The following is a 72,089-nucleotide window of genomic DNA, read 5'->3' as shown; positions in this document are numbered from 1 at the left end:
TGGATATAAGAAATTGAAGGTATTGTACATCATGGAGTGGGAATTAAAACACCATGGAAAATGGGGTGGGAAGCTGAGAAAAGTTAAATTTATTGTGTATTGAAGTGTACTGTATATCTAAAACTTTTGAAAATTCAGTAAAAAAATTTTTTTAAAAAAAAATGCACTTTGTAGTGCAGTTCTCCAACCACGTAATAGGTAGATAGACATATACACTAGGAGGAAGTGTGCTGTAAAATATTGTTTTAATATATTAAACCAGTATTGTTGCCACATTAAGGATTTCCATGTCTCTTCTGTGTCCTATTACAGATTAGCTTAATGGTATGAAGATGACATTAGGAAATGGTGGCTATTTCCAGAAGAGTAGTGCTTTGCCTCTGGCTTCACCCACCACTGGTAGGGTGGTGTGATGTCACAAGAGAGCATGATGGCGGTGTTCCTCATCTGATGTCATTTGTTGATGCAACACATCTTGGAATTACATCTTGGGATTTGTAGCTAATGAAGCTGCAACTCAGCTCAAAATCTCATCAGCACCTTACATGTTAAAATTCTAACAGGAGTTATGAGAATTTCAAGGAAAATGAATCTTGCTGAGGGAATTGGGAATATTTGCATCCTTTCAGCTCTCTAATTGCTCCATGGCTCTTTTGAAAATAATTGGCAGGACTCTACAGAAAAGACAGATCTTCTTATCTGAATATACAGTGATGAATGAAACAACCAGTGTGGGGTCCTGATGATGAGTATGGGACTTTCCTTCCTCATAAATAATAATTGTACTGTTGTGCCACAAGACAGCTTGGTAGTTGTGGTGGTGGTGAGCCATCACGAACACTCATTTGTTGATACAGAAAGTTACAGCGTTGTCCATTTAACCTCTTAGCTTATTTGCAATTCACTTGTGGTGTTTTAACATTTCCTTTCCTATACTTGCACTAAAATATATTTAGTTTATTTTGACATCTACATTATCTTCCCTAGCTTCTATTTTGTGTGTGTGTGTGTGTGTGTGTGTGTGTGTGTGTATGACTCCCCATACATATATATATAGAGTGAAAGACAGAGAGTTCATTGAACAAGCTCTACTGAACAGCCACAGATATAGCGTCGAAGCAAGATGAAAGCACATCAAAGAGATAATCTACAACACAGGTATGTCCTTTGGCAAAAGAGAGCAACAGATCCCTGAAAGGTTTGAGGCCAGCATAAAATGGGGTCATTAGTGTGTTGGCATCCATTCATCTCAGGAAAAAATGGAAGAGTGCGCCTTTGGATATGAAGACAAACAGTTGGAAGGTTGCAGTGCCTGCTGTGGCTGTAGAGACAGACACAGTAGAGACATGTTTCGTTGCAGCTGGGGCAGATGAAGGTGTCCAGTTGTGATGTTGCAGATGCATCATGGTATTTCTTTGCATTCCTCCCAGTGGTCGTTCCTCCTCTGGTCACTGCTATGGATACATGAGCTGACTGTCTATCACCAGGCACTATAGTCATCTCCAAGGGATTTACACAGGGGAGGGTTAAAGTTTCCAGCCTTCATGTGACATTTGCACACCCTCAATTCATTTATAAAAACATTGAACAACAATGGGCCGAGGGCAGAACCCTGCTTCTTTCTTTGGTGGTCACTCCTGGCCGAGTAAGATTGTCTTTCATGAACACGGTCTTAACAGCGAGTCTGTGACTGTGGAGGCTAATTCTGGATCCACACGTCCTTCTATACTGGGGACATAAGTTTCCGAGTGGGAGTTGATAATGGGGAGGGTTTGCCAAACATGCCTTCCTCTTAGCACATTTCTCCCTTTCATCCTGTCTTCAAAGTCCATGACACCTTTGGTGTTTATACTACTTTTTTAAAAAAAGATTTGCCTTGACAGAGTCTTTAAATCTCTTTTGTTGACCACCAGCATTACGCTTTCCATTTTTAAGTTTGGAATAAAGTTGTTGCTTTGGAAGACAATAATCAGGCATCTGCACAACATGAACAGTCCAACAAACTTGATGTTGAAGAATCATTGCTTTGACACTGGTGATCTTTGTTTCTTCCAGTACACTGGCATTAATTTGCCTGTCTTCCCAAGTGATGTGTAAATTTTTTTGGAGACACCATTGATGGAATCTTTCGAGGAGTTGGAGATGGCGTTTATAAGTGGTCCATATTTCACAAGCGTACAGTAAAGTTGGTAGTGCAATAGCTTTGTAAACAAGCATTTTGCTTTCCCTGCACCCCACTTGTCACTTTTTCCATGATGACAAAAAACCATTAATGAGTACTCTTTGAGTTCAGTCAGTTAACCAGCTATAATACAGGAGTGTACAGCTTTGTTGATCTTTGCAGCTCTGTGTGTTTAAAATAGGGCTGAGGATCCCCCCCCCATCCTGGGGGTCAAGCTGCTAGAGGCCACGTGCCTGTGGTAGACAGGACCAGAGACAAAAGTGGACAGAGCAGTGAATTTAAACTTTTCTAGTTTCTTCACACACTTATACACCCCACTTTATCTAGGCAAGCAAGAGACATTATTAGAATTCAAGGACACATTCTTGCCATGCAAAAAAACCCCAAGGAGAGTGAGAAGTAGGACCAGTAGTAGTTGAGCCTGGGGAGAGCCCTGAGGGACAGATACAGAGCCTTGGAGGGCTGTATTTGGCCCCCAGTCCTGAGGTTTCCCACTTTTGATTTGTATGCTTATCATATAGCTAGACGTCGAGTTCTTGAAAGAAGCTCCCACTCCATATAGAGAACTGCTTCTGAAATTCAGAGATGTTGCAAGATAAAGTCTGCAATAAAATATGAGGTCAGCAGAGGGAAATCAAAAGGCACCCACAACGCCGGATTTCCAGTAATCCACCAAATGCAATACTAAGCCAAGAATAGTGTTACACCATTCGAAATAACCTGCCAAGACCCAATATGGAAATCACTTGAATTTGCAGCTCTTTCCCATAACTAATCCTTTGAATGTGCCATTTTGAAACATGGTCCCTTGACTCTTTGGCTTAAGGTTAGCTGGAGATGATCCAATTGATCCAGCACAGAATTAGGCATGTCCTAGGATAGAACTGGGTTGCCACAGATAGATTATTTCTGAAAGACTATAGCAAATCAAAAAACATCTGACATTTCCACTTTTCCCAAGAACACTGTGAAATTACTTGATTACTTTAAATAGTGTTCTGAAAATGGCACTCCAGTGGCTGCCTAGCTGAACTCCATTCTTCTGTAATATTGCCTCTTTTCTATATTGTTTTTCAGCTCAAAATTACACAAGCAGGCAGGAGAAAAACCCCTCTATAATTCTGTCAGAGCGATTCCCTAGGCAAAAAAATAAAAAAAGCATTTTCACTTTTCAAGATATGATTCATGCTTCCTATTTGAGATAAAACCAAAATAACAAGGAATAGAAGCTACACCTCTAATTTCGAGAAAGAACCCTATTTTTTTTCTGAGTAGGAAGATAAAAAAGGGATATGCTTCCACAGATTCAAAGAACTATGCAACTTGTTTCATAAGTCCACAGAGAAGCTGGAGTTCTAAATCTTGAACATCAGCACCCTAGTCATAAACACAGTGCTTTTTTTCTTAAAAAATGTTTAGGGGTACTCTCATTTTCCTGCTCTTATTGAAATACTGCCTCTCAATGAGACCAAACTTAGATTCACAAAATGTTGAGGGGTATGCGTACCCCTGTGTCGTCCCCCTCTCCCCAGAAAAAAACACTGCATAAACACACACAAAAATGCTTTTGAAACAATGGGATGCTTACAAATAGTGTTTGCAATACTACATGGAATTGGGGAGAAATTCAATTCACTTCACATTTAAAGGGGAATTTACCTACTTTGTACTTTCACAAACAATGCACGAACCAAAGCTGAGCCATCTTTTGAAAGTCACATTTCTCTGAATTTTGCAATACAAGTTTTCAGCAAAGTAATGTGCAGGGAAATGCACATAATAAAGTGTGTGTATATTGGTGAAAATAACGTGCAAGAATGGGCTGTATGCAAAAAAGTGTATATTAAGCAAAATTGCACACAAATATATGTATATTATGATAAATGTGCACTAAAATGCCATTAATTTTGTTGAGGACTTCTTCTTTAAAAAATAAATAAATAAAATAAGAACTGAACTCAAGTTTGTAAAAAGGAGAAACTGAAACTGACATATTTGCCCATACCTAGCCAGGTGTATAAAGCAGGAAAAATTGCACAGGGTGTATTCCAAATCACATGCTAAACGAAAATAACAATTTGAATCCTGACCATATGGAATGAGCATGTGAATTTAAGATGAACACCTCAAAGAACTGGGATGCAATGCTATTTCTCAACAATGACATGAGATGAACTGTGGGGCTCCTCTTATCCTAAGGTACCTTATCCTAAGGTATATCTTAGGATAGAACCCTTGTAACAAGATGAATGAGACGCGGTGGCGCTGTGGGTTAAACCACAGAGCCTAGGACTTGCCGATCAGAAGGTCAGCGGTTCAAATCTCTACGATGGGGTGAGCTCCCTTTGCTTGGTCCCTGCTCCTGCCAACCTATCAGTTCGAAAGCACTTCAAAGTGCAAGTAGATAAATAGGTACCACTCTGGCGGGAAGGTAAACGGCGTTTCCATGCGCTGCTCTGGTTCACCAGAAGCAGCTTAGTCATGCTGGCCACATGACCCGGAAGCTGTACACCGGCTACCTCGGCCAATAAAGCAAGATGAGCGCCGCAACCCCAGAGTCGGGCACGACTGGACCTAGTGGTCAGGGGTCCCTTTACCTAACAAGATGAACCCTAGCAATATAAAATGACTGGTCATAAACTCCCTGACCTAGCTGCACTTCCTACTGTTGCTTACCTTCTAAGAAGCTGCAGGAGAAGGGGACATTGTCTAGAGGTCTCAAACATGCTTTGCAAGCCAAACATTCCTAGTTCAGGGAAACACTGGCAATGGCAGTCAGCATTGGCAGTAGAGACCAAGATGGAAATTGGTCTAACCTGATAGAAGGCAGATTCCTATGTTCCTTTTTCTAAGATGCAGATTGTTCCATCAGATTTGTTACAGATTGTGTTCTCACAATGGTGACCCAGAATGTCTAATACTTCTGCAGCAGCAAGAAATAGAGGAAAAATCCTTTTCGTTTGCATCTTGGTGTGAACCTACTAATCCGCACTTTCTGGACCAATATGTGCAGCAAAACACAGTTATCTTTCAAAAATGATAATTGTTCAGGTATTGCAATACAGTCTTCCAACCAAAAATGTTTTGGATAAAAAACAAACAAACATGAATTTGGGTGAAGCGCACAAAAATGGTATTTACAGTGAAAACAAAAAGGTGTTATCTTAAAGAAAATTGCTAAAATAAATGCACAGATTAGGGGAAATGGCTGCTATATAGTAAGAAAACAAAATTACACTGGCTTCATACAGTTTGGATTGCTGTGACAGTATTGGGGGCCTGGGACTGCAAGCCCATATTTACTTCCCTAGGAGCAAGACCCACTGGAATCAATGGGGACTTTCTTCTGAGTAAACATGGTTAGGATTGTGCTGTAAACTCATTTCTGGGAACATTTATATCTGATTAATGCATCTCTACCTACAGCTTTAACTGACTGCTCTATTTTTAGATGATCCCATAGTCACTAATAATGAATATATTTAGGAATACGCTTCTTCACTTTTATTTTACCTTCTAAATCCTTGTTATGTCTCTTGTGCTTCACTAAATAATTCACGTTACTGGTGATTAAATAAGAAAAAGCCTTTTGCAAGCATTCGAGTGTAGTAAATGATATACCACATAAAACAAAACAATAAATCACTCTGAAGGATTTGAGCTAAAAATAAGGTGTTCAGCTTTATTGGAAGCAAACTAAATGTAACATTGAAATAATAATTCTTTATCCTTATGATGCTTCCATTATTAATTATAATTTTGGTCTTGTGTTTTTTGTTTTTTGTTTTTAAGAAACCCTTTACAAAGTACTCTTTGACCTCATTGTAGTTTTTCTCATACATTTTAATTGATTTGCAAAATTAGCTGGTAACAACAAGAAAGATTGAGAGATATTTTTTTAAGAAAAAGCAGAGATGCAGAATCCATAATAAGCATATGTCTTCTGGTAGGAATGTTCTGAAGGTGGTCTCAGGTGCCGCTCCAAATAAAGTGATACTTCACTTTGACCAGTCAGAGGCAGACAATCCCAAACCATTATCTTGCAGATAACCCTTATGACCTTGGGCCTTCCTCTTGAGGGAATTTTCTGCCTCGTCAAGCAGCAGCAAGTTGTGGTTCGAGGACCCGACCCCCGCAAAGTGAAATGAAGACACAAGGACAAGTGATATAAGGTTGATGGGCTAGAAAAGGCCACAACTTTATTGATTACAGCAATGAAAAGGTATTGGCTTAGGCATTGGATCGAAACAAGTGGGTTTATTCACCAGTAGGTGGAGCCTGTTGATGCTAATCCAACTATAGGCTCACCCCCTGATGTCACCGAGGGTCGTGCCATGGCCTCCCGCCAAGCAGGCATCGGACAGAATACACGACCGCCAGATTCCTTTAACGGAATACCCCTACAAATTGAAGGCATAGGCGATGGCCACACCTAGCACTTCGACACACAACACATTATTCCAATGCCTAACCTACCCACCAATACCACAAAAGTTGTGACGATTGCTACGAGGTAGGCGAAAAAACCAAAAAGCCTAATGCCAAATGGAAAAACTCCTACCAGGCCCCCCGGGCAACCAGGGCGACCAACCTAAGGTCCATAGCAAGGCCAATGACCTAAGCCCTAACTAAAAGGGAGTGGAGGGTGGGTGACTTGCGATGGGACGCTGATGAGGAATGAGGCCAGGGAGAGGCTGGCACTGCAGCAAAAGGCTGCTGAACACGCCCCCTCCACGGCACCTGGTTGGGTGGCCATCGGGGGGGCGTGAGTGCCAGCCAGGTGAGCTGGAGGCAGGGGGCAACGCCCCCTGCTGGGCGGTGCTCGGGCTCCCGCCCACAACCACTCCCCTCTCTTTCAGGGAGGAGAGTCTTTGTGGTTCGAGGACCCGACCCCCGCGAAGTGAAATGAAGACACAAGGACAAGTGATATAAGGTTGATGGGCTAGAAAAAGGCCACAACTTTATTGATTACAGCAATGAAAAGGTATTGGCTTAGGCATTGGATCAAAACAAGTGGGTTTATTCACCAGTAGGTGGAGCCTGTTGATGCTAATCCAACTATAGGCTCACCCCTGCTGTCACCGAGGGTCGTGCCATGGCCTCCCGCCAAGCAGGCATCGGACAGAATACACGACCGCCAGATTCCTTTAACGGAATGCCCCTAAAAATTGAAGGCATAGGCGATGGCCACACCTAGCACTTCGACACACAACACATTATTCCAATGCCTAACCGCCACCCGAGCCAAAGGCTCGCCGCCAATACCCTCAAAGCTGCAACCAATCCCAGATACTTTTGATGACACTAGCTAACTAAATGTCGTTCCCCAAATCCGATAGGTGGACACCGTCATTCCGGTATCCCCTCTCTCATCCATCAAGACTTTTGGAGAGAAACTACCAGATAAGTAGATACCAGTTGGTTTCCCCACAGTAATTTATATTTTCTCTGGGGTCATCTCTGGAGTTACCTTTTTCATCTTTATTCTCCACTGTCAAGGGCAGTATGATTACTGGCTTCTTGGCAGTGCCAAATTTATGTATAATCTAAACAAGCTATAGCTTAGGGCCCCACTCTATTGGGGGCCCCAAAAAAATTAAAAGAAAGAAAACCTGGATGTACATTTCCAAAATGTAAGAGACGTTCAACAATTATTTTGATAAAATACATGTTTTGTTATGTGCAAATGACTTTAGATACCTATTAGGTCCATAAATCACCATGTAGCATATATTCAACACAAAAAACAGTGACAATTTGTTGTTGACAAAGGCCAGCTGGACATATAAAGGGCGCCATTACCTTCAGAAGCTTAGGGCCTCATCAAACCTAAATCCGGCCCTGCTTCTTGGAATCACAAGTGAGGAGAATGCTGCTATGGTTGTGGCCTGCCATGGGCATCAGGTTGGCCACTGTGTGAACAGGATGCTCATTTGGTCTGAATTCGGTTGGAGGGAAAGAAGGCACCATGCATTGATGGCCACCACCCTGAACAGCTTTAAAACAAAGAGTAGACAAATTCATGGACAGTAAGGCTATGAACAGATACCAAACCACAATGCCAATGTTCTATCTCCATTGCTGGAGATGCTATGTCCCTGAAAGTTGCTTGCTGGGAATCACAGATGGGTAGGATGCTGTTGCACTCTTTTTATCTCGAGATAAAAAGAAAAGATTGTAAATTTTTTCAATATGCAGTAACAGCAGCAAGAGTGTTACTAGCCCAGAAATGGAAACAGCAAGAAATACCGACTGTGGAAGAATGGAGAATGAAGCTGTTGGACTATGCAGAGCTGGATAAATTGACAGGAAAGATTAGACACTTAAGAGACCAAAAGTTCATCGAGGACTGGGGGAAATTTGTGGAATATCTGGAACATATAAGTGAAGGACAGATAACGCTAATGGGATTTAAAGAAGCACTGTGAAAGACTAAGAAATATTGTCTAAAGGGAATAGAAAGAAAGATATAAATAATGTCAATACAAAATTAAGAAATGCGTAACTTAAATTATAATTTACGGATGATTTACGGATAAGCTGGAGGAAGTCCTAAAAAGGAATATGTTATGAAATTTTGATGTGAAACTAATATGTTTTTTGTTTGTTTTTTCGTTTGATGTAAATTAATAAAAATTTATTTTTTTTAAAAAAAGGATGCCGTTGCACTCAGGTCCTGCTCTTGGGCTTATTTTAGTCATCTGGTTGGCCACTGTAAGAACAGGATGTTGCACTAGATTGGCGAGGGGGCTGATCCAGCAGGCTCTTCACACATTCTTATAAGTCCACTGAATTCAGTGGAGCTTACACCACTTCAGTGGAGTTAGGAGCAGCCCCTTTTGCTATCTTGATTTTTCAATTTGGTATAAACTTGTATGAGTGAGGGAAACAAGATAGGGTGATATCAGGGAGGGACAGTTTAGTTAAAAGTCAATAAATCATTGGGCCGGAGAAAGGAGAAGGAAATGAATTTTTAATTAATTAATTAAATTGATTAATTTCATTTTATCCACTGCAATTTTTTTATGGGGTGGGGTAATCTGATTCTATACCACTTAGAAACACCAGTGTTAAGTAGTATATTCATTTGTGGAAATAAATAAATGGATAGGAGTGAGAGCTGGACCATAAAGAAGGCTGATCGCTGAAGAATTGATGCTTTTGAATTATGGTGCTGGAGGAGACTCTTGAGAGTCCCATGGACTGCAAGAAGATCAAATGTATCCATTCTTAAGGAAAACAGCCCTGAGTGCTCACTGGAAGGACAGATCGTGAAGCTGAGGCTCCAATACTTTGGCCACCTCATGAGAAGAGAAGAGTCCCTGGAAAAAACCCTGATGTTGGGAAAGATGGAGGGCACAAGGAGAAGGGGACAACAGAGGACGAGATGGTTGGACAGTGTTCTCGAAGCTACAAACATGAGTCTGAGCAAACTGCGGGAGGCAGTGGAAGACAGGAGTGCCTGGCGTGCTCTGGTCCATGGGGTCACGAAGAGTCGGACACAACTAAATGACAAACAACAACAACAACAACAACAACAGGAGTGAGGGAGCATTGACCCAGTTCCCTCTGGAACTTTAACACTGTGAATGGTATTTCATGCTTTTGCCAAATGGATATGAAAATTCAGCAAAAACAGGGGCCATATTAAATGGTATGTAGGGAAATATTCATGAAATGCTCTCACTCCTGCTCCAGGTTGGAGCAACACTACTTTCTGTTGAAGGCTTAGCTGTAGACGGTGCAATGTGCAGATATTGGATTAAAAAAGAAAGATAAGAATCATCAAATGTAGAACTGATGGGTCAAGAAGATGTGTTTTCATAAGCCAGTCTTTCCCTTACCTGCTGCCCTCTAGATATTTTGGCTTAGAATTCCCGTCGCCCCAGCCACCATGGCCAATGCTCAAGGGATGGTGGTTCAACATTTTAATGCTTGTGATTGTCAGAGACTGGACAGAGGGGGAATGGTGGAGACTGCCTCCCCCTCCTCAACCTTCCAGAGAAGAGGAAGACAGTATAGATTTACAACAGTGATATGAGGAAGGTCGTGGCTCAGAGGTAGATGAGGGACAAAGTTGGGAAATAATGGCAGGAGGGGTAAGCAGAGCCTGAGCAGCTGGCTGACACGTTATCACTAGAAAGAGTTCCAGTCCCCCCCCCTTCTCCCAGAACCCGGTGAGCATTGAAAGTAGGAAAGCAAAAGGCTCGGAGGCAAATGGCCCTAAGCAGCCATCGTAAGCAGGGTGGTGCTGTTGACGATTGAGGAGAGAAGGGGGTTGGAGATTACTCAGAGCAATGCCATAGGTCCAAGAGGCTGCATTTCTAAGCCTCTCTCTATGAATGTTGAATAAAATACATTGGTAAGAGCTTCTGATGCTTGGCTGTGATTAGACATACGTAAAGATACAGGTGTATCATAGTGGTGCTTTAGATGTCATGTTTAGATTGCTTTGGCCCAAATTTATGGCATTCCCTTCCAGTTAACGTCAGACAAACCCAACTGAACTTTCAGCGTCTACTGAATACTTATTTTATTCTATCAGGCATTTTTCACTTGTAGTTTGATTGTACAGTTGTAACTGATTTTTATTTTTGTGTTGTACCTTTGCAAACCATTTAGAGACTATCATAGTTAAATGGTGTGTAAATTGTTTAAATAAATGAATAAATATTTCACTAGGGATTGCAGCAATGTGTCCCTGTTATACAACTAGGAGTTGGCCCTGTTTGCTTCTTTTACCATTTAAGGCCCACTGAATAAAAAAAATGTACCTCCTTCAAAAGGCTCCATTATCTGCACATTTGCTTTACTGAGCTGAAAAATATTTTCATTGCTATTGCTCAATTATCTCTGGAAACTACAATTACTATATCATCCGTAATAGTAGTGTAACCTTGCTTTGCTAAAATAGGTAACTCTAGGCTGCATAATCTCAAGGGGTTTGTCAGAAGGTTCCAGTTGACAATTGGGACTAAATAAAAGAGAATCAAGTCTTTTTTTCTGTAAGTAAAAGCAAAATGAAAGCTTTTACTGCTGAAAACAGCTATGCAAAAGCAGCTATCATGCAGCATGTAAATTGTACATTGTAAAGGTTCCTGGGAACGAAGTGTTTCTGGGCTTCCCAGAAGTTAACACTGTCAAAGCCAAAGTACTCTTGAAAAATTCTCTTCCCTTGTGTGTTTTGAGACACACTTTCTTCCTTCAGTTCTTCCTGAAGTTTTTTCATGCTTGTCCTATGTAATGAATGCCTCACTTTGATATACCTTAGAGTTGATGAGTGCTGAACATCTGTAATTCTCAAAGCAGTACAGCCAAGACAATGCATGCTTCATTTTATTTCTTTAAATCAAACTACTACTGCAAAGTAACCCCAACTATGTAGCTATGCCAGAATTGCAGCATACACAGAACATCTCAGAAACCAGGACACCCTAATACAGTGGTACCTCAGGTTACAGACGCTTCAGGTTACAGAGGCTTCAGGTTACAGACTTCACTAACCCAGAAACAGTACCTCAGGTTAAGAACTTTGCTTCAGGATGAGAACAGAAATCGTGCAGCAGCGGCACGGCGGCAGCAGGAGGCCCCATTAGCTAAAGTGGTACCTCAGGTTAAGAACAGTTTCAGGTTAAGAACGGACCTCCAGAACGAATTAAGTACTTAACCTGAGGTACCACTGTATATAAACTTGTTATTTAAACAATTTTAGGCATCTCCAATTTGGATATCAGGCATTCATCAGGTGCCCTGGGAAAATGGCATATCTTGCTGGCTGGGTCATTGCTGCAAGCATTCTAGGCACCAAGGAGCAAGGAATAAACAAATACATCCTCCATATATTTGCAGCAGTCTTGTGAACGGGTGGAAGCCTGGGAGATAATAAGGACTTTCTTCTAGCTTTGGTTAAACTATGAACCAGAAAAGAATATGGGAGCTTGTAATGTTCATTTTGTTTTTTAGTGTGAGCTTCACTGATCACCAGGGTTCCTAGTCTGTGTCAAGGAATTCTGAAACACAGCATCGGTTTTTTACTGTAAGTGATTCTTAATACAAGTCAGTCCAAAGGTGGGTCATCATGTGGGTGTATAGAAAATCATGAATGAAAGAGTTGAGCACTGAGATTTTGAAAAGAAAAAGATGAGAAGGGATGGGTTTTATTGTTTTGGGGGGAGGAATGCTTCATCCTAATAGCCACTAGGGAGTTTGCAGTTACATTTAGATACATATTGTATACTGTATTCATTCAGTTAATTCATTCATTCATGAATCATGATCAGGGCTATTTATATCACCCACCCATGAATCCTAATATATTACTTCTCCAGTTGCCAAAGTCATAAATTGTTCTTACATATCTCCTGCTGACATCTCTGTTGGAGCTGAGGACTGTTGATGATCTGATGAATGCCTTAGCAGATTTGAAAACCACAGGTGCATACTCAACACAGTCATAAGGAGACGAAAAATTGTTCAGATGCAGTTTTTTCCCTCCTTTGAAAGCATATCAAATAATGCTGCTCTTTTATCTTAAAAGCAATGCAGTTGGAAGCCCTTATGTTATTTTATGTAATTTACCAAACAACATTCCAGTTTTCCTGTTTATGAATTATTTTAAGCAGCCCATTCAAAGGATACCATTTTACAGAGTTAAAAATCATGCTGTTTAATTGAAATAATGATTAGGCATGGCTAGAGCAGATATTGCTGGCTACAGAGTGTTTCTTTTAGACATGGCTCTGTGAAGTTGGGATTTTAAGAAGTAAATCAAGGCAAGGCACTAAAATGGTCATCTATTACTGTAACATAGATATGAAATGACTTAAGAACTTTACTGTAGTGTTTGACCAATAGACTGCACAATAATTAGCAAACCATCTCATATGGCTTCTACAATACTAAAATTCAGAAACTGTACAGTACAGGATAGAGTGTATCTTTATGATAATAATGATGCTCCTGCTTTTATCAGGGGTGGTTTGCCTCAGCCCCATTGGCCTTGGAAGAGACCAATGCCCAGTGGGAAGGGGCAATCTAGGCAATATTTATGTTTGTTCTGCCTCCTCTTCCTTCTAAAGTTGCACTGTCCTTCTTCTATCCATCTGCAATGTGGCCTTGGTGCTGAGTAGGAATTTTTGGAGAGTCCCAATAGACACTTGGAATTTCCTTCTTTGACCCGCTGCACACTGTAGGGCTCTATTCTATTGATTTGGTTCAATTGATCTGTTTGGAAATCAGGGAAGGGAAGATCTCATGTCATTGCCCTCCTTTTGTACTATTGTATTATGAGGCATTCTTGACTTATCAACTACAGACTGGGGGCTTGGGGTTGTGTAAAGGTAAAGGTAAAGGGACCCCTGACCATTAAGTCCAGTCATGGACGACTCTGGGGTTGCAGCGCTCATCTCACTTTATTGGCCGAGGCAGCCAGAGTTTGTCCGCAGACAGCTTCCGGGTCATGTGGCCAGTATGACTAAGCCGCTTCTGGCGAATCAGTGCAGCACACAGAAATGATGTTAACCTTCCTGCCAGAGTGGTACCTATTTATCTACTTGCACTTTGACGTGCTTTCGAACTGCTAGGTTGGCAGGAGCAGGGACCGAACAACAGGAGCTCATCCCGTCGCAGGGATTCAAACCACCGACCTTCTGATAAGCAAGTCCTAGGCTCTGTGGTTTAGACCACAGTGCTACCCGAGTCCCATGGGGTTGTGTACTTGGGCACAACTTAAGGCCTGGTGTTCATACCTTGGTGAAAGATGGACTCATGTTGGGTTCACAACCCAAGGCTCAGGTAGCAAGGAAAGGGAATCCTCTCTCAATTCTTGGCTGGAGGACAAACTATGTGGTGGCTTACATGTCCATGGTGGGGAGAAATGTTTCCCTCATACACCTGCCCACACTTAATGATTTGGCTTATTTTGCCGATACTCTAATTTGTTATATTTAAATAAATATAACCTTGATTTTTTTCCAATATGCTATGTTGAGTATTCTTTCAGGTTGCGTTTGTGTTTGAAGACTGGGAATTGTTGAATCTTGGACATTGCTGTCCTGTCTAATAGCCTTTGTCTATTTTTCTTCAACTACAAAAATTTGCTGCAGCAGTTTGTGGCTGACAAAAGCAGCTCTCCTAGTTATGCAGAGCAATAAATGATTCTGACCCAGAACTTCTATAAGGGTTGGGAAATATTGCTTATAGGTGAGCCGGTTTCCCTAGTTTTCTTGTGTTATTTTCTCGGCAGTTTTCTTATACCTTGAGTTCTATTCTGGTTGCTGTCCAGCAAGAAAAGATAATTTAGCTGGGAGGAGTCAGGAGAACCCCCAGAACAGAATTTGGGGTGAGATACATTGTTGTATCTGGCAAGATTTAAAGCTGAATTCTGTAACACTGAATTCCAAGCATTATACAAATGAAATGTTCAAAGGTTGCAGCCCTAACAATTTTTAACGTTGCATGCACAATTTGTAATTTTGACTCATACATGGATAAGCACTGGGCCTTGCATTTCCAAAAAAGAGAATACTAACATGAAATATACTGTTCAGTCATTTTCAGAACAAAGAATATAGAAGAACGGAAAAGACACCATGGGGATAAAGCTATTGTTTCCAATGGTGGAACCACATTCCTCCCCACAAAATGATAGCTTGTGTGAAACTTTATACTTGGAGGAAAATGCTGATGACATAAAAATAAATTTAATAAAGAAATTGATTTTTCTTTTGAAATGCAGAGCATTTAAACAAACTACTTTCCCTTGCACTTTTTGCACTGCATAGTGCAATATGTGCTTTTGCCTCATAGTGGAATTATACCCTGAATTACACTCTAGCATAGAAAGTGGAAAAATAAATAAATGAAGGACTCATTTTTCAGCAAATAATTATAATATCAAGAGTCTTCTTGAGCTCTTTTGCTATGCAAGATTAAGAGTGGCACGATAATGAAGATAATTATTTAATTGTGTCCTTTTCTTTCGTACCTCTTAGGGATGGAGGATAAATTTGATTCAGCCCTTAAAGTAAAATCTATCAAATCTGCACTTTCCAAAACACAGCTATCCTTCAAAATATGCATTTATCCAATTTTTGTGATTCAGTACATGTTCACAAAAAAAGCATATATTAGGGGAAAGTGTGCATAAAACTGAAGATATTCCTGAAAATAACATGCAAAAATGCATTATATTAGGGGAAATTGCTTGCAAAAATGTGTTCCTTAGTCAATATAAGCATGCTTATTAGGAGAAATTTACACTAAAATGCTGGGGAATTTTAGTGAGGGAATTTTTTTTAAAAGCAGATTGCGGCAAAATGTGGAGAACTGAATTTAGGATTAGAAAAATAAGAAAACGGGAGAATCAAAATTTACCATCCTTCCATCTTTAATACTGTTGATGTTTCCCTATATTCTTACATCCCCAAGCATTATGACTTTGTATGTTCTCTGTCTGTTCTGCTCATTTATTCCTTTAGGTCCAAAACTAGCCCCAAGTTCTTGTACATGCATTCAGTATGATTTCTTCCTGTCATCATGAAGCTGTATACTTTGGTTTAGGTGCATATTGGGTCTTGCATAATCAGTCACAGGAACATGTGTTGCTGCCAGCAAACTCATAACTCACCTGGGATTCCATGTAGACATTGAGTGAATTATCTGAGGAGGAGGTCATGTTGCCACCATGATTCCTACAACAACAACTGTTCTTTTTCAAGATACTTCAACTGCACACATCTGAGCAGTCATTTGTCTATCCTTTCTGTGGAAGTCCTTGTTCATGCAATTGATACCCCACACAAGATTCCAAATGGATTAGAATTGGATATACGTGAAGTTTTGAAGTGTTCCCTAAAACAAACAAATTCATGACTGCACGTTGTAGTAAACTGATAGGGGAAAGGGGTTAGTATAGTCTTCAACCAGTTGTTCTAGTTTTTGTCTTTCAAGAAATGTATTATATGAATCCTGCTTGCAGTCTGGATTGGTACATTCTCAAAGTCCAGATCTACACTATCCTCTAAAGCTGCAACAAATACAGTGGTACCTCGGTTTACGAACATTCCTCTTTACCTACGATTCGGTTTACAAACTCCGCAAAACCGGAAGTAGTGTTCCGGTTTGCGAACTTTACCTCAGTCTACAAACAGAAACTGAACAGTGGAAGGGCACCGGCAGTGGGAGGCCTCATTAGGGAAAGCACGTCTCAGTTTAAGAACGGAATCGGTTTAAGAACGGAATTCAGGAACGGATTAAGTTTGTAAACCGAGGTACAATACGATAATTTTTATTGTCATTGTCCCATACAGAACAACAAAATTGAAAAAATCTACATCAGACATTCAGAAACCAACAAGCCTGCTATCCCAGCTATCCCAGCCTGGTTAACCCCCTAAAAACTCTAATACCCCATAATTAAATACAATATACTCCCACAGAGACTACCTTACACTGCGTTTAAAACCAAAATCACATTTGGATAAAAACTGTTTCTCAGGTGGCTAGTCCTAGTCTTTATAACCCTGTACCTTCTTCCAGAAGGCAGAAGCTGAAACAGATCATTTCCGAGGTGTGTAGTATCCTGCACTATCTCTGCAGCTTTCTTATGACACCTGGAAGCATAGATTTGCTCCAAGGTGGGAAGAGTGTAGCACTGTATATAAAGATATTCCTCCTAATGTTAAGAGGGTAGCCACTTTCCACTACATGGAGATATCAGTAAGATTTTGTAGAGCTTTTGTGGCAACCGATTCCAGAATTAGCCTTAGTGAACATTCCTGGAAATGACGCAAAGAAAATAATACATAAAGACTGGCTGTCTACACCAAGGCTGCAATCTAAACTCATTTTGTGCCCAGCTTGGGGGGGGGGCATTTTGTTTGGTCAGAAGTGTCTCTCCATCCAGAGTAATGCCAGTGTCACTCCACCAGTATGGACTCTTTTCCACCCACTAGGCAGAAGTGTTTCTGGTGGAATCCTGGTGGTGGCAGTTCATTGATCACTCTGAAACTGGATGTTCTGGGGTGTAGAGAGAAAGGACTAAGCTAGCCTGAATCCCAAGTCGGCCCCAATGTGATCGCTTGACAGTATCAAACCTGAAAGTTGTGCTAGCTCCAGAGACTTACCTCCCCACACCTTCTTCCCTGGATTGTTTGAATAACAGTCTCCAGAGATTTAGGTGCTCCATTAAGCCCAGCTGGAGTTTGGACTGCACTGTTAACCAGAGGTATCAACAATCATAGAAAATTGAGTTATTGGGCAAGGTAACAGAAGAAGCATATGTGAACAATAGTTTCATGCAGACAGAATGTCAAATACCTTCATAGGAAGGTGGTACCTGTTCCTTTAACTTAAATCCCTAAATTGTTCTGGACACACGCTTTCCTTGTAAAGCTTTTTTACCCTTCTGTGGTCCTGATGTGTAATTTGAATTGTCCCTGCTGAATTTTATGCACACATTTAGTCTGCATCACTATGATGATATGATTCTTTTGTTGCTGCTATTTGTAAAATATGAGTAAATTTTCAATGAAAATATAGATTGCTCTTTTGTAAAAAAAAGAAAAGAAAAAAGAAAAGAAAGTGATAACCTACCCTGTAATTCCATAACTCCTGGTTTTGCAGCCTGCTTGAGACTGCAAAAAAGAAAAAGAAAAGCCACAGGGACATTGTCAAGCATCTGCCAAGCCAAGATAATTCCTATGTTTGGCTTGGTGGGCCATAAGTTATGAAAGACTGTAATACAAAGGAGTATTGATAAGTTCTTTGTATAGAACCTTTAGGAACAATCATATGTGGGATCCTTTTTTTGTCTGAATGATATATCCTATCATTATCTACAGTTCTGGATGACAATCTGCAAGAGGTGACTATTTTTATACTTGCTGAAATATTCATGCAACTATTTAAGAGTTTGTCAGCTTCATAGTGAGAATGAAACATTTCTATTGCCCTCTTCAGGTGTCACCATTAGGGAGTACAATACTATCGCAAGAAATTGGCATAAAGCAAGCCAGTATACATTAAGCCGCATTAAGGTATCAAAGATCCAAACGTTATACAGTGGTACCTCGGGTTAAGTACTTAATTCATTCTGGAGGTCTGTTCTTAACCTGCAACTGTTCTTAACCTGAAGCACCACTTTAGCTAATGGGGCCTCCTGCTGCCACCGTGCCGCCAGAGCACGATTTCGGTTCTCATCCTGAAGCAAAGTTCTTAACCTGAAGCACTAATTCTGGGTTAGCGGAGTCTGTAACCTGAAGCATATGTAACCTGAAGCGTATGTAACCCGAGGTACCACTGTACAGGGCAGGGGAAGTGTGCTGGTAGAGGGAAAATGGAACTAAGATAGTGTTCTCTGTGTGGTTGCCAGGTCATGTGATTGATCTGAATGGGCTTTAGGATGTGACCCAATTCTGCCTGTCTGGTCCAGTCTTTACCACGCTTCTGAAATGCCCCATTTAAAGGAGCTACAATTGCCTCAGTTCAGCCAGCTTTGGCTCACTTGGTTGAGCCCCAACTGGGCTGGGTAGTAAGCAAAGTTCTGCCAGCATATCTCAGGCTGAGCCACAGTTGGGGACTTAACGTCAGCCAAGCCCAATTGAGGCAGAGATCCACTGTGTCCTACACTTCTCATGCTGGTCGATCTTGCCAAAGGATTGCCCCCTTAGTAGTGAATTCAACACTTAAGCAAAAGGAGTGAACAATGGGGATGAGTATGCATGTTCTATCTCAAAATGTAGACATTTTGGTTGACTTCCAAATTTTTGATAGTGTCAGGGACTGAAATGAAGAGGAGGAGGAATGGTGGAGGTCTCCTTCCCCTTCTCCCATAGCTTCCAGAGAGGAGGACGGCAGTCTCGAATAACAGCAGGGATTTGAGGAAAATAACTGCTCAGAGACAGGCAAACAGCAGAGTTATGCAGTGTTAGGAGAAGGAGGAGGGGAGGCAAAGCCACTAGCTGACACATCGCTGGACAGCATAACCGACCCCACTTCTCCCAAAATGCAGCGTTCGTTAAGGATGCAAGAACAAACAGCACAGAGAAAGTTGTCCACAGACGGATGCTGTAGAAGCATGTGTTGTTGCTAGAGGGGAAGGGGGAGGAGCTCAGTGCAAGCAACTCCATCATTGAGGAATGACTTGAATTCTTTGCTTCTCACCATGATAATGATAATAATTTATTATTTGTTCCCCAGCCACTCTGGGCAGCTTCCAACAAAGATTAAAAATACATTAAAATGTCACACATTAAAAACTTCCCTGCCTTCCGGTGTTTTCTAAATGTCAGGTAGTTGTTTATCTCTTTGACATCTGATGGGAGGGCATTCCACAGGGAGGGCGCCACTACCGAGAAGGCCCTCTGCCTGGTTCCATGTAGCTTTGCTTCCCGCAGTGAGGGAACCGCCAGAAGGCCCTCGGCGCTGGACCTCAGCATCCGGGCAGAATGATGGGGGTGGGGACGCTCCTTCAGGTATACTGGGCCGAGGCCGTTTAGGGCTTTAAAGGTCAACACCAACACTTAATCCTATGTAGGAACTTTCTTGTTTCCTCCCTGCTTCTTGGTGCCATTGGGGGTAGGGAGAGGAGTCCTCAAGCCTGACAGATAGCAATTATCTGCCTTGGGGAACTTCTTGTACTTCTCCATGTATTTTGGAACTCCAGGAAATGCGGGTTTCCTCCATGAGTACAGAGGCGGTTCCAACGGCATACAGGCAACCTTCACAAGTGGGAGGATGACCATTATGATAATGGGGTTGGAGCTAAAGCATTCATCCCTGTTGCCCCTGCACAAACAGTGACACACAAGAAGGGCTGCTGATAATGTTTAGGTTCACAGAATCACAGACTTGGAGAGCTGGAAGGGACCATGATGGTCATCTCGTCCAACTCCCTGTGATGCAGAAATCTTACACCCAACATTGGGCTCAAATCCACAATCTTGAGATTAAGAGTTTCTTGCTCTACTGATTGAGCTGTCCTTCAGGTTATAGGATTGATCAATATTTTCTCATTTTTGAATTCATTGGACAGATGGGTCCTAGGCAGATGTGCCTGCCACTTATTCAGGGAATAGCATTTGAATAATATAAAAAATGTGTGTGCCAATCATTTGATCATTCTATGATTGATGTGCATAAATCCCACCAGGTGCTCCTATCAGGAAGCAAGGGAAAAACAAGGACACAGCCCTGTGAAATGACTTTTTATTTTTGTGTCTGAACTACTATGATTGTAGACTTTGAAGTGACTGAAGTGTAATCTATCTAGCCTTCCCTGCCGGCAGAGTAGGAAGTGTGATCCTTCTATGCTTCCAGGTACACAATTTAGCTTACAAAACCAGCCAAAGTGTTGGTTCCCCACAACTGCTACCATCAAAAGATCTATGGGAACACTGGTCTTTGAGCTTTGTTACTTTGACCCTACAGGAACCTAGATTCATGTGGATCCGAATATTGAGGTGGCTAGTATGAGGTGACTAGATGGGTAGAAAATTGTTTCAGTTACCATTTAAAGACAGTTTCTGAAACAATACGTGAACCAAAACAAACCCATCCTTCAAAATTCTCAGTTCTCTGAATTTTGCAATATAGTTTGCCAGTCATGCAATGCAAATACTGTTTATTAGATGCATATATTCATGAAAATAATATAAAAAATGCATTGTTTTAGGGGACAGTGTCCATACAGATGTGTATATTAGGAGAAATTCACTGGTGAATTTTCATGAGAAGTGTTTTTATGTTTTTTAAAAAATCACAAACTGATGTAGAAATGTGGATAATTGAACTTAAGCTTGAGAAGAGGGCCAACTGATTCATCGATCCCTACACTCTGTATTGTCTTTTTACAAAGGATAAGTATTACAAACCCACCTTGTCATTACCCCTCCTCCACCCTAAAGGGCACAACATATACATAGATTTGTTTCAGGGCTTGGATCAGTGGTGTTGCGTGGGTTGCCAGCACCCAGGGCAAGGGAGGGAAATGGAAGGTGTAAGCATATACATTCAACTGCCTGACGGTGTCTGCATCACCCAGGAGATCGCAGCCATAGAGATAAGCAAAGAAGAGTCATTCCATTGTCTGGAGAGGTCACTTCCTGGTTCACACGAAGAAGCCTTTTTCAATAGAGCCCAGCGATAGAAGCACTTAGCTGTATTGAGGCAGCACTGGGTACTGGAATTTTGCATCCCTGTGCCCCCATGCTATGCCATTGGCTTGGACACATCATATCTCAACACTGTAAACTATGAAGGAACTTCTTGTAATTAAGGAGGACTATTCCTCAGTAATAGAAAAAAACCTTTTAATGAAACTTTTAATGAACCTTTTTAAAGGACCTTTTAATGAGGGTGAAAGAGGAGAGCGCAAAATATGGTCTGAAGCTCAACATCAAAAAAACGAAGATCATGGCCACTGGTCCCATCACCTCCTGGCAAATAGAAGGGGAAGAAATGGAGACAGTGAGAGATTTTACTTTCTTGGGCTCCACGATCACTGCAGATGGTGACAGCAGCCACAAAATTAAAAGACACCTGCTTCTTGGGAGAAAAGCAATGACAAACCTAGACAGCATCTTAAAAAGCAGAGACATCACCTTGCCAACAAAGGTCCGTATAGTAAAAGCTATGGTTTCCCCAGTAGTGATGTATGCAAGTGAGAACTGGTTGCCGAAGAATTGATGCTTTTGAATTATGGTGCTGGAGGAGACTCTTGAGAGTCCCATGGACTGCAAGAAGATCAAACCTACCCATTCTTAAGGAAATCAGCCCTGAATGCTCACTGGAAGAACAGATGGTGAAGCTGAGGCTCCAATACTTTGGCCACCTCATGAGAAGAGAAGACTCCCTGGAAAAGACCCTGATGTTGGGAAAGATGGAGGGCACAAGGAGAAGGGGACGGCAGAGGACGAGATGGTTGGACAGTGTTCTCAAAGCTACCAGCATGAGTTTGACCAAACTGCGGGAGGCAGTGGAAGACAGGAGTGCCTGGTGTGCTCTGGTCCATGGGGTCACGAAGATTTGGACACGACTAAACAAATTCCTCGGTAATCAATTCTTTACAAATAGAGCTGCAACCTACCTTTCATGGCTTTTTGCTAAACTTTGAGAGAAGTGAGCTAAAACCATCTATCATGAGCCCTGGATTATATCAGCCTGAATCCAATAATTTTATCATGTGTACTTATCGTAGGGTCACCTTAAAAAACAGAACAATAAGAAAGCTTACTGCATCAAACCAGTGCTGGGCCGAAAGTTATCCAAGCAAAGTTCACCTCCTTCACTTTCATTATCCACCAACAACTGTGTTTTCCTAAAGGGCAACAACAGCAGTTTTCTTTCAGGGTAGCCCCTGTGTTGTTGTTTTGGTCCCAGAAGGCTCCTTTCCATAAATGTCATATCATGACATAGCTTCATGCACCAGGAGCCTCAAGGAAAGGAAATGTCAGCCCCTGTGGAATCACTGCCATTTCCACCATCACTCAAGTCCTGTCCCTAATACTTTTGCACCAATTCATCCACCTAAGAATCACCAAAATCTTCTGCCCCCATTAACGCCACCTGTGAATCAGTGGCAAAAACCTAGAGAGTGTTTTACAAAAGCTCTCCATAACACAAAATGCTCTGCATCCTCTGTGCGGTAGCTTGGCAACACATCTTTTTATCCCTTCCAGAAATCATATACCAGCAATCAGAAAAAATAAAAATAAAAAGCCTAAACAACTTTTACCATACTTTTCAGTTTAGGCAATCACAAACTTTCAGACATGAAAATACTTCAGAGAGAAACTGAAAAAAAGAAGAGAAAATATCTGAATGTAGAGGCTGAATGCTCTAATACTTCATGTATCTTATGAAAGAACTTTTCACCTGTTTAATGGAACACTTAAAACCTGTTTCTTTGGTCACATATTATTTACATAGAAATCTATTAAACCGACTCTCTCCCTCAAATACAGTGGCACCTCGGTTCTCAAGCATCTCCATTGACGAATATTTTGGAACCAGAATGCTGAAAACGGAGAAGTAAATGCTTCCATTTTCAAACGTGCCATTTCAAAGTCAAACGGCTTGCACTGTGTGTTTTTCAGTTTTCTCAATGGAATTTTCAGACAGCCCTTTGTGCCTCGGTTTTCAAGCATTTCTGAACTCGAACGGTCTTCTGGAATGGATTACGTTTGAGAACCGAGGTACCACTGGTTTGAACAAAGTTTTGTTTAGAGTTTTGTTTTCTTTTTTCACATTGCAGAACACTCTTGTATTTTCTATCCCAAACTTCCCTTTGAAAGGTTCCTAATCCCTATTTTAACCCTTTCCAAATGTTCCCCCTCCCAGGGTTTAAATTATGTTAAATTATGCAATATGTGCAAATGCTTGACAAAACATCTTTAAAAGGTTATGCACACAATATTAGGGTTCTGGGCAGCACAGTTGCTGTTCTGGATTAGCAGTAATAAGTCCTTGTATAAAGAAATATATTGATACGACATATCATTGCGTCTAATCTAGACCAGCAGCTGTGCCAGGCCATCCAGAAACCTGATCTTGTTTCATGAATCCAGGTAATTGGTAGATTTTGATCCCATAGGGCAACCCTGGAGGTATCTAGCATTTTCAATTCAATTCAAAATCCTTTATTAGGCATAGCACACCACACATTATCAAACAAACATCATATACAGACTGTATAAAATACGGGCTCAGCGAACACAATTTATCCCAGTCCTATTCTTAACTCCAAAAAATAAATCGATGTACATAGATAATATAATACAACACAGCAACATCACCTACCATTAAGAACCACTAAGTCTCTCTATCATGGCCCATTCTTTCTTCATGGACAGCACTCAAAAATTCAGCCACTATAACAGTAATTTGATCATCGCTGTCCGCCAGCAGGTCCTGAACAGTTGGTTGTGTAAACACCTGTCTATTAAATTTTAGGGCCTCAAACAATTGTCTTCTGGCATAACTGCCAAAATCACAGGAAAAGAACACATGCTCCAGAGTATCAGGTTCCTGCTTTCCGCATTTGCAGAGACGCTCTGATTCTGGGATAGCTAAGTATCTTCCTCTCACTACCACCGAGGGAAACATGTTAAATCTGGCCAACATAGTTATAACCGTTAGTTGTTAGTTAATAGTTAGTTGTTAGTAGTTAGTTGTTAGTTGTTAAACAGCCTACACGATTCATGTTTCTTCAGATTTGTCATATATCCCTTTTGGAAATCTCTACACAAAGGGAGATTTAAGTGGATAGGAGAGCAGGTGCTGTGCTTTGCAACCTCAAGCATGGCGAGGACACTTTTTTCTGTAAGAGTCTTCCTGATAATTTCCCATGTATCTTTGGGATCAGAAATTTCAAAATCAGTTAGAGTGAGCCCTATCGAATCCAGTTTTCTCCTGCAAGTCAATGATAGATTGTGAATTGCACTATCACTTAAAAGATCGTAAAGTAGAGAATTAGGGGATAGGGCTCTATAATGGAGGAAGATCCAATATTTCAAGGTCCTCGGCCATGCTCTTACTGATAAAGGCAATATTCCCAGCTCACAACATATTGTTTCATATTTTACAGAGTTTGCAAGTCCTAATAATGACCTCAGAAGGGATGCGTGAAATTTATCCAACCTCTTGAGGTCACCTGAAATCCACACTGGTGTGCCGTATAGAAGTTGGGCACAAAGTTTCATGTCAATCACTTGCAATACAGCTGGAATAAATCTGTTTCCTACTGGAGGAAAAAAAATAGGATTTAATATGGTGGGCTGTCACTTTTGCCTTAACTATTGCAGCACATATATGTGTATTCCAATTCATATTATTTTTGAATGTGATTCCCAGATAATTGAAGTGCTTAACTTCCTGTATTAGATGTCCATTAATTATACAGCCTTTTGGGTTCCCTCTCTTTCTGAATTGCATAATCTTTGTCTTATCATAATTAATTTTGAGATTATTGAGAGAGCAGTAGTTTGAGAAACTCTTAAATAATTTTTTTAAACCCAAAACAGAGAGTGAAATAATTACAGCATCGTCTGCATAAAGTAATAAAAAGAGTGGGCTATTGTTTAAATAAGGAGTATGAGTGGTTGCGTTTTGAAGAAATAATGGTAGGTCAGATAGAAATAGATTAAATAGGGTAGGGGCCAAGATACAGCCTTGCCTAACTCCTCGATTATTCAGAATAGGACCTGCTAGTCTACCATCTTTTGATACTTTAACATATATTTGGTTATTAGAATGTAAACTTTGAATCTAGCATTAACAAATTGAATGCTGTATTCCAATAGCTCACCCAAAAGAACTGTTTGGGGGTGCAGACTTTCTAGCCTGCGCTATTCAATAAAATATGCCGTGCTAACATTGTTGTATCCTAAAAAATAAAAGGCTATGAGGAATAAAATAGTTTTATTATACTAAATGAGGAAATTGTCATATGCTATATTGTGCAGACACGGATGAATACCAGGAAATTGGGATTTCACAGTACAAGCATGTGTCGGCTCCAATACAATGCCTTAGCTGAGTTTACTTGACAGCGTAAGAGGGTTCTATATTTGCTACACACTTCAGGCAAAGGTAGAATTTCATGGATGTCTTTCAAATATAAGTGTGATAAGCAAATAGACAAAGAGCAGGAAAATCTGCTGCATAATGTGGTGGTTTGCTCCTTTCTTCTTAGCCACTTGCTTCCTAACAAAAAGTAATTAAAGTAGTATTGGGCGAAATGTTCCTATTTGAAAAGAAAAGTATCCATAGTAGAAGCCTGTCCTATGCTATTCACCTCTAACCATGCAACTTGTCTGTCAGAAATAGAAAGATGAAGGAAGTGAGTAGTTAAGGAAGCATCACTTCCTCTTGAATTTTATTTATTTATGTTCAATATTTTTATGCTACTTTTCTTTTCACAAAAGCCCATTCGAATGGGACCACAGAAGTAAAGTGTGTGTGTGTAGAATCATATACAGTATAAAACTATTCAGTTTTATTCAGTTTTATTTATTCTAAGCAGCTGAGGCTTGATTCAGGGTTAAGCTATATGTGACATTAAATGCAAAATGCACGAACTGTAGATATGTGAATCTTTTAAAACCCCAAGCAGCAGGTGGAGAAGCAGAAACTGCGAATACTCTGGCTGACATAATGGGAGGGGCAAATTATGGGGACAGGTGACATGGAAACATGAAATTCTCTGGCATTTGAATAGTGATGGGGGAGAAAATTGATTTAGTTAAAGGTCAGCTTACCTAATTCTTACTATCCAAAACAATACAAGAACTGAAACACAGCCCTCCTTCAAAATTTACATTTGCGTGTGTAGGTCCCCAGGCCACCCCTCAAATAATTTCACACATAACATGTAATTTTAGTTTTGGTTTTTGGGCACTATTTTGGCCACAACTTTATTAAAATACAAAATCAGTGAGTGGTTGTTTAGACATTGGTTATGACTATCTGTCCCCCCGCCTGGGACAGAACTGACATCCCGAGGTCCGATCGGTAGCCAGTAGAAGGGAAAGTCAAACTTGGGGGTCATTTGAGCTAAGCGTCGGACCCACGCCGCTCACCCCAGCAGCTCCCCGAAGGCTTGCCGGCCCTGGTCCCATGACAGGGATAGGACGAAATCGTGGCAAGCCCCAGGATTCCTTTAACGGAATTCCCTTCAGCGCAATAGGAGGGGCAGGCACAGCCTATCCTGACCCCTCCACCACCAGCATATTATAACCAATGCCTAACCGCAACCTTACAAGATGTGACGAATTGCTGAGTAGTAGGCAAAAACCAAATGGCCCAGCCAATCACCAAATGGCAAAATTCCTACTAGGCCCCTGCGCCAAGGCAGACGACCCCATGACAGGCAAAGCAAGGTCAACCAGAAAAGAGGGCGGGTGGGCGGGTGATCCGATGCACTCTGCAAAGAGAAACCAGAGTGCACCAATATTTAAAGACTATGGTCCCACCCACCCAATTTGCAACATACAGTTTGCCCCAGCAACCCGGTTATCCAATCACAATGCCAGGCAACAACTATTAACCTGCCTGGCAACAAGAGGGCTGGCCCGGTGGCCCACACCGCAACACGTGCTCTCATTTATTGGAGAACACGCTTTTTCCAAATATTGCCATAGAGTTCTCCAGTCTAGTAATGTGTAGAAAAATGTACACACTAAGGTCAAAACATGCATAAAAATGTATACATATGCAAAAATAACATTAAAAATGCATCAGTAAAGAAAATTGCTTAGCAATAATGTGCATATTTGGCAAAAACGATACTATAAAACACATATACATTAAGAGAAACATTGATGGTATGTAAAGTGAAGTAAATAGGAATTCTACGGTTGCCATATTTCAAAAAGTGAAAACCCAGAGTTGTTGAGCCTTTCTTGCAAAATCTCAGATAAAAAATGAAGTTTTGAGCTGGGGGGGGGGGCAAATTCACCAAAATCTACACTTCCAACATGGGTTGCCACATGTCTGGATTTTAGCAGGCATTTCAGCGATTTCCACCTAGATCAGTGATGGCAAACCTTTTAAAGTCCAAGTGCCTAAACCGCAACCCAAAATGTAATAATAATAATAAATTTTATTTATACCCCGCCCTCCCCAGCCAAGGCCGGGCTCAGGGCGGCTAACAATCAATAATAAAAACAAGTTGAATGAATACAACTTAAAAATAAGATTAAAATACAACATTAAAACATTAAAATGCAGCCTCATCACAGGAGGAGAAAGTAAAAAAGAACTAAAATAAAACCCACTTATTTATCGCAAAGTGCCAACACAGAAATTTAACCTGAATACTGAGGTTTTAGTTTAGAAGGGGAGGTTGGCGCATCCATGTGGAGAGAGAGTGGAGCAATACATTGGTACCTAGGTTTTCGAACAGCTTAGTTCTCGAACTACTTGGAACCCGAACACTTCAAACCCAGAAATGAGTGTTCTGGTTTTTGAACATTTTTTGGAAACAGAACGTGCTCTGTTCTGAGTATAACTTCCATTTTGATTGCCACACTTCCGTTTCCAGAGTGAGGGAAGGCGGGCTTGGCAGCAAGCAAGCAGGCACCTGCTGCCCTCCATCACTGGGTCCCTCTGCCGCAACAACAGCAACCACCCCCTCCTCCAGCTCCAGAGGCACTGAGTGAGGGAAGGCTGGGCTGGGCTGGCAAGCGAGCAGGCAAGGGATGTTGCTGCCACACACACCCCCCCAGCCTGCCCTGGAGGTTGTGGCTCTGTTTTGCACACACACACCCCAACACCCCATCCGAGGTGCTTCTACTCAGACACGAGTTGAGCTGAGGACTCAACACATTGCCCTCTCCTTCTGCCAGCTCTGTGCTGGGGTGATGGCACGTGTGCCCACAGAGAGGGCTCTGAGTGCTCCTCTGGCATGCGTGCCATAGGTTTGCCACCACTGTCCTAGATGCTCTTTATGAGAGTTGAATCCCAGCTATGTCTGGAAAATTCCAGAAGTATGGCAGCCCTAAGCAATGCAGAAGAAAAGGAAATCAAGGGTGCCTAGAATATGTTATTGACAAAGACTCTCCTCCCTGGAAGAGAGGGGAGTGGTTGTGGGCGGGAGCCCGAGCTCCGCCCCTGGCCAGGGGCCTTAGCCCCCGCCCCTCCTCACCTGGCTGGCGCCCACGCCCACAGGAGGCAGCCAACCAGGTGTCTCCGGGGGGCGTGTTTAGCAGCTTAATGCTGTGGCTCCAGCTCCGCCTCCTCCTCAGTCGTCGTCGTCCCGCAGCGAGTCACCCACCCTCCACTCCCATTTAGCTCAGAGTCTAGGTTTTTTGGCCTTGCTATGGACCTTAGGTTGGTCGCCCCGGTTGTCTGGGGGGCCTGGTAGGAATTTTTCCATTTGGCATTAGGCTTTTTGGTTTTTTCGCCTACCTCATAGCAATCGTCACAACTTTTGTGGTATTGGTGGGTAGGTTAGGCATTGGATTCATGTGTGTCAAGGGCTAGGTGTGGCCATCGCCTATGCTATCTACCGTGGGTTATTCCGTTAAAGGAATCTGGCGGTCGTGTATTCCGTCCGATGCCTGCTTGGCGGGAGGCCATGGCACGACCCTCGGTGACATCAGGGGTGAGCCTATAGTTGGATTAGCATCAACAGGCTCCACCTACTGTTGAATAAACCCACCTCCTATAGTCATCCAATGCCTAAGCCAATACCTTTTCACTGCTGTAATCAATAAAGTTGTGGCCTTTTCTTGCCCATTAACCTTATATCACGTGTCCTTGTGTGTTTATTTCACATAGCGGGGGTCGGGCCCTCGATCCACAAGAATGGCCTGTAGCAATATTAGCATTTCCAACAACTCTGGTCGATATGCAATGGTTAATTTCCACAAACATTCCAACATCTGGTTTTTCTCTACCATTATTATCTGCATATGATACGTAATTCCCATAAACTTTCACACATTTGATTTCACATGATTCCATCACTGAGCACAGTCCTTTGTTTTCCCTTACAAAAACTCATGCTATGAAAACTCATAGTTTCAAACACATTTATCTCTCATTCAGATATGATACTTCTGCTTTTGGTTTCACACATTTGACATAGTGATAATATGATTTGAAAGAGAGGCAATCCTAACCACCTTTATCTTGACCATTATTATTCCCAAAAGTCTAGTTGTGATCAAAGCTCTTATCAATTGTGCTAGATTTCTGTTTTAAACATTCTAAGAGATGGGCCTTTCATTTTGATCCAGTTAGATGGTTATTATGGTTGACACAGATATCACACAGAAATTCAAGTAGCCTCAGGTTGTGGAGTTTATCATTTGAGCTGGGTTAAAAGTATAAATTACTATCTTATCGGCCCTGTGGTTTGAATCAATGCAGGGCCTGGGGCCAGGGAGGGGGAAAACCCAGTACTTAGATAGAATTGTGAAACAGGCCACTTGTTGAGGAGGCTTTTGACATTAAAATGATGGCAAAGTGTTGGTGTTTGTGTGTGTGTCTAATGTAATGTAATTCAATTTTCAATGTAATTCAATTCAATGTAATTCAATTTTTAGGGAACATTTTCTCACCTTGTATTTGATATCTAGGCTACTAATTACTTCTGAGAGAAAATGTGCTAATTTAAAAATCTGTATCAAAAAAGCAGTTGTAACAGTATGTTAAAGCTAAGTAAAGCTACAGGGAACCAGGTGGAGAGCCCTCTCAGTAGGGGCACCTGCCCTGAGGAACGCCCTCCCACCAGATGTCAAGGAAATAAACAACTATCTGACTTTTAGAAGACATCCAAAGGCAGCCCTGTTCAGGGAAGTTTTTAATGTTTGATGTTTTATCGCTTATTCTTATTCTTATTCATATTCTGTTGGGAGCTGCCCAGAGTGACTGGGGAAACCCAGCCAGATGGGCGGGGTATAGATGATGATGATGATGATGATGATGATGATGATGATGATTTATCAGTTTTAGACCCCTAAATAGTAGCAGTTGCCAGCATTACCCTGTTTGCCTCTACCTAAAAGGTAAAGGTAAAGGTACCCCTGCCCATACGGGCCAGTCTTGACAGACTCTGGGGTTGTGCGCCCATCTCACTCAAGAGGCCGGGGGCCAGCGCTGTCAGCAGACACTTCCGGGTCACATGGCCAGCGTGACATCGCTGCTCTGGCGAGCCAGAGCCGCACACGGAAACGCCGTTTACCTTCCCGCTAGTAAGCGGTCCCTATTTATCTACTTGCACCCGGGGGTGCTTTCAAACTGCTAGGTTGGCAGGCGCTGGGACCGAGCAGCGGGAGCGCACCCCGCCGCGGGGATTCGAACCGCCGACCTTTCAATCGGCAAGCCCTAGGCGCTGAGGCTTTTACCCACAGTGCCACCCGCGTCCCTTTTTTTGCCTCAACCTAGTTCCATCCTTATTTCAGACATTGCGATATATCGGTATCTTGTGATGTTTAGCTGGCAATATATCACAATGTTGAAAACCACATATTTCCTATCCCTACTGGTGAACCAGCCATAGCTAAAGAAAGGCACTTTTATTCACTGAGGCCACCTGAGCTTTCGGTGACAGTGTTGATTCCAGGAGCACCTCAAGCAATGGACCTGTTTCTTCTAGGGGAGTGGAACTCAATACAATATAGGCATCTCCTCACCTTCTGGACTTCAGAGTTGGGCTCACATAACACCTCTATATTTTCACAATTTATCTTCAATTTACATCCAGCCCATCATCACCTCCAAGCAAATTAAAGAATTAACTAGGGTTCCCCCCCCAGCACCATAATTCCACTTGTGTAACAAATTTTTGCTTGTGTAATCGAACTCCTCACTGCACTCCTCTCACCTGCTGATCACTGTGCTCCCTCCACATCTACTCCAGACAAAAGGAAGGTGAAGTAATCTTCCATCTGTGGAACCAATGGATGCAACACTGTATAAATACTAAACCTGCAATTTCCTGGGCAAAATGTAAAATATGAAACAGACTTTTATCTTAGTTCATCATCACCCTGCATGACAACTTTAGTCTTCTAGCTGTGGAAGTACCAACATTTAGGAAAGCAGGTAGAAGTAGCTAGTTGTCTTCTTAATCCTATTTTGAGGACTGAAGGAGTATGTTTGCATCTCAGTGAAATTTCCTGGAGTTCAATCCAATTGTTTTGGCAAATGACCTACCTTTATTACTTTCCTTAACTCATCATGCTTATCAAGTGAACTATGTGTGCATGCCTCCAGAAGGAAATAAGAATTCTAGTCAAGAGTTCAGTGTCACCATGGCAATCAGAAAAAACAACTCTCTGAAAAAAGTGTGTGTGTGTGTGAGGGAAGAATCTTAACCCAGGTTGTTGTTGTTGTTTATGCCACTGTAGCTTCAGGGCAAATGGGTAATAGGTTATGGGAAAATTTAAAAAGACATAAATGACATGTTTAAGGATTTTAGATAATTTTAACACTGTTCTTAAAGATAGTTTAAAAGTACATAATTATGAAAACATAGTTTTGAGCTTCTCATTGAACAGCAGGTAGGAACATAATGATCTGCCTTCCTTTGCATACAACGTCCAATAAACAAATAAAGTACTGGATTAAGGATTTTGATGAACCTGCTAATAGGAAACAAAAGAAGATGCTTGTGAAATGGTCTCAATGTAATTTAGGTAATTGTTTCTGAATTTGGATTTATTGGACAGGAGCATCTGTGTATTGACTGTCAAAATCATTATCCCACAATGTATTGGGCTTTTCTCATGGGATTAAAAACAAGAACACCATATAAACCACTGGTCCAGTAAGTGCTGAAGGGAATGTTTGCTTTGAAATGAGATGTGTATGGCATTTTGTGTCCTGGATCAATTTAATGATATATAGAAAGACATTAAATCTCTTCCCAAAGGATTTCAGCAGAACAACAAATGTCGCCACAAATGATCTTTCCACAATTCTTGTGGCTTTATTAGCATGTTAAGATGATTAAAAACTCTGCCTATTATTATGTTTTTGTATTCTTTTTTTCTGTGACATTTGCAGGGAAACCACAAAGTTAAAAATTAGTGTCATTGTAGTAAATGTCCCCGAGTTGAATACAGTGGCATGCTGGAATAGGTTTTAAACACTTTTTTTAGCTCTCCTTATGATGAAACACATTGTTGTGTGAATATGAGACACGTGGCCTAAAATATGCCAGGGTCATAAAGGTCACCCTGGAATTTTTTTATTTCTATTTTTGTCTATCTTTGTGGGCTCATTTTATAACCAACACAAAAAGAAGAGTATACATTCCTCTGCAACATTCAGTTGAAAATTAATTTTTTAAAAGTGTGCCACTTCCATTAAAGTTTCATCACATTTCATCACTTTTATGTTGTCATGAACTTTAGGACTTGGAGTCAAATCTGACAGAAGAGTCCTCAAACAAAATATGCCTATATCATAGTAATATCTAGAATCGACTGTTTACTGCCATCATATGGAAATCTTCATCTACTCTAACCATGACCATCAAGAATATGGAGGACGTTTATGGAGATTTACATTGTAGAAGCTCTGGTGCTCTGTGTGGTACTGACTAACAGCAGCATGCTATAAAAATTGCCCACACTTACTAATCCTTCTAGGGAATACGATACGATATATGATGTGATACGATACGATACAATAATCTTTATTGTCATTGTCCCATACAGAACAACAAAATGGGGGGGGATCTACATAAGACATTCAAAACCAACAAGCCTGCTATCCCAACCTGGTTATCCCCCTAAAAACTCTGATACCCCATTTTTAAAATACAATACACTCCCATAGAAATTCCTTACACTGCGTTTAAAACCAAAATCGCATTTGGATAGAAACTGTTTCTCAGGCAGCTAGTCCTAGTCTTTAGAACCCTGTACCTTCTCCTAGAAGGCAGAAGCTGAAAGAGATCATTTCTGGGGTGTGCACAATTCTGCGCTATCTCTGCAGCTTTCTTATAGCATCTGGAAGCATAGATTTGATCCAAGGTGGGAAGAGTGCACCCAATTATTCTCTCCACAGTCTTTACCCTGGACAGCATTGTTCCCCCCCCCCCCCCGACCATGCAGTAGCTGATATTTCTTTCTTATGACAGTGGCAGATAGTGGCAGAGCAACCTGAACCTCTTTTGCACCTGGCTATTATTATTGGGAAGTGATGCCCCTCCACCCATTTCTGCTGGTCTCTGCCTGTGCAGTGATGTTAGCACCTTCAGAGGTGTGGATCTTTTCCTTCTGTCAGCCTGCAGGTAGGCAGAATTGATCCAGCAGGTTCTGCACTAATGAACCAGCGGAAAGCCTCAATATGGGGCAGTGGAAAGTCCCAAAATGGAGGGCAGAAAGGGGGATTGGATCCTGAGCCATCCCAATGCCATCATGTGATGACATCAGGCATGATCTGCATTCAATCACTCCGTAATGATGATCTGTCTGGCCCCCTACCTTCTGCTCTGGATAGCATGCTTGGCAGGGCTACAGGTGCAGTGGTGACCAAACCAGTGCCTTAAATCCCTCTGGGCAGTCACCTGGGTTAGGATTGGACCCTAAATCTGCATGGAATATTTGTCTTAATTTTAATTGCATGCAGCATCTAATGATCTGGTGAAGGAATTAAAATGATGACAGTGCTACACACCACCCCAATCTTAATAATAATAATAATAACAACAAGAACAACAATAATAAAAATAATAATTTATTTATACCCTGTCCATCTGGCTGGGTTTCCCCAGCCATTCTGGGCGGTTTCCAACAAAATATTAAAATACAATAGTTCGTCAAACATTAAAAGCTTCCCTAAAGAGGGCTGCCTTCAGATGTCTTCACATGAACAGCGCGAGATTCCAGGGGTTCCAAACATTCACTGAGTGTTTGTGCTTCCTTTTGGGAATAAAGCACAACAGAGACCAAAATCACTCCCTTATTGCTTCAGTTCCATACATACTGCTATCTCCTGCATGTGCTGTAAAAAGTGAAAGAACCTATTATGCAAGAGAAGCAGAATATACTGACTTCAATAAGTTTAGAGAAGATTAATTGCTGTTCCTGGCAAACAAAATGGGATGGGGGTTGGAAATTCCTGTATATTTATTAGAGCTACATTATGTACAGATGTTTTCAATAAACAATGATATAGAAAGCTGTCCCCGCCCCCACTTCTAATAATAGCATATGAACCTACTGTAGCATCTTTCTGAATAGTGAAATAGATTTATTAAAGCACATACATCTCATTTATTAAATCAACGCATGTCTCTCCATTCCAGTAATATCACAACACAAAATGATATAACTTGTGTCCTAAGTTTCTCTTTATTGCTCTTTCCTGTTTCCCTGATGTATAAACCTATATAATGCAATTTTAGCTTGCAAAGCAACTACAAAACAGAATGTTTTGTATTGATTTCTCATATAAAAGAACTGCAGAAATAAATCAAGCCTTTTTTGGGGGGAAGGGGGGGATTGTGCATGAGGATCTTATTGTTTCTACAGTTTTTGTTTTGAAATAGAAGTAGAATGCATGGGTTAATCATATTTCTAAATATAAGCCAAGAAGTGCAGATGAAATTTCAGAAGAGTAATATTACATAATCAGAATTAAGTGGGTGACACAAGGTTTTTGCAAACAGAGACGATTGCAAGATGAAGGTTAAACCAGAAATAAATAAGCATTGGGACCTGTATATGGTGTTTTACCTTTATCTCTTTTCTTGCCCCTACCCCAAAACCCACACAGCTCAGTGCATAGCTAAGCTTAACTAAGATAAGTGAGGGATCAGGATCATGATACACTGGCATACATTTTGAAATGTTAGCTCTGCATTGGGGCAAATCCTGACAAGTGTCCAGAATGTGAGTGATCCTGGCAAAAGTATTTCGGCGAACTTTTTGCTTGAACTTAATGTGTCTAATGAAATATTTCCAGTACAGGGACAACTTAAAGTGTTCATGGAGAGAAGGGCAATGACAAAATAGATATTAGTGATTGCATGGCAGTTGCTCAGTGCACTGCATCTGATGGGAAGAATGATGGTTTCAGAACAGCAGTCAAAACATGGCTATATTAGGGCTGTGCATACCAGATTTGATGGATTTTGGATGAGTATTTTGAGCAGAAAAATGACATGGGGTAGGATTGTGCACCACTTTCCCATATCTCCGTGTGATTCCTAGATTGCTTCTCAGAGAGCTTATTTATATACTCAGTACAGGTATAAAGCTGTCTGTGGACAAACACCGGCTCCTTTGGCCTGAAGCGAGATGAGAGCCAAAACCCATAGTCCCCTTTCACTGAACGTAACCCTCCAGGGGTTATTTATCTTACCTTACCTACCAGATGGGACGCGGGTGGCGCTGTGGGTAAAAGCCTCAGTGCCTAGGGCTTGCCGATCGAAAGGTCGGCGGTTCGAATCCCCGTGGCGGGGTGCGCTCCCGTTGTTCGGTCCCAGCGCCTGCCAACCTAGCAGTTCGAAAGCACCCCCGGGTGCAAGTAGATAAATAGGGACCGCTTACTAGCGGGAAGGTAAACGGCGTTTCCGTGTGCGGCTCTGGCTCGCCAGATGCAGCTTGTCACGCTGGCCACGTGACCCGGAAGTGTCTCCGGACAGCGCTGGCCCCCGGCCTCTTGAGTGAGATGGGCGCACAACCCCAGAGTCTGTCAAGACTGGCCCGTACGGGCAGGGGTACCTTTACCTTTTACCTACCAGATAGATATAGATATAGATATAGATATAGATATAGATATAGATATAGATGATATAGATAGATATAGATATAGATATAGATATAGATAGATAGATATAGATATGTGTGAGAGAGAAAATGTTAATTTATTCAAACCCTCACCATTTTCTGGCTCAAAATTGCTTAGCGTGAAGATTTGGAGCTGATGTCCACATTGCTAAATCCGATTCTATGAGGAATAGAAAACCGATCAACAGCAAAGATGAAAATAGAAGTGTGGGAAGGGAGAGGTGATTCTGTTTGTGGAATTTGCCAGCAGTCATCTCTGAAGTGTTTTCGTGCAGCGAAGTCAAAACGCAGAGTCTTCACAGTAAATAAAATAAAATGAATAAAACTTCACTGAGGCAAAACGTACTTCTTTACAAACACATAATGTAGGAGAGCAAGGTAAAAAAAAAGAGCACACACTGAGCCCATTTGTATTTATTTTTTCTGGCTCCATGTGTCTTCCTGTAAAAGATACAATATTTGTACAAGGAATGAGTCTTCTAGAGCAGGCACAGGTAAACTCAGCCCACCAGATGTTTTGGGACTACAATTCCCATCATCCCTGACCTCTGGTCCTATTAGCTAGGGATGATGGGATTTGTAGTCCCAAAACATCTGGAGGGCCGAGTTTGCCTATGCCTGATCTAGAGGATGAGTCAGAGTGAGTCAGCTAGCTGAATGAGTCTGCACTTTTCAGCATTTTTCAACACTTTCTACACTTTACTGCTTCTGCTCTCAAAGACCTTTGTCTCATGACAAGTATAGTAGATGGGGCTTGGGTTAATACATCTCTCCTCAAAGTGGTTCTACTACTTCCTGGCTAGCGGCTTAGATGCAGAAAGGTGTATCAATAAAAGCTGTGCTTTCTGTTTACCTCGCCCTTATTTTTCATGAGCTGAAAATGCACAGGCTTTATTAGCAGTTGTGGCCCTGTATAAACATCTCAAACATTATTTAAAAATCCCCTGTTCAGTGGGATAGAACTTTTGGAGTACTCTTAGGAATATGAATGATGATGATCAACTGTCAGTGCACTGGGAAAATTACTCCATCAAGCGTCTTGGGACTGCAACATTTCTGTTGGTGTTAATATGCTTAATTCCAGTTAGTGTTGGAAAAGGTCATCTCAAGCTCCATGGACTGAAAAATAAGCCTTTCCCAGAATTAACATGTTAGCAGCGAGTGAAAAGGCAGTTCTCAGATCAAAGGGATTAATTTAATACTCTCTTTGATTTAACGAGGAAGGGGGAAAAGTGGATTGTAGCTACTGAGTACAATATTACTGAGCCAAATTTATACAGTGTAGTGGAGATCCTGTTTGAATGCTTGCTCGTTTCACAATGGCTGAGAAGGACCTTCAAATAAAGGACCCGCATTTATGTTTCCTCTAAGCTTGGAGCGAAATCCTGGCTATGGATCTCAGTTCTGGGTTCCTAGTAATGCCAAGTCATACATCCAGCAGGATGTGACAATTAGAAAATTGCTGTAAACATTAGAGAACAAAGTGAACAGATTCCTGCCCTTATGCTTCTATTTTTCATTGACAGAATGAGTGTGGTGAATTTCGATTCCTGTTTTCTATTCTCAGCTTCCTTCCCACACATGCCCAGATCCAAATGTGCCACAATTCTGATATGCTCTTAACTGGGCCTTATTTGATGGGGAAGGGCTGTAGCTCGGTGGTTGAGCATTTGCTTTTGAAGCAAAAGATCCTGGGTTCAATCCCTGGCCCCTTAAGGTAAGGCTGGAAAAAACCTTCAGTAGAGAACTGTTATATACTGAAGTTCTCACCCTGAGCCAGCAGGGGGATACTGTAGATAGTTATGCAAATAAGGGATCAAAAGTGACATTCAGTGATTGGATAGTTTTAGAAAATTGTTACAGTTACATTGTACTGGAGCTCTATATAAGCAGGCTGACTAAACCCTTCAGTTCAGTTCTGTCCTGGCCTGTGAATAAACAAAAGCGGTTTGAAGAATCGCTGTGTCGTCTGATATGTTCACCCACAGATTAACAAGAACCACTGTCAGTTACTGTTGTCATGACTGAGCTAGATAGACAAATATGAATGGAGGATTGTAAATGGTTTTATGCAATGCCAATATTGTGTGATATTTCATTTTTATTTATAATATACAGTGGTACCTCTAGTTACGAACTTAATTTGTTCCGGAGGTCCGTTCTTAACCTGAAACTGTTCTTAACTAGAGGCATGATTTCGCTAATGGGGCCTCTTGCTGCCGCTGCACTGCCAGCACATGATTTCTGTTCTCATCCTGGGGCAAAGTTCTCAACTCAAGGTACCTCTTCCAGGTTAGTGGAGTTTGTAACCTGAAGCGTTTGTAACTTGAGGTACCACTGTATGTGTAATCTACTATAGGACTACTGGTGAAGGATGGGCATCCAAACAAGCAAATATATATATAAAAGAAACACATGACATATATAAAAGACTCAGTTGCTGTCATTAAGTTTTAAATTTCACTTTAAAAATCTCCACTAAGTATCCTGAAACAATCTCAGTTATTATTATATAGTATATAAAGATAAAATAATATATAATAATGTGCAGAGCTTCAGGAAGCAGGCTGAATTTAACCATTTTACCTAGGACTCCATCATGTTCTATTCATTTTTGGAAGTAATAGCGATGTAAATTATTTGCTTCATTTGAAATTGCTGAAATCAAATTTAGCAAAGCAAATTAGAAATAACAAATGCAAATAATAATATTTTTTCAAATTTTTTTTTTAGTTTAGTTGCAACATAAAAGTAAGACATCATGATTTCAATTCTTGTGGACATATTTTATGAACAGATACTGATGTTCTCAAATCCAGACTTATTTTGCTCGCTACCATCCCACAACGGTGTGTCTTTGTTCAGGTCTTTGAATTCATCAGTTTCATTCATGAGATTTGATTTTTTTCTTTTTTATTGTTATTTAAGTCTCCTTAAAACACAACCCTAAAAACATTAGAGGGATAAACAGTAGACAATTACATAAAATTGATGCAAAACTACTTTAAAAAGGATGATTGCATTACAGAGAGGTAGAATCCTGAAAACAGAACAGCAGGTTTCTTTGTTTCTTTTTAAAAAGATATATAAGAGGGGAGGGAGAAATCCATTTTTTTTCAGACCATACCTGACGATCATTGAGGAAAAGCTAAGACACACAGCATTTCTGCATTGCATGCATTTTTAATGGAATTGATTTTTTTTCTTCAATAGCTCTTACCAAGTGTTTGTTTTATTTAATCTACAGAGCACCAAGAACATTGATGAGCCTAGTTAAATAATTAATTATAACTAAGCAAGCTGATTTGATTTCTTTTCTGCTATCAGCTAAAATGTATACGCTCCTCAAACTAGCCATGAGGCCTATTGTGTTTCGAGACAGACTTCTTGAATACATATGCATCTCTGAACGCGGAATAACAGATGCCACGTGTGTGGTTACCCAGCCAAAAACAAAAGCAGGTACTAAACATAAAAGAAACTAGTTGGTTGGTTAAGTCCAGTCAAAGGCGACTATGGAGTGTGGCACTCATCTCACTTCTCAAGCCGAAGGAGCCAGCATTTATCCACAGACAGTTTTCTGGCATGACTAAACTGCTTCTGGTGCACAGAGGACCATGATGGGTGCCAGAGCACAAGGAAATGTCATTTACCTTCCTGTCACAGCGGTAAAGGTACCCCTGCCCGTACGGGCCGGTCTTGACAGACTCTAGGGTTGTGCGCTCATCTCACTCTAGAGGCCGGGAGCCAGCACTGTCCGCAGACACTTCCGGGTCACGTGGCCAGCGTGACAAGCTGCATCTGGCAAGCCAGCGCAGCACACGGAACGCCGTTTACCTTCCCTCTGGTAAGCGGTCCCTATTTATCTACTTGCACCAAGGGGTGCTTTCAAACTGCTAGGTTGGCAGGCGCTGGGACCGAGCAACGGGAGTGCACCCCGCCGCGGGGATTCAAACTGCCGACCTTTCGATCGGCAAGTCCTAGGCTCTGAGGCTTTTACCCACAGCGCCACCCGCGTCCCCAGCAAGCCCAAGAGGCTCAGTGGTTTAGACCACATTGTCACAGTCAAAGCATTGGTCCATCTAACCAAATATGGTATCCCCTGATCTGAAGAAGCTCTCCAAAGTCTTGAACAGAAGTCTTTCTCAGTCCTGAGATTCTTTGATCTAAGCTATACATTCATTAGGAAGCACATACTTTAATACTGAGCCACAACTCCATTAACATAATTAAATGACAAAAAGTATAAATCTCTGATTTTATCTGTTTGAGAACGTGGGCAATCTGGATTCCACCACTGAGAATGCCACATCAGGGAATTTGGTCAGGGTGAGGATTATCAAACATGCCTTTCTCTTAGCTCATTTCTCCCTTTTGTCCTGAGTTCATGCTTCTTCAAAGTCTATGACACCTTTGGTAGAGGCTATTTTCCAATTGGAGTGCTCGCAGACCAGTGTTTCCCAGTTGTTGGTTGTACTACATTTATAAGATTTGCCTTGAGGGCATCTTTAAACCTCTTTTGTTTTCCACCGGCATTATGCTTTCTATTCTAAAGTTGGGAATAGAGTAGTTGCTTTGGAAGATGATAATCAGGCATCCGAACAATATGACCAGTCCAACGAAGTTGACATTGAAGAGAGGCCTTAGCACTTAAACCTCTCCAATATTTTATTTTGTAGCAGAGCATAAAATCCAGTTATATATCTCAGGATGGATAATATTTTTTTCCTTTAACCCCCCTTCCAGATATTACATTGGCATTGCATGCTCATGACTCATCACATAAGAAGAACTGAAATATTTGGCATGCAGATTGAAATAAGAGTTCCACACTGCATCCATATTATTATCCACAATTTGCTTAATTGTGCATCATGTTATACATTAAAAAACCAAAACTCTCTAAACCATCTAATGTATATCTGAATCACATCCATATTAATGTCCACAACCAGCTGAATTATGCAAGAGCTTGTGATCCCAGTTATTACCAAGTCCTTAAGCAAGGCATAGCAGTCAGCATTGAGAATGTGAGACAAGTGACTCAGAGCACCAAAATACAGTTATCATATTTCAGAATGCCAGCAACACAACAGCCAACTCTGTGTCCACCCATGACCTCTGGGTGGGACTCTGTTTGTGAAAAGAGTGGTCCTCTTCCTGTTATCCCTCAACATACGACCTGTTGGTTTGGGGACTGGAAATGGAAAGTCACATATATTTGCACCCAGATGAAAATTTAAAAGCATGTGGACATTGCAAACAAGGGCTCGCCAAATGAAAACAGGCCAATATCAGCCTTCCTCCCTGTGACCCTACCCTCCTCAAATGTAAGTTGAGTGTTGAAAGGAGCAACATTGTTTTCAAATGTTTTGGCTCATGGATGAGTTTGCAAGTCTACACACACAAGTTTGCCAACCTTAAGAAACAGGACCAGTCAAAGATATTTGGTATAACATATTCCTAAGCAGCTGAAGCAGCAGGCTAGTTTATGGGAAGTAGGGGAACGGCTGAGGAAGAAGCACCAACTTCACTTTGCCTGATGGGAGGGCTGCTTCTGTTAATAAGAAACTAAAAAAAAGGGGGGCACTTCCTTTGTCTTTCTCCAGGTGTGATATTATGAGTCCAGCCAAGAGTAAAAGTGGTATATTATCAAGAATATACATGCTGCCAAAAATGGCTGAATGGATTTTCAGATAAAAATTCAATTAAGGAGTCTTTACATGTCACCATTTCCCCCTCTCCGTTCTTGTTTTGCTTTCATTGAAGTGCTTCTCAAGTTTCCTTTTCAAAGACTTTCTCCCCCATCTTTTAAGTATTAATATTTTAAAAACTTCCATTTAACAACCAAGGGAAGTGATTGAACTAAGAGCTTGCATCTGTCACTCTTACTCATGCAGACGGAGGCTCTGAGCAGTCTTATTAACATCTATGGAATAAGCAATGACTTAAAATGCTGAGCAAGAAATAATGCAAATCAGGGCTCTCTCATACCAGTCCTTGAAGTAGCTTCCAGATAACTTCTACATCTAAAGCTGACTCAGTAGGTGACAAAACCAGCAACTTGATTTTGAGTACCTAGGACTGAATTCTCTGATGCGGTTCAAACACCAGACTATTGGATATTCAAGTCTTGAATGAACGCATTGTGCTAATATCCTATGTCAATATTACAATGTTTATTGTCAATTCAGGGGGCATAAGCACTCATGAGGTTTAGGTCTCAGAAAGTCCATTCTCAAGAGCCAAGAATCAAGAATCACCTAATTGTAATATATTACTGAGCCTACTACAATACAACCTAGCGTGTCTACCTCAGAGAGGCAAAAAGTGGAGAGACACCCCAAGACAGATTCCTGATTAACAAAAGGTGCTACACGTACCAGAGTTTGCCATGTAAAGCTTCAGATTATTGAGGTGTGTGTGTCAAGCTGTGCTCACCTGATTTCTGTGACCTGGAATAAAGTTCTTCCTGAGAACAGCTATGATGACTGGATAAGGTCTAATGCCACAGGAGAGGTTTGTTAGCCACACAGTAAAAAGGTAAAGGTAAAGGTACCCCTGCCCGTACGGGCCAGTCGTGTCTGACTCTAGGGTTGTGCACCCATCTCACTTAAGAGGCCGGGGGCCAGCGCTGTCCGGAGACACTTCCGGGTCACGTGGCCAGCGTGACGAAGCTGCTCTAGCGAGCCAGCACCAGCACAGCACACGTAAACGCCGTTTACCTTCCCACTATAAAGCGGTACCTATTTATCTACTTGAACTTAGGGGTGCTTTCGAACTGCCAGGTGGGCAGGAGCTGGGACCGAAAGACGGGAGCTCAGCCCGCCACGGGGATTCGAACCGCCGACCATACAATCAGCAAGTCCTAGGCACTGAGGTTTTACCCACAGCGCCACCCGCGTCCCTTCAGCCACACAATAGGGACGGACAATTTGTTGATTTACACCTACCTACTTCCTACTTCCTAGACCAATACTGTTGCATGGCACTTCCATCTCCAAGTGGTGCAAGATTCCAGGGGTTCCAGGCACTTACCCAGGGTTTGTGTTTCCTTTTGGAATGAGGCACAGCAGAGACAGTGGTGTCTTCATGATACTACCTGAGCCTGCAATTGAGGGGGTCGCAGCATTAACACCCCAAAAGGGTCTCCCATAGCTGTGTGGGAATGGTAAGGATAGTAGGAAAGGATATATTGAATAAGTATTACCCTTCCTTCACTCATGCAGAGTAGATTCCCATAATATAGCTGAAAGCTAGTTTGCAGATTTGTTTGAACCTCTTAGTTAAGTTTATTTCCTGGTGTCCCATTTAATCCCTCTTAAAAGGGACACAAAAGTCTTTCTGAGTAAAGTAACAAAAAGTTTACTCACATTTCAGTTTACGATATGATCCCTGAAAGTCAGGCTTTTCTTAGTAGTTACACCAACAAACAGTGAGTTCATCTCATATGGAGACGGAACTCATGTGCTGCTGGCTGAGAGCCAGCAGATAGCAAAATTACATCAATAGAACAAAATGGCTGCAGGAGAGCAGCATGGCAGCAAAAGATAGAACAAGAGAGAGAACAAGACTCAAGACAACCAAGAGACTCAGAAAATGGCTGCATGACTCGGCTCTTTTATGGAGTCAGACAAAGCCATGCCCATCTCCCAGGTCACATGCAGGGGGGAGGAAGCTCCAGACCAGTGAAACAGGAAGCCCTGCCTGTGCTCACTCTAGGGAAATAAGGAATGTTGCATTTGACTGTACCAATGGATTACATGCCACAAGCTGCCACCTTGGATTCAAGCAGACATCAAACATTGCTCTCAAACATTGCTCTGACTCTTTCTCCAGATTGCTGCTTTATATCTAGGTCATATCACTGCCCCAAAAACTCTCAGCTCTCAACTATAGCTTTTGTCCTTCTAACTAACTGCGAACTTAACTGTTAGACCCTTTCCTTTGTTTCTCTTAATGGCCCATCACCCAGGCTATCACCTCAACACAGGAAACTAGTTTGGCTTATATTTTGACACTTGTTGGATCCAGCGGTTAAAAGGGTCTTACATACAGCCTACTGCCTAAGCCCCCAAATTCAAAACAATACTTTTCCAGTTGCATTTCTCTTAGGCCTCCAGTATTAGATTGCTGGCTTCCTTAGAATGTCTGAGTTATTTTACAGTCTCACAGCATAATATTACAATGGATTCCTCACCCGTGCTTCTAGGCCCTAGGCATTAGAGCAGCATTGCTAATTCTGATAATACAGATGTAGCTAATGCTCTCCAGTACTGCCATATAAACCTAACCTAATCCAGAAAAGGTGTACTATATCATTGATTTAGATCATTTCAGTTGAAAACTTGATGCAAGTAGGGAGCACAGGTGGGTAAACATTTCCCTTTCTTCAAGCAAACATGCTCTCATGGGTCCTGCTTTGCCAGTTATAAAGTCAAACATGGTGTTTAAGTTTCCGGTAAAAACAAAGTATAGAATCAAATTTGATAATCTCCCGGTCAAGGATTCATTCTGCTTGCCACAAGCCAGGATATTCAGTAGTTATATGAACAATGCAATGAGGAAATAATGATGGCTCCTCTGCCTGTCAAAAATATAATTGAATTTATTTTCCTGCTTCAACACTTCACCTATAAAAAAAGCAAGAAATAGAAAAGAAAAACCAACCAACCTAGTTTTCCCTGCTGTTCTCAAAGTCAATGCAAGATTACTTGTGGTGGGATGGGGATAGCTACTTGCATGTACATTGGTCCTACACTTAAGCAGATATTGAGGAAAAGGCAGACTACAACTACAGTTTTAACCCTACTCACCTAGAAGTAAGCCCCATTGAACTCAATAGGACAGGATTTGGATTGTGCTGTAACGGTTATCAGGAGGACACTGGCTATTCCTGTGCTAGGGTCTTAATGTTGTGCCTTGCAGACAAACTTTCAGAAAGGGATATGGAAACAGAGGGTGGAACTGAACATAGTGCTAAGGTTACTGTTCTGTCCGCACAAGGATTTCTCTTTGTGCAATGGAACATTCTACCCACCCTCCTCTCTGCACACTTACCCTAAATGTGTTTTTGGGGTTCCCCTAACACAGGGGTGGCCAACTCTCAAGAGACTGCAATCTACTCACAGAGTTAAAAACTGGCAGTGATCTACCCCCTTTTGTGGGGTTCATGCCAAAGTGGTTGAGCTTCTTTGGGGGGAGCCAGTGATCTACCAGTGATCTACCGCAGACGTCTGGTGATCTACCAGTAGATCATGATCTATCTGTTGGACATGTCAGCCCTAACTCTATTGAGCAGATTTGGGGACACTGTGGGACATATGCAGGAGCAGAAAAGGTAAGATCCATATATAATAACAATTATTTAGTTGAATATCAACCATTGCATGCAAAGATGGCACAAAAAGTAAATGCCATATATGTTCCACATATCTAGCCATTGAGCACCTAACTTGGAGATCCGGGTGCTATTGAGTAACCCCAACCCATCTTGTGTCTATTAGGAAAGATTGCAGAGAAATGTAAGAAGCTGAAGCAGAGGTTTAAACTGTATTTAGCCCCAATGGGGCAGCGGAGAAAAGTGACAACATGAAATCATCATTTTACCATCTAGGTTCTCGAAAAACCTTGTCAAATTGCCTGACTCCATGCTCTACATCAGATCGCATCAATTTACCTGCACTTTCCCCAGACATGCTAATTTGCTTTCATCTAATTTCCACCATACAAATAACTTGCCCAGGATAAAAAATACAGCATGCCAACTTCAATTTATTTCCTCGTGCCCACCAGCAAGCAAAGGCATTTGCAGAGCGTGGGGGTGGGGAGGCTTGACTGGAGTTCTTCAATATCATCTTTATGCCAGTGCAATGTTGCTGTGACAATATCGGTCTCCCCTCCGTGGAACTGAATGACAAGAAAAGACTGCTGGGGTGCTAAAGAGAGAATAGGGATTTGGGGGGCAATTGTACTACTTGTGCTGTGTTTGTGTTCCTGTTACAAAGTAAGTAACATCAGTCTGCATTGAAAGGCAAAAACATCCTGGCACATCCTGAATGAGGTGTTCTACACAAAGCAGCCGCTGTCTCATTAGCTGCAAAGGCTTTTTACTGTCTGCATATCTCTGCTGCACATGTAGGCTCGGGGAATGGTAAGCACTAAGCAAGTGTCATAAACCAGCCATTGTGACATTGACTCAAGGCTGTCAACCGGAGCCTCTTTGACCCACCAAGAGGATTCAATATACTCCAAGAACATGATTGCTTCAGAATGCATAGTTCACCTGTTATCCCAAAGGGGCTCTTTTGCTTGCACAGAACATCTTCAAAAGGAGCCAGGTAGGACTGTTATGTAAGACAGGTTAGCCATCATGTGTATTGCTGATCATTTGCTACACGGCTCCAGGGCTTTATCAACTACCGGGGGGGGGGGGGACGACACTTTCGTAGGTGTGTTTTATTCCAAGCCTGCCATTTCAGGAAGTATGCTTGCATGCTCATACCCTGATGATATATAATAATGATTTCTTACACTATTTTGGGTGGTTTTCATTACATTTATTCCAAAGAAAGGCTCTCGATGGCGTAAAACAAATCAGCAGGCATCATAGATTAAGGGACAAAAGTAGTTCAGTATTGTCCCCCCCCCCTTTCTCAGTAAATATCTTTTTCATTTTGGTGTCTGGGAAGATCAAGGTGGGGAACCAAAAGAAAAATGAGAAATGGTGTTGGTGGGGATTATAATAAAAATGGTTTCTGAATATGACCAAAGAAACAAAAGCCTTAAAGAAAAGAAAAAGTCTTGTGTACCGTGTACTAAGGGACGTAGGTGGCGCTGTGGGTTAAACCACAGAGCCTAGGACTTGCTGATCAGAAGGTTGCCGGTTCGAATCCCCATGACAGGGCGAGCTCCTGTTGCTCAGTCCTAGCTCCTGCCCACCTAGCAGTTCGAAAGCATGTCAAAGTGCAAGTAGATAAATAGGTACCACTCTGGCGGGAAGGTAAACGACGTTTCCGTGCACTGCTCTGGTTCTCCAGAAGCGGCTTAGTCATGCTGGCCACATGACCCGGAAGCTGTACAAGCTGTAGAAGCTGTGCTTCTAGCTCCCTCGGCCAATAAAGCGAGATGAGCGCTACAACCCCAGAGTCGGCCATGACTGGACCTAATGGTCAGGGGTCCCTTTACCTTACTGTGTACTAACTATCATCCAATAGGGATATGCAAAACCTATCTCTTTACCATCAATTATATATTTCCCTTTCAGGAGGATGATACAAATATGCATAGAGAGAGAGATTTTTGGTAAAATAAATGAATAAAATGATGTGTTGGTAGTCATATATTGATAAAAGCGCTGTGGACACCAGCACAAAATGGCTGCTATGGGCAGCAAAAAAAAGAGGTGCTGGTGGTTGTGGGTATTGTTAAAAAAAAAAGCTTTGTGTATGTTTATGTGATACAAATATATGCATTAGAGATGTGTGTTTTGTGTGTGTGTGTGTTTGCACATATATCCAAGAGGCAATCATCACTGTCCCTGTGCAGATGTGAAGAATTGTTTCTGATACAAGTAAATGGAACACATTCTGCTTTAAAAGGAATGGAGGGGAGGCTATAACTGAGTGGCACCTGTTTTGCACGCAAAGGGTACCAAATCTAATCCATGGTGCATCCAGTTAAGGCTGCTAAGGTCTCATGTCCGAAACCTTGGAGAGCTGCTGCCCTCATTGTAGATAGCACCGGGCTGGATGGGCCAATGGTCAAAAGGCAATTTCCTATGTTCCTAAGTCAGGCTACACTCTGGTACATCCTAGATAGGATGTGGAAAGCTACATTTACTCATTACTGATGACATTTTTGGCAATAGCTATCCACATTGTGATCTTCCCCAAAGAAGGTAAATTGATCCAAAGCCAAAAAGATTCATGAATGTTTTGTCCACAGCATAATATTCAAAACACTTTTTTTAAAAGGATTGGGTTTGTTGGTTTTGCTTTCCTTGGAAACAGATACACATAAGCTATTGGTGACATTTCTACTATCCATTCAGCTCTGTGAGATAGGGCTACTCCATACTCACTTTTTTTGTGGGGGAATACTTTTGGGCAGAGCTATTTTTCTTGAAAAAAGAGGTGCCCAAACTCCCTTGTTCTCTTAATAACGGCTATGGCACCCACCTGAGAGGTGCCAGAACTGAGTTCTGGCTTTTAAAAAGCCTTGCTTTTAGGGGGTTTAGGTACTAACTTACCATAAGCTGGGATGCGGGTGGTGCTGTGGGTTAAACCACAGAGCCTAGGACTTGCCGATCAGAAGGTCGGTGGTTTGAATCCCCGCGACGGGGTGAGCTCCCGTTGCTCGGTCCCTGCTCCTGCCAACATAGCAGTTCGGAAGCACGTTAAAGTGTAAGTAGATAAATAGGTACCGCTCCGGTGGGAAGGTAAATGGCGTTTCCGTGTGCTGCTCTGGTTCAGCAGAAGCAGTTTAGTCATGCTGGCCACATGACCCGGAAGCTGTACGCCGGCTCCCTCGGCCAATAAAGTGAGATGAGTGCCGCAACCCCAGAGTCGGTCACGACTGGACCTAATGGTCAGGGGTCCCTTTACCTTTACTTTTTTACCATAAGCTGAACTACTGAGAAATCAACCTATCTCACCAAAGCAGAGCAGAACCTGTAAGCAAGGAGGTGTCATAACTAGGAGTTCCCATCTCTCCCCATGTGCTGTCTGTCTGCAAGGGAATTGCTTTCTCAGATGTGATTATGACTTCATCAAAAGTTTAACAAGTGTGGTTCAAAATCAGCCTTCTTCAACCTGGGGTCCTCCACATCTTATGGACTACAATTTCCATCAGTTCTTGTCAGTACTGTGCTATTCTAGAGTGGGGAGGTTTATTCATGCAGAATGAGACCTTATTGCTAAGATATTGTTGTTTTCCCCCAAACAGTCAAGAGTTGCTCTATCTAAGCCTCTTAAATGGAATTTGGTATTGTTACTTCACTCTCTTAAATATAATGAGGGTCCAGTTAGCTAACACAATGGCAAATGAAGATGCAATAAGGAAAAGAGACAATGAAGACTGAGAATGGTAGACAAGAAACAATGAAGAAAACAGGTTAATTGGTTTGAAGGACATCAGGTTTTTGCAGTGCACCATCCAGCTCTCTGTGTAAATATTAATAGCTACCATGCTGATCTTATTATCTGGCATATTCGTGTCAGGCTCTGTCAAGCTAGCAGAAATGATGTATTTTAACATACTTTCCAGACATTTGTATCTTTGTCATTTTCACACTTTGATATTCTCTTGTGTTATGTTCATTAGAAGGTTTAAGGAGATGTTCAGCTCCTCAGAAGAGAATCAGAGAGATTTAACATCAAAGTCTCCAGTGGGTAGGTGGGGTGCACTGTTTTCCTCTCTTGAAAAGCACTTCTTGGCATATAAAGGTGTATTGTTTAGAGTCTCCTGTTTAGAAGAAGTCTTCAAATAGACATATATAATGCAGATCACGTATTTGCTATAAACACAGTTCAAAGCACAGGAATGTGAAAGGGAACCGCTGTGAATAACTCTTTACTTTTAACTTGATACCATGTTGGGCAAACTCCCCCTGCCTTCCCATCCAGGATTGACTGAAATGTGCTCAGGGAGAACAATGCATTTGGGGGAAGAAATTGACCAGATCCGATGTTCAGGCAGTGGTGTGTTCTCAATGGTAGAGTATTTGCTTTGTATGCACACGTTCAGTCCTCAGCATCTCAGGCAGGGCTAGGAAAGACCTCTGCCTGAAATCTCTGAGAGCAGCTGATAGTCAGCACAGACAGCAAATTAAATTGAAACAAGCATAGAAAACCACAAAAGGCAACAAGTTTCCATCTATATTAACCATTACATGAATACTGTGCACTTAAAAGAAAATTGAGGGTTGCTGGGGTGAGGTTAGAGGGAACAACATTTGCACCTCAGTGTGAACTGGAAATGCATTGAGCCATGGGAAGTGGTGGTGCAGAGAAAAATGTTGAAATATCTGCAGGGATGGGGAACTTCAGGCCCAGGGGCTAGGTATGACCCTTCAGGTTTCTCTATATGTCCCCTGGTTCACTTGCTCGATCATCACCTTGTCATGGTGAGTGGGCTTGCATGTTCCTATGACCCTTGTGAGCGACGCCGTCAGGAATCTCGTACTCCCAGCAAGGTCACCCAAGGCGGTAATGTCAAAGGGAAGTAGCTAGACAAAGAATGATCCAAGAAGTCCTCAATGGCAGAACAGGCGGACGATAACAAGCGGTATGTTACAACAGCTGTGAAGGCAGATGAAGGCTGCAGCAGATAGGAATCTACCAGTCGTCTTGACTACTCATGCTGTAGTGGGAATTGGGGTTGCTTATGCGTAAAACTCCAAACTGCTCCAAGCGGGTTGTATAGCTAAACCTTTCCCTAGTTTGACAGCCCCTTACAACACGACTGTCTCAATCACTGGCAGAATCCGTCAGTGGGCGTTTCCTGAACTTCTTCCAACATAAAAATTCCTTGACAGCCAGTCTCCGCCTAGCTTCTCTGCGCGGAAGCCTTCTGCGCAGAGTAGGCGTGCCAAGCGGAGGTCCTGCACTCTCCCCACTGATCTCACTGGAAGAGTCTCGGAGCCTTCCCTCCAAAGTACTCTCAGCCTCCCCTTTCTTCCTGGTGTCACCTTGGTTTCCTTCCCCAGCGGAAGCTCTCTCTCTCTCCTTGCTAGTTCCCTCCCCTGCATCATTGGAGCGACTTCCCTCTCCGCTAATCTCTGATGTCAGTTCCCTGACACATGCCATCGGAACAGAGCCTTACTGCGAAGACTGTGCGTTGATCAGTGTGCACTGATTTAAACACATAATACAAATTCACACACAGGTATCTTCCAAAACCCCATAAAATCATGTTTATGGAAGACAATCTTACTCGGCTACGAGTGATCACCAAAGAAGAAGAATATGTCCCCTGGAGTCAACTCTGATTTTGAGTTTGTGCAGAAACTAGCTGCCCAGGGTGGCTAGGGCAACCCAGTCAGATTAAATTGTTAATGAAATTGTTATTGTTATAGAAAGGTGAAATTTACTTTCCTTGCTCCACCCACTTTTGTCTGTAGCCCCCAGCAAGTTGTTGGAAAAAGAATAGGCCTCGAGTAATAACAATAATAATAATAATAATAGTAATACATTTGTATCTGAAGATCCCAGATTGGTTCACAACAGAAAAATACAGAATGAGAATTCAAAATGCCTAACAAAGCAAAAACAAACCAGTGATGCCCCCCCATTCCCCTTCACTTTAAGAAGCAGCTGATCAGTGTAACTGCCAATTGTTTTTCATTACCCTGTGCACAGAGGCCACACACGCATGGATCAGAGCTATCGCGTTCAGGAATGCTTTCTGAGTCATGCATATTGTATAGCACACCTTTCGATTCTTAATGTGATACATTTTAACAGTGAGATATTGCCATTTGAATGAACATACCAGAGGGAACAGGAAGAGTCCCTATGATCAAACAAGATGCGAACACATCACAAAGCCCTGCTTGCTCATGAGCCTCATTCAAATACGATCCTGCTGATATCGGTGCTGATATAAGAAGGTCAGGAATCAGGGACCACTGTGAACGTGCATCTGCAGTATACAAATATATCTCTAGTGCAGTTGTAATGTAGCCAGATGAATGTGCCAAGACAATGTGTGTGCACTAAGTTCAGAGATATGTATGTACCTTGGTTTATGAACTTAATCCGTTCCGGAAGTCTGTTTTTAAACTGAAACTGTTCTTAAACCAAGGCGTGCTTTCCCTAATGAGGCCTCCCACTGCCGGTGCCCTTCCACCATTCGGATTCTGTTCTTAGACCAAGGTAAACTTCTCAAACCAAAACACTATTTCCGGTTTTGCAGAGTTTGAAAACCAAATCGTTTTTAAACCAGACTGTTCTTAAACCGAGATACCACTGTATTTAAAAGAACCTCTCAGATTAAGAACCTGTGCAGCGTTTGTATGCATCCCATAAATATGGATGTATTATGCTCTCACTCCTTCCAAAATTGGGCTAGCCTTACTGAACCCCCAACCCCAGACTTATTATCCTTTTCTTGAAATTCCATAGAGGTTCACCTATAGAGGATGCCTGAAATTTCACTAACGGCAAAACTCGTGTTTATTCTGTGCTGCATGCATCAATATTATATTTACACTCTCCGTATTCTCTAGAGAAATCTGATCCACTTCAAACCCCATGATCCATATCTCCTTCAGTAAACACCCCTTGCGTATCCATAAACATTAATATGTTTTCCCCCTGTAGTGCACAGTATGAATTGGCCAATGGCTAAGCTTGCAATTTTTCAATAAACGTAACTAAATAAACATGCTCTGCATGGAGTCTATTTCTCCAGATGCTGATTACTTAGGTAAGACCCTACGTTAATGTTGGGCAAACTGATCATTTTCTGCATGTGAACAATATTTGTGAAATGCTTACGTTGTCAAACCCTTGAATTGGTACCTAATTAAGCATTTATCATTGAATCTAAAGTTAATTTGCCAGTAATTTAGCCAACTGTGGCATTATATTAACTGTTACAATGGCACCCACAAATTAAACAAAAGCTGTATACATTGAAAATTAGAAAGGAATGTGTTGCTAGCATTATTGGGCTTAAAAAACACGCACATGAAAAAGCTATAGTTAAGTATTTACATTAATAATCTGGTATTGCCCACCCACCAAACACACACACTCACACATACAGTGAGAAAGAGAAGTCAATTTCTTGGAAATGTAATGAAACTGAAGGTACTTTCTATCACCTTTGGTGGACGTGCCCAAGGATTAAGGTCTTCTGGGAAATGATCTATAATGAAATTAAGAAGGTGCTTAAGTGTACCTTTCATAAGAAACCAGAGGCTTTTCTCCTGGGCATGGTGGGCCAATTGGTGTCAAAGAAAGATAGGACGTTTTTTATGTATGCTACAACAGCAGCAAGAGTTTTACTAGCAAAGTATTGGAAGACACAAGAACTACCCACGCTGGAAGAGTGGCAGACGAAGGTGATTGACTATATGGGACTGGCGGAGATGATGGGCAGAATCCGGGACCAAGGGAAAGAGACGGTGGAAGAAGATTGGAAGAAATTTAAATTTTATCTTAAAAATTGTTGTAAAATTAGTGAGTGTTAAAATGTCATGGGTAAAGCATAGCAGATTTGCAGCGATAAATGATTGGATAAGAGGAAAGAAAAGGGTTAAAGAAAGGGATTTATAAGTAATTTAGATCAGGGGTTGCTGAAAAAGTTTAAAACAGGGATGCAGAAAAGGGAGGCATGGGGAAGTCGTTGAAATTGGGTATAAGAAAAAAAGATTATGAAATTATGCATGTTTATATGTTTGTTTGTTTGTGTATTGTTGTCTGTAATGTCTTATAATATATGTTGAAAAACTAATAAAAATTTTATATATAAAAAAAAAGAGAAGTCAATTTCTTAATTCTGGGGATTTAAAGGGGCTGTTTGAGGTGCTGCAGAGGGAGTTTCAGCTTATATGGACCAGTCAAATGCGTAATTTTGTACAAAGATCTTCCAAGACACTTCTCCAAAAGTGGAATCTACATTTGCAACAACTGCAAAGCCTGTGCTGTAATCGAGCACAAAGTTTCACTGTCAGCAACTGCCTTGAAAGCAGACAAACAGTCTAAGGTCACATGCCTTTGATGGGGAAAACCTTGGCCTGAGCATCCTCCACACTGGCACTGGATTTCATATACATGGGAGGTGATCTGAGGAGTCTTGTTGTCATAAAACCACCAGCTACTGCCAAGACTAGGTGACCCTCAAGGTCCTATCCAACTCTGTAGTTTTATGACTCTAATCTGAGGGTTGTTCAGAAGGCATCTAGGGTGGTCCTTTACACAAGCTGAAAAAGTAATCCCGTTAGTCAGGTGATGCAAATGTAAGTTGAACTTCCAGTTCTCTGTTGTTCATATCATTTATCAGATATCCCCTCCCTTCACAAATATGTTCACTTAAAATGGATTAGAGGGACGCGGGTAGCGCTGTGGTCTAAACCACAGAGCCTAGGGCTTGCTGATCAGAAGGTCGGCGGTTCGAATCCCCGCAACAGGGTGAGCTCCCGTTGCTTGGTCCCAGCTCCTGCCAACCTAGCAGTTTGAAAGCACATCAAAGTGCAAGTAGATAAATAGGTACTGCTCCAGCGGGAAGGTAAACAGCGTTTCCGTGAGCTGCTCTGGTTCTCCAGAAGCGGCTTAGTCATGCTGGCCACATGACCCAGAAGCTGTCTGCGGTCAAATGCCGGCTCCCTTGGCTTATAGAGCGAGATGAGTGCCACAACCCCAGAGTCGTTTATGACTGGACCTAATGGTCAGGGGTACCTTTACCTTTTAAAATGGATTAGGGCCAAGTATTGAGGACATCAGCTTCTGATCTTTTCAATCTTCCGATTTCTTACTTCTCCAAATGTTGTGATGCAGTTCTCTCTCGGCTTAGCTTTGGAAATGATGCCCAGTGTTAAAATCAGCCACAGCAGATGTGTGAACATTAGTTCACTGTGCACACCTAGGGTGCCTCTGGGCTGTCACTGTTTTGCAGGGTGGGGTGGGGGCAGAATTCACATACATCCTGGCACTTTAGGTTCATGCTGTTAAAGCAGATTAAAGTACTTTGTTGCCCTAGCACATTTAATCCACTTAAAAATTAAAGGGTGGGGAAAATGCACTAAAAAGTACGGAATGAATAAAAGATGTCTAAGCACCCCACAAGAAAATTAGGATGATCATATAAACTCTCTGAAAACAAGAATGAATGCCAATACAGAGCAGACATAGTATAACCACTGTGTAATCTTTCTGCAAGCAAATTAGGATAAAGGCTGAATATACAATTTGTCTGGAGGAACCCATAATTCCTAGTTAATTCCACTTCCTTGCAAAACCTATGCAATAACAACAACAACTATTATTATTATTATTGTTACAATATTTTTACCCCGCCCATCTGGCTGGGTTTCCCCGGCTCCCAGCAGAATATTAAAACAGAAGAAAACATCAAACATTAAAAAATTCCCTAAACAGGGCTGCCTTCAGATGTCTCCTAAAAGTCAGATAGTTGTTTTATTTCCTTGACATCTGGCGGGAGGGTGTTCCACAGGGCGGGTGCCACTACCAAGAAGGCCCTTTGCCTGGTTCCCTGTAACCTCACTTCTTGCAGTGAGGGAACCACCAGAAGGCCCTCAGAGCTGGACCTCAGTGTCCAAGATGAACGATGGGGGTGGAGACGCTCCTTCAGGTATACTAGACCAAGGCTGTTTAGGGCTTTAAAGGTCAGTGCCAACACTTTGAATTGTGATCAGAAATATACTGGGAGTCAATATAGGTCTTTCAGGACCAGTGTTATATGGTCTCAGCGGCCACTCCCAGTCACCAGTCTAGCTGGATTAGTTGCAAGCAGTCCCAACCTGTATTCCCTCCCAGTTTACCCAAGTGTTTGCAATCCCTAAGGATAATTTAGGCTTCAATGAAGAACAAAGCAAACACACGTTAACCCAGTTTAGCTTGTCCACTCACCTCCAATTGATTTTGGAAAAGGCTGTAACATTTTAAAACAGGGTAAGGTAAATCCAGGCCTTATTGATACATAATCAGTTTGGGGAACACTTCTGCCAAAAGGCAATCACTTTTGAAAATTCTTTGCAAATATGTGCTGTGTTTTGCTTGGGCTTCAGAGCTGGAAAATCAACCCAAAAGAGCAAAAGTGTGTGAATGACACATGGCAGTTTATTAATTGCCTTTACCTATTCTGTTCCTGCAAGAATGTTTGCAATGATTCCACCAAGTTTTTGTCAATTTTCTACTCTACTTTAATTACTTCGGTGAAGATAAGAGATTCCAAGTGTTCTTGACACAAAGTTAGGTTAAATGGAGTATCAAAATTGGAGAGATAGTTAAGGCTAGATGGCAAAAAAAAAAAATATAAATTAGTGGGTTCTTTTTTCCCCAAATTAAAGTTGAAGTACTTCTCATAGCACTCCACCTGAAAACCCATCAATATATTTTGAAACTATCCATCACCCACTGCATCCAGGCACGGCCCAATTAATAACACAATTTCTTCTCTTGGGCCTCAGAAATGCTCCTTGGAAAAGCTTATGTCAGTCATAAGGGTTGCTCAGCTATTTTGCCGGCGAGAGGTTGGTGTGTGCATAAAGATATTTCTGAAATGGTACCATATATAGTATGTCACTCTCGGTGTCGTTCTGAACACGCACTGGGTGGGGGCAGGTCATGCAGGGCCAGTGAAACCCACTGTGCCAAGCCACCCTGCACCACCAATGCCACTGGACATGGGCACAGAGGATTCACGAATGCTGCATGCCAGTCAGCTCTGCCCACTGGAGCCAAGCAAGGCTATACTGTGCTCCTGCCCTTGGGTGCAGCCCTTGGCAGGCAAATCCCCCCCTGCAACATTGGCCAGGCAGCCATTTAGTGAGGGGGCTTGGGATGCTGCAGCAAGACCAGGCTGGGCTCCAGACCTTAGAGACCCCCAACAACAGTCAGGGCAGGGCAGGGATCCCTGTGTGTAGGAGTCTGGCTCATGCACCCAGAGCTCTGGCCCCACTGTCGCCCACGCTAAGCCCCTGGTCACTCTTTCCTAACATCAGGTTGAGAAATCCTGGGTGGTGAATTAGATAGAGAATCTTTGCATGTCAGTGTGTGTGTGTGTGTGTGTGTGTGTGTGTGTGTGTGTGTGTGGATTGTGTGGAGGTGTCCCTATGCCCAGCCAGCAGCGGAGCAAGCCGATTGGGTGCCTGGGGCGGTGCACACACCCTGTGCCCAGAGGTGAGGCCAGCCGCCCATAGGACGGGACGAACCAGGGCAGGATGCTCTGTGGGGCCTCCAAGGAGTCTGCCTGTCTCCTCACACTCAGCTGCGCTACAGCTGAGGGAGAGGTGTGGGGGGGGCCGTTTGGGGCAGTGAAGAGTCCGCAAGTGCCCAAGTCACCATGTCACTCCCAGGAGAAATGCATGGCTCAGGCATGCTGCAGGCACTGTGGTGAGTGCCGCCCACCATTTTGTCACCCCACTCAGTGGTGACACCCGGGGCAGCCTGCCCCCACTGCCCCCCTCCTCTGTCCCTGTGCCCAGCTTTTCTGGCTTCATCAGTCTCCTGCCATTGCTGCCTGGCGATAACTCATTCAACTGAGATAAGATCACACCTGCTTTGTAAAAATCAATGACCCAGAATGGAAACGAATAGGTCAAGCAATCTAAGATCCAAATAGAGGAGCTTTAAAACCTTAATGCAGCCTTCCCCAACCTGGTGCCCTCAACATGTTTTGGACTACAACTCATTTCAGACCCATCTAGTGCAGGCCATGATCAGAGATGATGGGCGTTGTAATCCATAACATAATTTTAAAAATCCTAGGGCATTAAAAAAAACCTATGACATCATTATGAACCAGAGCAGAGGATAGAAATTAAAAAGAAATCAGTCTGTAATGTATGCAGTGGTCTGTCTTCACCTGAGCTTTGGATCCTGAGCCTTGTGTTTGATTCCAAAGGACATGAGATATTATTGTTAAATACCCTGGGCAGGCTGGGTCGTCCTCTTATATACCTGCTGGGGTTGACAAGGCATCTGACCCTCACCTGAATCTCATAGCTCTCCTGTAGCTGCCTCTGATTAGTTATCATTTAACTCTTGGGGGAAATAATTAGCATTGCATGTCATGTGCATGGAAGTTGCTGAACAAATTAACCAACTGAAGGATTACTGTTAATAGCACCAGTTTTCCTATAACTTGATATTGCTGGATAGTTTTGATGAACTGCAAAAGCATTTTTAGTTTGCTTTCTGTTGCCACCCTGGAACTTATCTTTATTAGTGCCACTTTGTTTTCTACGATTCCTTTCAGATGAAGGAAAACCACTTTTCTGCTTGTATATGTTGATAAAATAATTTTGGTTACTGAGGACAAACAAGATTGTACAAAAACAAGATTGGGTTCAGGCCTGGCCAGGACATAGGAGTCCTGACTGTGACAAAGGTGACCTGTTTGCTTGCTTGCTTGCTTGCTTGATTAACAGCTGTTGGGAACTTCAAGATCCCTGCTCTCCCTTCTTATGGTCTTTATATTGGACCTGGAGACTCCAGTAGAGAGCATTCCATGTCAAGAAGGAGGGCAAGTGGACACCCTATCAAATGACAAGGCAGCAGCTACACAGAGCAGGGCCTTTTCACTGGTGGTGCCCATTGTATGGCTCACTCTTTCCAGACCTGCTCTATTTTAGCCTGTATTTTGGAGCTTTATAATCTAGGAAGGCTTTGGAAGAACTGGTTGATAAGTCTTATCAGTTGCTGACGTATGAGCGGATTTTATTTGCTGCTATTCTGTGCTTCTGGTGCACCAGGGTTTACACCAGCGTAATAGAGTTGGCCAGGATGCCAGAAGGGATACAATTTACGAACTTTCTCCATTATCTGCACAGCAGGGGGTGTTCAGTAAACAGTGCAAAGGCTGAGCTGAAGCATTCCCACCTGGTTACCTGCTTTCAGCAATAGGGGTGCTGTTTGGCAGTACCTACTTGGTTAGCTGTCAGATTCTAGAGCTCCCTATTGGTGGCTCTTAGGTAATTCACAAAATACAGTCTCCATTCATAAAACACAGTGTTCATTCATAAAGCAGTAACATAAATCTCCATTGCTACATATTGGGTGTATATTTCAGCAGTTGAACGTACAAGTTTATGGCCATGCTGTAGTGTAGTGCTTATGTGACTGTGAATAAAAGGTGTCTGGGCTAATTGTCTCGGGGTCTGGGGGGGGGGGAGAGGTGACAAACTGATTTCCAATAAGTGCCCTCCTTTATTTCCATAACAAGTCCATGTGTCTGTACTCTGTACAGACCTAGAAGGTGCAGGGCTTGTCAGTCCAACCCCTGCACAGTCTCATCAGGGCTGACCTTAAGGCAATTGGAGCAATTGGGCCAAATTGGGCCCCGCGGGCCGCTCATAAGGAGGGGCCCTGCACCAGGGCAATTTAGATGGATTTTATTTATATCTATAAAATTTTGCAGACTTTGGCTGTGAACTGGGGCCCTACAAAAAATAAAAGCACTCCACTGCTTTGAATTGGGCCCCACTGGCTAGCCCTGAGTCTAATAGTTGCTGGCCTGAGTTGCCCTGCCCTTGCATTAAGTATTGGGTTTGCAATTTTGGGAGAGGGGAGACTGCAGCACTGGGGAGAGGGCAGGCTGGTGAGGCCCCCTCGACTTAGAGGCCCGAGTTGCCCTGCCCTCACATGAAGTCTTGAGTTTGCAATTTTGGGAGAGGAGAGACTGACCACTGGGGAGCTTGAGGGCTAGTGAGGCCCCCTAGATTTAGAGGCCCTAGGCTTCAGCCTACTTAGCCTATACATAAATCCAGCACTGGTGGTGGAGATCAGGAAGAGTGGAAGGATCAGGAAGATCAGGAGAATATGGGTTTTTAGCAAAGACAACCATGGCAAATGTTGTAGGTACAGACGGAGCATTAGAAGTTTTAGTAGGTATGATATCAACCTTGTGTGTGTCCACAATAGACCAGCAATCCATTTTAGATCATTTATAATAGGTCAAATATGCTGCAAAGTGAAATTCTGTATGGGGAGATTCTTTGGACCAAAGTCTGTTTTCACATACAGCAGAATAATTCTCCACCTTCTGCCGTTTTCATGAACTGTGGTTTGACTCTTTTGACCTCAGCGAAACAATTTTGTTGATATGATTCCTTTGTGTTGTGAGCTATTACACAAGCGCAGTTCCTTGCCTGGCCTTTATAAACCTCTTCCAGCCCACCTAGCAGCCTCTTTATTAAGAATAGACCTGGCCACTCACTGCACCCTGTTGAAACAAGATTAAGGTAACTATTATATGCTTAATCCCATAAATAAATAGATTAAAACAGAAGAATGAAAAAAGCTGTTGCTATGACTCAAGGTGGGAAACAAAACACTTAATCTCAGGCACCCTTTAACTGACAAGTGGGTTTGTTTTGTTTTTGTTTCAAACAAAATAGTCCATTTAACAATTTGGATAAAATCCATTTCCTACTCAAAGAACTACGCCCGCTGAAATAAATTATCGAGGAATCCAATATGTGCCATAAATTAAAGTGTGGTACGGTACATGTTGATAGCACCATGCATATTATGACTGGAGGGAACCTCTGGTCTGCTTTTTGCTTTGGGTGATCTAAGAATGTGTCCTTCAAACTTTTTTATACACGGGTGGGTGGATGTGCTTCTGAGAGAACCACAACCCTCAGTCGATGCAACTCTATGATACATCCAATTCAAAATAAGTGTTTGGCTCATTCAAACTGTACACTTTAATGTGTAACCCTTGGGTCAGCAACCAGGGTTGGGTTCAGTGTCTACAAATTTTCTCCTACTGAGTTCTGACTCAGTCCCCCACCCTGGAAAGCTTGGAGTAGCAGTTTTCATTCAACACACATACTCCTTAAAATATGTTCAAGCAGCAGTTTTTATCCAGCTAACAAACAACAGTGAATCATCAAGAGATTAGCAACACAAGAAACATTACAAAATTATATTTTAGTCTAAAACGTCCCACCTTCTGTTAAGGTCCAGATACAAAGGGATGCTAGAAAGCTCCATTTATCCTCCATGCCTGAGGTTCTCCATTCCTGGGCTATAATAGGCATCCTTCAAAAGTATTCTTCAAAATGCAAAAAAAAAATCATTCTTCAGAATACAAAATGGTGAGACCTGAACGGAGGAATATTTTAAAAAATCCTTTCAGAAAACCAGCTTTCATTTTTGCAGCATCCCTCATTCCTCCTGGTTTCAGCAGAGAATGCTCATCCCTCTAGCAGAGGAAAGATCAGTTCTGCTAATCTTCCCCTTCTCTCCATTGCTCTGATTACAGGACTGCCTTTATAGCTTGTGCAAAATGACTCAATGATATTTGCAAAGACAGGCAGTGTAGGGAAGCTGGGATTCCTGTATTTACAGATGTCATTTATGGGAAGGTATGTATGTCGATGTGGGAAGAGAGCATGGAGTAGAGAGAAGAAGAAGAAGAGTTTGGATTTGATATCCCGCTTTATCACTACCCGAAGGAGTCTCAAAGCGGCTAACATTCTCCTTTCCCTTCCTCCCCCACAACAAACACTCTGTGAGCTGAGTGGGGCTGAGAGACTTCACAGAAGTGTGACTAGCCCAAGGTCACCCAGCAGCTGCATGTGGAGGAGCGGAGACGCGAACCCGGTTCCCCAGATTATGAGTCTCTTAACCACTACACCACAGCACATCAGTCATTAGGTTGTATCTCTCTGATCCAGAAAAGGCTTCCACCAGTAGAATGTCAAAGGAGGCTATTTTCAACAATGTTCTGCCCATTACCCTATGTCCTCCTTTGCCCTCCCACTCTCTCACATACAGACTATTGAGAAATAGAATTGATCCCCCCACTTTTCCACAGCAAACAAGAAAATGTGTTCAGTGTACTGCCCAACAGCAAGAGACAGGTCGTGTGGGCAGGCAGGTGCCTGCTATAACCAAAAGTTGCATACTGTACTTGCTTGCTTCCGGACCAGACTGAGAAATAAAAATGATCCATAATATGACAGCAAGTCTGAGAACTAAACACAGATTGAGGGCATGAAATTTGCACAGTGCTCAGATTCTCAAATATTTAGGCTGCAATCCTAACCCCACATACCGTACCTGGGACCCGGAAAGTAAATTTCACTGCAGTGACATTTCAGTATTTGGTGGGATTTGTTAATGAGCAGAGATGGTTAGGATTGCACTGCAAATGGCTGTGAAAATGGATTTTTGAAAATGTGGTTTGTGGGGAGATTGATGGTGAAGATTAGGGAAGGTTTTTTCTGGGTTAACCAGCTCTGCAAATTCATGACTAAATTGCACAACTGGAGCCTGCACACATAGCAGACTCAAGTGAAGCAGAGGGTAGAAGCTTGCATCCTTTCCTCTCCAGAAGGACAAAGTAATAGAGCAACAACCTCCTTCCATCTTTCTCTAAAAAAATAAATTCAGATTTTAAAATTTTACAAACCATGATCAAACAACCAACATAGAAAGAGAATTCCGTAGAATCTCCTGAACTTCCCTTCTCCCCTTTGTGGGTCCTTATATTAACCTTCGCCTCCTGCATCTTGTCTATTAATCCAAATCTATTAAATCTCCATTATACCCAAAATTTAACATTAAACTACAAGTGTTATTCTAATCCTACTAATAATGTTAATTGTTTACAATGGTTTTTAAGGTAAATTATATATTTTCCCCATTCACTATTGAAATTTTGGGCTTCCTGGTTTCTGATTCTTCCAGTCATTTTTGCCAATTCAGCATAGTCCATCAATTTAATCTGTCATTCTTCCCTGGTAGGGACTCTCGCCCTCTTTCCATCTCTGGGCTAGTAACATCCAATCAGCAGTGGTCACATAAATAGTCTTTTCTGATCTGTTGGAATTTCGGCACCTAGAATTCCTAAAGTAAAAGCTTCAGGTTTTTAAGAAAAAGTTATTTTGACCATTTTTTTCCATTTCATTATGTATCATCTCCCAGAATTCTTTTACTAACTTGACATGTCCACCACATATGTTAAAAGGTGCCTTCTTTCCCCTTACCTTTCCAGCATGCATTTGACTTGGTCTTGTACATTTTAGCTGTTTACTAGGGATTAAATACCAACGATTCGTCTTTCTCTTTTCCACCTTCTTCAGAAGCCCTTTCTGGGCAAAGCAACACAGGAAGGCAAGGAGGGAAATTGCTTACCACACCTTTTTCTTCCCCCTTGCCTTCTTCACAAGAGACTGCTCCCCAACACCACCAACACATAGGCAGTCAGAAATAGAAGGTGATGTGGGAAGGGAGCCACAATGTCATTGTTTTTCTTTACCCCCTCTTTCCAAGACAAATATGCAAGTCCTTACCAACACGAAGGTGGGTGGATGGGGACAAATTGAAGCCAGGAAGAAAGCCATCTCTATCACTGTTTTCTTCTCCCCCTCTGTTAGGAAGCACTTTTGGACAACAAACTATTCCCCATGTCACCACTTCATTGGAGGCAGCCATGTTTCTGAATACCAGCTGCTGGAAACCAAAGGAGGGAAGAGTGCTTTTGTTCTCAAATCCTGTTTCCTGGTTTCCCACAGGCATCTGCTTGGCCTTTGTGAAAACAGGATGCTGGACTAGATCATGCATAGGCAAACTCCGGCCCTCCAGATGTTTTGGGACTACAACTCCCATGATCCCTAGCTAACAGGACCAGTGGTCAGGGATGATGGGAATTGTAGTCTCAAAACATCTGGAGAGCCGGAGTTTGCCTGTACCTGGACTAGATGGACCATTGACCTGATCCAGAAGGCTCTTCTTAAACTACTCCCTTCCATCTTTTACCGCCAAACATCTTCCAAAAACCCACAAAGGTAGAAAAGTCTAACTTTGGCTCCAGTTATAAAGTCTCAGGGTTCTCTCCAAGGAGAAAAAGAGAGGATTACATCATCACACGCTCCAACAGTTCTCTGATGAAAATAGGGACCACCCTACCCTATTCTATTATTATTATTATTATTATTATTATTATTATTATTATTATTATTTACACACACCCCAATCTGATTGGGCCCCAGCCATTCTGAGCAGCTTCCAACATAAATAAAAACATAATAAAATGTTAAACATTGTAAAACTTCCCTATGCAGGGCTGCCTTCAGATGTCTTCTAAAGGTTGCACCTATCTCCTCGGCTTGGGGGGGGTCACATAACTCCATACCCTCCAACATTTCTCTGAGGAAAATAGGGATATCCTAAGGAAAAGAGGGGCATTCCGAGATCAAATCAGAAACCGGGACAGATTACGTAAATCCGGGGCTGTCCCTGGAAAATAGGGACACTTGGAGGGTCTGAATCACATTCAATCTGAGTGGAATGGGAGGGGCTTTTCAGACTTCTGGAACTGCTGTGCAGAGCAATATGAAACCTGTGTCTTCAGCATCAAGAAAGCCTCCAGGCAGGTTGTACATTTGTATCCATAGCTTGCCTTCTGGAAGGGCTGGAGACTTACTTGAAAAGAAAAGAAACTCAGACTCTGGAGACCCTTGAAGACATTCTGGAGTTGCTCCAATTGCACTATAGATAACCTGGCCTTGCCTGTCCACATTGCCTGTTCATTACATTGCACATCTCTGAATACGATGACACAGTCCTTACAGTAGCTTACATGTAAAAAGGTAAAGGTACCCCTGCCCGTATGGGCCAGTCTTGACAGACTCTGGGGTTGTGCGCCCATCTCACTCAAGAGGCCGGGGCCCAGCGCTGTCCGGAGACACTTCCGGGTCACGTGGCCAGCGTGACAAAGCTGCATCTGGCGAGCCAGTGCAGCACACGGAAACGCCGTTTACCTTCCCGCCAGTAAGCGGTCCCTATTTATCTACTTGCACCCGGGGGTGCTTTCAAACTGCTAGGTTGGCAGGCGCTGGGACCGAGCAGCGGGAGCGCACCCCGCCACGGGGATTCGAACCGCCGACCTTTCGATCGGCAAGCCCTAGGCGCTGAGGCTTTTACCCACAGCGCCACCCGCGTACATGTATCATGTATCAGTACATGTATCAGAACCTAAAATATTTCAAAAATGGCATGGACCAGAAACCAACCTCTTTCTTCTATCCCTCAGTGTGTTATATGCACTACTGGGAATGACATGGAGGCACCCACCAGATAGCAAGAAGCATAGCTGCTAATAATGCATGAAGTGGTCTTCAAATGCCATTACATGCTTGTACCATTATAGCCTAAACCTATCATGTATTAATCAGAAGCATAAAAACCAATGATGCCTAAGAATATGTAACTAATTTATAGCTGAATGGGACGGGGGGGAAATAGAGAGCAGCTAGTATACAAAATAGTATGAATCTGGGGGAAAGCTTTGTTGCACAGTTTATGGAGGTTCTGTAATAATTAAGGAGCTCAGCATCACCTATAATGACGACTGACACGCTGCTAGTTTATGAAATGCATTAGCCAATCTCATTAAGTGCTAATCCATAGAGTTAGTGTCAGATACCAATACTCTGGTAGCATCTCTAGAAGGGAGACTCTTAAAAGAAAGCAAAATGTTAACGAAACATCAATATAGTGGCCTTAATTAAAGCAGCTTCTGTTTCTTCTTTTGCACATGGAGAAAATAGCTTGGAGACTTTGAAAAAAGCGCATGTGCTGAAATCCAACTGACAGCCTCATAAATGGTATTGGGGGATATTGGAAAGGAAAAATCTATTCCGAGAAGGTAAGGTAAAGGTAAAGGGACCCCTGACCATTAGGTCCAGTCTCAGACGACTCTGAGGTTGCAGCACTCATCTCACTCTATAAGCCGAGGGAGCCGGTGTACAGCTTCCGGGTCACGTGGCCAGCATGACTAAGCCACTTCTGGCAAACCAGAACAGCACACGGAAATGCTGTTTACCTTCCCGCTGGAGCGGTGCCTATTTATCTACTTGCATGTTGACACGCTTTCGAACTGCTAGGTTGGCAGGAGCAGGGACCAAGCAACAGGAGCTCACCCCGTCTTGGGGGTTCGAACCACCGACCTTCTGATTGGCAAGCCCTAGGCTCTGTGGTCCGAGAAAGTAGGAAAGTACATAAAGAACGCATGGTTTGATTGCATTCATTCACTTGTTCTTTGCAGATCATAAAATCATAGACTTGGAAGGGACTCCATCAATGATTTAGTCCAACCCCTTGCAATGCAGGGAAAAGTACCCATCGAGGGATCAAACCTGTGACCTTGGCATTACTGCTAAGTTTTTATATGATCGTGGGGGAAAATAACTCAACTAGATTTTTGTTGGAAAACAGCTAGCAGCCCTTTATTGTATTTTAGAAGATGGTTTACAATGAAGTAAAAATGGAAGATACCAAGTGCTACAAATGATTTTGTGTCTGGAAATATTCACGTCAGTCAGCTGAGTTCCATGCAAATTCACATCTGGATCCACGTCCCTAAGTATGCTATGATACACACCTGTTGCATGTTTCTTTTGATACAAAATATGGATGCATATCTGAATCAGGAGTCCCCAAAAGTTGTGTGGTCAGCTGCCCACAATTGTGGCCGGATTAGGATAATTTCATTTCTTTGTTTATACAGTTTGTACTATGCTTCATAATTACTTTTAAACAATAAAACAATAGGATAACCACATATATGTGAACACAGGCAATGGAACATGAAGATTTTGTGCTCTCCATAGAAATTCTTTCTGTTGCATTCCATCAGAAATCTCATCTTTATTCTTGCAGCCACACTTTTGGTTCAGCTTGATTCTGGCAGCCATTTCAAGAGGTTATTTAATGCCGAAATGAAGTATGACAAACTATTCTATTTCACAACCCAGTGCCTTTACGCACATGCTCCACTCAGTGTTCCCCTCCAGCCCCATCTGACAATGACAATACTTTTTTGCTATAATTCTCCCCCCACCATGGAACACTGATTTCATGGAATTGCATGTTTATTTCAAACTGCAGAAATACATAAATTCTTCTAAAGCCATATTGTTTTTTGATAGTTAACTTTAAAATACTTGCCTCCCAGCACATCATGTCATATTTACCAGCGCAATAACATTCCCTATATGACACTCAATTTTAACTACAGAATGCAAGCTCAGTTAAATGGCAAAACCTTTCCCTTTCTACTTCTCTTTCCCCCATTTCTAGCAAGTAGTGAAAATTTATTATTTCCTCACCATCACAAATGCTGTGGTGTTAGAATATTCCACATAACATTATTTTAGTCAACCGAAAACAATTTTAAAGTGATACACACACACACACACACACACAGAGAGAGAGAGAGAGAGAGAGAGAGAGAGAGAGAGAGAGAGAGAGAGAGAGTCTTATAATGGGCTGCAGACACCCACACATTGCTTGACTTGACTTTATATGTATTTATATTTCAGGCTCTTAGCTTTACAAAATACAAGGCATTATTGGAAATAGCAAGCTTCAGCATTATTTGCCACTGTTGTAGGTGACTTCATATCGCTTGGTTAGAAACTCAAAAGTTCATTTCAACCTATGCCGCTTCTGTCCCCTCGCCCCAGAGCCTTCCCACACCTTTCTTAGATATAGTCATGGCTTTAAAGACAAACAAGAAACATAACATTGAGACTTGCAAGCATCAACATTGCTTGAAGGATTTTGAAATTTCTCTTTTGCCTAGAGCTTTCTGGTAGACAGCTACTTTTAAACATAAATATTATAGTTACTGCGCAAAGATTTAAACAATTAAATGATGCTGTATGCACAGAGTTTTGCTCATGCAATGAATAGAACTTCCCTTCCTTCTCCCATCTCTGCACACCCTCAGAATCTGCTTTGGAGTATCCTCCAACCTTCTGCTGAAGATTTTGAAGATGTGTGGGCAGCTGCAGGTAAGAGGAGAGGAAGGTTCCATTGTGCAAGTAAGAGCCTGCTGCTCAAACAGAAAAGGAGCACTGGATTAGGTCATAACTGTTTAGGTCATAATGCTAGTTTTGCTGCCAGCCTTTTTCCAGCATGTGGGCTGCAAGTTCAAATGAGACAGTTCTTCTCCAACACATTCTATGTTGCCTGCACAGATCTACTCCTCCCTCAGTACCTTGTTATGGTTTTGTCTCTCATCAAGTGTGCTCAAGAAAGAGACGAACAGCAAGACTTACACCTGTGCCACAGCTAGGTCCATGGGGCCTGATACTCTGGAATAGGAGTGCATATCTTCCTGTTGAAGATATGCTCTGAAGATATGGTCTGAAGCTCAACATCAAAAAAACGAAGATCATGGCCACTGGTCCCATCACCTCCTGGCAAATAGAAGGGGAAGAAATGGAGGCAGTGAGAGATTTTACTTTCTTGGGCTCCATGATCACTGCAGATGGTGACAGCAGTCACGAAATTAAAAGACGCCTGCTTCTTGGGAGAAGGGCAATGACAGGCCTAGACAGCATCTTGAGAAGTAGAGACATCACCTTGCCAACAAAGGTTCGTATAGTTAAAGCTATGGTTTTCCCAGTAGTGATGTATGGAAGTGAGAGCTGGACCATAAAGAAGGCTGATCGCCGAAGAATTGATGCTTTTGAATTATGGTGCTGGAGGAAACTCTTGAGAGTCCCATGGACTGCAAGAAGATCAAACCTCTCCATTCTGAAGGAAATCAGCCCTGAGTGCTCACTGGAAGGACAGATTGTGAAGCTGAGGCTCCAGTACTTTGGCCACCCCATGAGAAGAGAAGACTCCCTGGAGAAGACCCTGATGTTGGGAAAGATGGAGGGCACAAGGAGAAGGGGGCGACAGAGGACGAGATGGTTGGATAGTGTTTTCGAGGTTACCAGTATGAGTTTGACCAAACTGCGGGAGGTAGTGGAGGACAGAGGTGCCTGGCGTTCTCTGGTCCATGGGGTCACGAAGAGTCGGACACAACTAAACGACTAAACAACAACAACAACAACAACAACAACAACAACAACAACAAATCTTCCTGTTATCTGTACAACTTGTGCCACCCAACCCACAGGTCATTTAGAGTAGGCTGCCAAAACAAGACCCAGGAAACCAGAGACAAACCATCCATCATGGACTGGATGCCTATCATAGGCTTGTTGAGCACCATGTTTTTTTCATACCTGCCTGGAACTACAAAATGAATGCGTGGGTATAATATCAAGCATGCATTAAGTCACAATTACAATATCCGCTGGCATCTTTCGGCTTGGTGCCAGTCTGCTTTAAACATCTATCTGTTCACTTGGAAAGCAGATGGTGTGTGCGGGCACACAAACAGACACACAAATATGGAACTTCCTTGGCCACTTAACTCTAGCCAGCAACCTCTTGAGTGCCTTGAGTAGACACAGGGCCACTTTGGGTTTCACAACCATTCAGTGGAGGTGCCATCTTGTAAATTGGTCTACGGGACCATTATAATTTCCTTGATTATGACAATGTTTTTACAAGCTACTGTTATTGCTCAAATAGTAATGATTGTAGACAGTTGTTGCATAGAGACAGTTGCATACTGTTTGGTCACAAGCACAGCAATGGTTATTTGAATCTCTGTAGCTCTTTCATGCAAAACACTAACTATGGTGAACTGGATCTCTGTCTCTTGCTCTATTCCAAAGTAAGGATGGAAGGATATGTGAATTTTGACTCAGTCCCCCATGCTAAATTTGGTTCTTCACATTCCCACACACTTCACATTATTATTATTATTATTATTATTATTATTATTATTATTATTCAATCCTCATGGAAATTTTTCAGCATTTTTGTGTGAATTTCTCCCAATGAACAGATTTTCTTTGCAGGTTTGACTAATGTACACATTTTTGCGAGCAATTTCTCTGTGTTGCTTTCACTAACATTGTCATTTTAAGCACATTTAGACCAATATATGCATTTCTATAAACACTGGTTGGGTGCAGAACTGCATTGCAAAATTCGTATAAGGATTTTGAAGGACAGCTGAATTCGAGTTCTCGTAGTGTTTCAAAAAGTGCGAATTTAATCAATTCAGCTTTAAAAGTGAAATGAATAGAATATCTCCTCCATCCCTAGTCCAAAGTCTTAATTCTGATCTGGAAATGGAGAACAAGTTTTAAAACTGTACAAGGGAAGTCAAAGGGGAAAGAAAATAAGTTCCTTAGAATTCCCTGTGATGTCTTCCTGGAGTGTGAACAAGCGTTCATCTGCGTTATCTCATGCCCTTCTTGGTTGCTCTTCCAGGAAGTTAATCTCCACTTGTGAATTCTGTGGCATACAAAAGGCCACTTGGACAGCAACAGCAACTGGCACAGAACATCTTTCCTGCCTGATGATGCCTGTACTGCTTCCAAATGAAATTCCTTGCCTCTCCTCACATCCAAAGCTGCTTTGGCAGTTGGACTAATGGAAACTCTACCAGCGTTGCTGGCAAGAGGCAGAATTAGCCAAGAGGTGTTCTTTGAGGTACTGTGTCTCGTTGTCCCTTGATAGGAGGGGTACTAGCTTTTTGACAGTGATTCAAATGAAATAGTTAGGTCTTCAAAAGATCTCTGAATTAGTTCAAGGGTCTCTAATACACCTGAAAGTCATTCCTATATTTTCTGAGTGAACTAAATGTGAATTAAGTTCATTTGGGAGTAAAACTTGGAATAATTTCTAGTTCATCATAATAGCTGTGGAAAATAAACCAAACAATTCATGTTCTACTATGTGAGTGGTCTGACATTTTATTCATCTTTTAAAATATATTATATTTTAGCACAGAAACTTGTAACATGGTTAATGCTGACATTTATTTTACTTTTTTTGCCAATAAATATTTGGATGAACTTGAATTAAACTGCAAACTAACTATGAACCAAACTAGGCCCTTTGTTTTGTAAAGGGGCAAAGATGAACTGGGATTAGTTTCTTTTTGGACATGTTGAACTTGAACTAGTTCCTTAAATAATAATAGTAATAATAAAACTTTCCAGGCTCTATCTTTTAACAACACACAAGAGAGAGAAAGAGAGAGAGGGAGAGGGAGAGAGACTTGCACATTAACATTTAGTGCACAACTGAAAAGGAGAATTTTCAAATGCCAAAAGATGACATCATAAAAAGGTCACCTCCCTCTTTGGGTGGCGTTTGGTAGATCATTGTAAAAGAAAGGAATAGAAATATTTCCTTTTCAGGATGCATTGCACAAAATGAGCATCATTTGTCCCCTCCTTCCCATTTGGTTGGAATTGCTCATGTGATCAGTCCAGGAAACCTTGCCTTCATTCAAGATCCACACAGTTTGTTGTCAATATCACCAGCATATAGCCAAGCCTGATTGGTCACTGCCCAGGTACCATCATTTTCATAATGGAATTATTGATTGACTGGTAAAGGAGCATATTCATGGTTGGGAGGTGAGGGGAAATCACTAAAGCAATACTTACAGAAACAATGTATGGAAAGAGGTGCAAAAGAGAAAACAATAATGCTCTTAGGGTCAAGATTTCGGAGGAGAGATTTGGGGGTTCCTAAAAACTGCAAAACTTCATTCACAGCCCTACTAAAAAACAAACAAAACAAAAAAAACCAGTGACTGTAGCACTTAAAATGACCAGACCAATCAGTATAATGGGAGTCCTAAATTGTATTCAAGATCTAGGAGTACCTATAGCAGCATCAATGTGCTGAACGATGTCAATTGCTTCATCACTATTAATAAGCTCTATAGTACAAGCCACAACTTCCAATTGCATTGATGTAGTTTCCGTGCGCTGCTCTGGTTCGCCAGAAGCAGCTTAGTCATGCTGGCCACATGACCCGGAAGCTGTACGCCGGCTCCCTCGGCCAATAAAGCGAGATGAGCGCCGCAACCCCAGAGTCATCCGTGACTGGACCTAATGGTCAGGGGTCCCTTTACCTTTAGTTGCTATGCCACCAGCTTTTTAGTATCTATTCAACATATGTTCATATCCTTTACAGAGGATGTTGGGATTTGCCTATCTGATTGCATACTGCTAATAAATGCTAGAAGCACCATCACGTTCCAAGGCCTCTTGATGAATAAATGCTTACAGCCCAATTCCGCGG

This window comes from Podarcis raffonei, chromosome 4 (genome assembly GCF_027172205.1).
Source record: "Podarcis raffonei isolate rPodRaf1 chromosome 4, rPodRaf1.pri, whole genome shotgun sequence".
NCBI lineage: Eukaryota > Metazoa > Chordata > Lepidosauria > Squamata > Lacertidae > Podarcis > Podarcis raffonei.
This window is presented reverse-complemented; position numbering follows the sequence as displayed.